Source organism: Crinia signifera, chromosome 11 (genome assembly GCF_055691185.1).
Source record: "Crinia signifera chromosome 11, ASM5569118v1, whole genome shotgun sequence".
Classification (NCBI taxonomy): Eukaryota; Metazoa; Chordata; class Amphibia; order Anura; family Myobatrachidae; genus Crinia; species Crinia signifera.
In genome coordinates, this window is record NC_139227.1 from 7,118,099 (window position 1) to 7,182,070 (window position 63,972).

At 46.2% G+C, this 63,972-nt stretch overlaps 3 protein-coding genes across 3 annotated transcripts in view; 1 reads left to right on the forward strand and 2 right to left on the reverse strand.

Annotated features, from left to right (window-relative positions):
• Window positions 1-18,294: 18,294 nt before the first annotated feature.
• HEATR3 (HEAT repeat containing 3) lies at window positions 18,295-36,886 on the reverse strand. The gene is made up of 15 exons (XM_083165368.1): window positions 36,712-36,886; window positions 35,753-35,925; window positions 35,576-35,663; window positions 33,325-33,437; window positions 31,224-31,333; window positions 29,790-29,930; window positions 29,141-29,421; window positions 27,486-27,576; window positions 26,356-26,516; window positions 25,277-25,359; window positions 24,476-24,612; window positions 23,311-23,399; window positions 22,914-23,057; window positions 22,088-22,264; window positions 18,295-20,546 (listed from the first exon to the last, which is right to left on the reverse strand). Exons 1-15 carry the CDS (start codon window positions 36,844-36,846, stop codon window positions 20,424-20,426), a joined length of 2,046 nt encoding a protein of 681 aa, XP_083021494.1. The 5' UTR covers window positions 36,847-36,886; the 3' UTR covers window positions 18,295-20,423.
• Window positions 36,887-49,529: 12,643 nt separating this feature from the next.
• CNEP1R1 (CTD nuclear envelope phosphatase 1 regulatory subunit 1) lies at window positions 49,530-63,574 on the reverse strand. The gene is made up of 6 exons (XM_083165204.1): window positions 63,354-63,574; window positions 56,518-56,589; window positions 55,429-55,502; window positions 53,470-53,579; window positions 51,454-51,508; window positions 49,530-50,673 (listed from the first exon to the last, which is right to left on the reverse strand). The coding sequence occupies exons 1-6, from the start codon at window positions 63,376-63,378 to the stop codon at window positions 50,632-50,634; spliced, it is 378 nt and encodes a 125-aa protein (XP_083021330.1). The 5' UTR covers window positions 63,379-63,574; the 3' UTR covers window positions 49,530-50,631.
• The window catches only part of TIPRL (TOR signaling pathway regulator), a 5,614-nt gene continuing 5,169 nt past the window's right edge, over window positions 63,528-63,972 (forward strand). Inside the window, exon 1 of the mRNA XM_083165203.1 lies at window positions 63,528-63,683. The gene's annotated coding sequence lies outside the window, so the exon portion shown is untranslated. The remainder of the gene's footprint in view (window positions 63,684-63,972) is intronic.

A 63,972-nucleotide genomic window follows, 5' to 3' on the forward strand; every position in this document is an offset into this window, starting at 1 on the left:
GGAACAGAAATTGCATCCACTGTGTGACTTTTAAAACTATAGTAAAGCTCTGAGTTCTGATTCTGGTGATGTGGGTATTTCTCACAAAATTCTACCCACACTCACTTAAGTTCTTAAAGAGAAAAATGAATTCTCCACCCCACCGCTTGCCACCAAATGTCACGGACCCACCGGTCGCCTGCTCCGATACGTCAATCTGAGCAGCGCCGGCCGTGACTGGGGTTCACTCAGGACACTCGGGTCCTTTCCTTGAGGTACACTGCCACCAGCCAAAACCTGATTTTAGCGCCTGAAACTGCGCAAGGGGCGGCTTGGCTCGCCCCTGACCACACAATACAAGATAACAATGGTAACGCTTTCCAGCCTTTCTCTTCTGAGGCTAATGAGTCTTAAGAACACAGAACCAGGACTGAGAATATGTATTATTTATTCCTAGAAAACTACAGAGCTTTAGAAAACAGTTACAAGATTTTACAGAGATTTTAAAAGTACACACGAGTTTTAAATGCAATTTCAAAAATAAAAAGGGAAAAAAGACAGAACCGTATCTTACAATCCTGAAGTGGGGGGGTCCTCCACAAGAAATCTCTCGTCGCCTACAGCCTGTTTTGCTAGACCCCCAGGTAGTGACACTGACTATCCCAAGGTACAGAGGTTTTATCTGCAGCCTCCCTCATCCCTCCCACCCTTGGGATTTTTAACCATTCCCTTGCTGAGCCTAGTGAAGGTCCCTAGCTCTTTCCCATAAAGAATTTGTCCCTGCTTTGAAGTAGATCTTATACATTCCTCAAGTGATAAGAGGTCATTTAGTGCAGGGCCAGAGCCACTTTGGCCGGTTGGCTGGACACTATTGCTCTCCCCCCCAATCTGGTTTATGAGGGGTCTCAGATCTTATCTTACATCCTAACTCCAGAGGAGTCCACAGATGGCTACACTCCCTGGGTCACCAATAGTCCACACACATAATACATGACATGTTCTGATCTCCCATATAATAATCACAGGCGGCATGATTTTACCAAACATACCAGACATACATTGATTGCACAGATAATCATAACAGGAGGCATACGTTAATTTGATCGATCACCTGATCTGATCGTTACACAGATATTTCTGTTTTCCTGCATTTGGGTGGAAATTTTTGATTGTCATATGCTCCCATACATTTCCAGGTTTTTGTTCCCACCAGACAGATCAGACAGAAAAATCTGTACGTTTGTACGCACATTCTCTCTGCACATGTTACATACCCCCCCCCCCCCCCCCTGCAGTGCACACGGTTTTGTCCATTTGGTTTTGCAAATGAAGCAGAATTAGGCCCTAAATCACAGGTTCCAAAGACGACCTGGAAATGTATTGCAGCTCATGTTTTGCAGGTCACCTGTGGATTTTTCAAATGTGGGTTGGTGGCACAGTACATATTGCACATGCTGGGTGATCTGGAAAACATGATCTGTGTGGGCTTCTGAGGACAAGGTTTGAGAACCACTGCACTAAATCAGGGGTTCTCAAATTCAGTCCTCAGGACCCCACACAGTTCACGTTTTCTAGGTCACCCACTAGGTGCATTCATTACTCATGGACACATTTTAAAAGATCCACAGGTAGAGCTAATTATTTCACTTCTGGGGAGTAGACCTGCAAAACATGCGAGGACCGAGTTGAGAACCTGTGCACCAAATTATACCATGCACCACTGGTGGCTAAACCAGTCCTCAAGGATCCCCAAGAGTGTGTTTCCAGGCCAACTGTGGCTCAGTAGACTGTAGGAAAAAGAAAAAGGCAGGTTAAAACTAAGTTGTACTTACCGTAATCCTTTTCCCCGAGTCCACAGGTGTCACTGGAGCATACAGTGGGGAATAGAAGGGCAACTACAGGGAGCATGGACACTTTAAATATCAATCAGTGTGACCAACTCCTCCCCTTCTACTTCCCCTCCCTGGCAGTCATAATGATTGTGCCCGGAGGGAGCTGGATGAAAGAACACACTTCCAATGAGGAGGTAAACATACATCATAACAATCAAACTCTTTTAGAATGAAAGTAGAAAATATCAGTGGGAAAAACACTGAGAAAACATATAACCACACATGACGTAACAAAGGATCCAACATACATAGGGAACAACTGTATGGCAGTAAGAACCCCCAAAAAATGAAACAAGGTTCAAAGTTTGGTTTTTAAATGGTTTAAAGGCAACAGCGCTGAGGTGGGCGTCCAGTGACACATGTGGACTCAGAGAAAAGGATTTACAGTAAGTACAAAATCCCTGTTTTCTCCTTCATCCACTAGGTTCACAGGAGCTTACAGTGGGGACGTCACAGAGCTCCCAACATGGGCAGGACAGGGCTGAGAAGTGAGAACCCCTAAGAACCGACTGACCAAACTGCAAAGCATAAGTTGTAAAAGTATCAAACCTGTACCCCATATGGTGGTCTATTTTTCTATTATCTTCAATTACCTTCAAATCAACATCTGATTAAAAATATATAGACTGTACTACACTATTGTGTTTTTTATCTCCTTCGGTTTGGGTACAATGGTATGAGAATAAGAGAAAAATTCTAGTCAGCACCCAGGAATTGTCGGTATCCATATTGTATTGCTCCATGTTGTTATATAAAGGTGATTCATACCACCCTCCAATATGCACAGGCAGCGATAGGCGCAAGGGACTATCCAAAATTATCTTGTTAGTTCTACAGAGTTGCTAAATCGAGACCCCTCGAGCAGCCGTTCAAGAGGGTCCTACTGAGCGAGTGAAATGCACCGCAATGGAGGCAGGGGGAGACTGAGCTGCCGCCACATACGCCTGCTTGATAGTGATACGAATCCACCTGCCCAGTGTTTGTTTAGACGCTGGCCATCCTCGTTTCACTGGATCATAGGTGATAAAAAGACAATCAGATTTCCAAACAGAAGCTGTCCTGGCAACGTAAATCCGGAAAGCTCTGACCACATCCAGAGAACTGGCCTCAGGATCCTCCGTGAGCACCGGAACAACAATTGGTTGGTTGATGTGGAAGGTCAACCTTTGACAGAAAGGAGAGACTGGTACGGAGTTAAGCCCTGTCCGCATGCATAGAACACCAAAAACGGAGAGCGACATGATAGTGCTCCCAGTTCTGAGACCCATTTGGCCAAAGCCAAGGCCAACAAAAGGACCATTTTCCAGGTCAGATACTTTAGGTCTACTTCCTTAAAGGGTTAAAAAACCGAAGAACGGAGGAAACTGAGGACCAAATACAGATCCCATGGAGGCGGGACGGACAGAGGGTTGCAGCCGCAGAACTCCCTGAAAAAGCATCTGTACCTCTGGTAGGAGGGCCAGTCTTTTTTAACAGAGACGTTAGGCTGGTGTACAAGGACCGACACGGCCAGTCTGGGGAAATCAGATGAGTAGATACTGTCTCCCTCCATATACGTTGAAGGACCCAGGCTATCAACCGGAACGGAGGAAAGACGTAGACATACTGGAAGGGCCAGGGAGCTACAGGGCATCCACTCCTGCTGCTACTGGGTCTCGAGTCCACGCAAAGTAAAGCAGAAGCTGGTAATTGTGTTGGGATGCCATCAGGTCCACTATCGGTCGACCCCATTGCCGAATCAATCATTGGAAAACCTGAGGAAGGAGACACCATTCCCCTTGATGCACATCTTGCCGAAACAGAAAGTTGGTCTCCCAATTCTCTACACCTGGGATGAATATTGCTGAAATGGCAATCGCGTAAGCTTGCTCCCAAAGCAAGATCCAGCTCACCTCCTCACAACTTTTTTGTGCCACATTGTTTGTTTATGTAGGCTACAGCCGTGGAGTTGTCAGACTGGACTCAAACGGGCCGACCCTGTAGCAGATGGTGTGCCTGCAGGAGTGCATAATATACTGCTCTGAATCCAGGATGTTTATGGACAGGAGAGATTCTTACATGGTCCACAGGCCCTGAAACTGATGGCCAAAGTGACTGCTCCCCATCCTCGGAGACTGGCATCCGTGGTGAGGAGGGTCCAATTCCAGATGACAAATCTCTTCCCTTCCCTGAGATTGGTGGAGATGAGCCACCATGACAGGGAGAGTCTTGCCCGAGGAGACAGGGTCACTTGCTGATGTAGATGCAGGTGAGACCCCGACCACTGTTTGAGGAGGTTGAGCTAGAATGGTTGTGAGCGAAAGCGGCCATACTGGACCGCCGCGAATGAGGCTACCATTTTTCTGAGTAGTCTGGTGCAGAGGTGCACTGAAACCTTCTTGTGACGAAGGACCAGCCGAACCAGATCCTGAAGAGATGTGATCTTGTCTTCTGGTAAAAAGACCCTTAACCGGATTGTGTCTAGAATCATCGCAGGAAATTGTAGATTCACTGTGAGGGCTGTAATTGGGACTTCTCGAGATTGAGAATCCATCCATGATCCAGGAGGATCCTCTGAGTCAGTTTGATGTCGGCCAATAGTGCTTCATGTGAAGGGCCCTTCAACAGGTGATCGTCCAGATACGGTATCACCGTTACCCCTTTTGTTCATAGAATCTCCATAATCACAGCCAAAGCTTTTGTGAAGACCTGGGGTGCTGAGGATAGGCCAAATGGTAGGGCCCAAAATTGCCAGTGCTGGTCCAGGACTGCGAACTGAAGAACGCCTGATGCGGTTTCCAGATGGGAATATGGAGGTAAACGTACCTGATATCCAGGGATACCAGGAACTCCCCCTGATTCAGACCCGCTATCACAGACTGTAGAGATTCCATCTTGAATTTCACAGGCTGTAAGTATGGATTCAGGTGTTTTAGATTTAGTATGGGTTGGGTCGAAACTTCCGGTTTCGGCACCAGAAAAAGGCTGGAGTATAAACCTTTGGTTTTCTCGTCCTCCGGGACTGGAATCACCACCCCAATAGTATGGAGTCTGGTGATGGCCGCCTTCAGAAGATGTCCCTTTTCTGGAGAAACTGGCAAACCTTGAAAAACCTGTGAGGTGGTGGAAACAGAAATTTGATCTTGTAACCTGATACTAGGTCCCGTAGGTCTCGGACCCAAGCATCTTGACAAGATTGAAGCCACACAGGCTTGAAATGCCTTAACCATCTGGGAAGGGAGACCGTCATGCTGAGGGCTTGGGGGCGGACTTGAGCTCCTGCTGGACAGATGAACCACCTCTGCCTCTACCTGGGAGATGCCTCCTCTGGGGGACCAAGAAACCTGTTTTGTGGCCGAAAGGAGGGTCCTTGGAAGGCCCTATGTGGAGTCGGTGGTGCTGCTGTGGGGAGGAAAGTAGACTTACCCCCCCCCCCCCCATAGCTTGTTATATCCATTTGTCCAGCTCTGCCCCCAAACAAAATCTCTCCTGTAAAGGGCAAGGATTCTACTGCACTCTTGGATTCTGCATCCGCCTGCCACTGACGGAGCCACAATGCCCTGCGTACTGAATAAGAGAGAGACAAAATACGGGCTAGATGTCAGCAGAAGATATAGAGCAGTGTTTTTCAACCACTGTGCCGTGGCACACTAGTGTGCCTTGAGCTGTTCTCAAGTGTGCCTCCAGATCTAGAGATGCCCAAACTAGTTTACAGCCACCACCAGTTCAAGTGTTATTTGCTGGTCTCTTCTTTTCATTTAAAGGGCCAATGTATTTTATTTGTGTTACCTGTGGGGACCAGTGTGATTGTTTTTTCTATGGGGGGCAATAGGTTTGGTTTTTTCCTGGGGGACCAATGTGTTTTGCCCTGTGGGGATCTCATGGTGTGCCTTGACGATTTTAAAATCTTATTTAGTGTGCCGCAAGGTAAAAAGGTTGAAAATCACTGATATAGAGGCTTCCCTAATATGTTCAGCCCACTGGACAAGTGCATCGGTATCTGGGCTGTCTTGTAAATTGGTTAAAATTTTAAAGGCCCAGACCCTCATAGCCTTGTTAAACCAGCAACCAACCTGGGCAGGTCATTGAAGAACCCCTGCCGCTGTAAAAATAGATTTTAACCCCTTGGTGTTTTTTTTTTAGGGAGCGCTCCCCACTGGGCGAGTTTTTTTATGGGGAGCACTCCCTAAAAAAAACCCCACCACTCTCTCCCCAGGTCCGGGCAGCGCCGCTGAACTGTCAATCAGCCGCTGCCCGGCCCTGTACCCCGTCCATGCTCCCGGCATCCGACTTGTCATAAGCCGGTGCTAGAGACTTCAAAAGAAAAGCCAGAGGGGAGGAGGGAGGAGGAGGCATGGCGTAGGAGAGGGAGCCGGGCAGCGCTGAAGCTGCCTGAGTTCAGCAATTAACATTAGCGCTGCCCAGCTCTAAACAGTGGCAATCCCGAGAATTTTACGGGCTTGCCAGACTGGGCACTGAGGCACAGCCTGAAAAATTCTCGGGATTGCCACTGAAGGGGTTAAAGTATGTTCTAACTTACGATTAGAGGCATCCTTATGGCAGGATACGGTCATTAGGTCTACAACAACTAGGTCGACATGGTTCAAGGTCGACATGACATTAGGTCGACACAAGCATTAGGTCGGCATGGGCTAGGTCGACAGTCAAAAGGTCGGCATGGGGATTTTCACTGTTTTTTGAGCCGACAGGTGCACTTCAAACTGTGTCCATGTCAACTGTGTCGACATTCGGGGGGGGGGGGACTGTGAAAACCCCATGTTGACCTTTTGACTGTCGACCTAGCCCATGTCGACCTAATGCTTGTGTCAACGTAATGTCATGTAGACCTTAACCCATGTCAACCTTGCTGCATGTCGACCTAGTTGCGATCGACCCAACGATCCCAACCCCTTAAGGGAAGTAGCCCCCGACAAGCGAGTGACCGAAGGATCCACTATGGGTGGAGTTTCCACTTTCTCCCTTCCTCAGGAAAGGGACAAGTAGCAAAAAAAAAATCCTTGGTATTTGACATTTTTTTATCAGGACAACTCCAAGCCTGTAATAAATGATCGTCCAGTTCCTCAGATGATGGAAAAGTGAACGTCTGTTTTGGCTTTTAACTAAACAGGGAGGGCCGCACTGGAGCCGCCGCCCCCTCATTAAAATTTAGGGCTATTTTGACCATCTCAATGAGGTCTTCCAACCCCTGTGTAACAGGCTCAGGGTCTGATGGTAACACTACCTGTGGGTCATCCGTATCTGGAATAAAACACTCTCCCTCCTCCAGGCATTTCATCTGAATCTGATTCAATAATATGAGGGAACGGCCTCTTTCTTTGGAAAAGGGGTTACAGGGTTTTTTGGGCTTGGCACGGAGACTTTGATGCTGCTAGAGCCAAGACCTTGGTTAACCCCTCCACAGCTGTTGCTAAATTGACCTGCTGTGTTCTGGAAGCTTCTCTATCCTTCTGTGGAGCAGAGAGCTGGGAGGACAGTCGGGACATTATGTCTGTGAGCTGAGAAGCCGATGCAGGAGTGTCCCCTTAGGACTGTGACAGAGGAGGATTTGTAGTGCATTTATCACACAGCATTATCCCCTGAGCAGACTGAGTAAACTTAGTATTACACTTTTTGCAAGCTACCTTTTTGGTGCGTCCTCCCACCGTAATGTGTCCCTCACAAGCAGATTTAAATACAGTTACACTCTTTAAATACACACAAGTATAGATAGTGTGAAACACTGACAGGAGAGACAGTAGATATAAGGAGGGCTGCGCTTTGTAAATGAGTGCTCTGGCCTAAATTTGTTGACATCCCAAACCATACCTCCCAACTTTCAGGGAGATGGAGGCGGGACAGAGGGATGCTCGCCGCAGGCGCGTTGAAAAATGTTGGGGCGTGGCCTAATTAAAGGGCGTGGTCTATACTTGTGGCTCTCCTGCGAGGCCACACCCCTGTTTTGACGCTATGGGGGCATGACCCAGAGGCTGTGAGCCTCTAGCCATGCTCCCAGCCCCCTGGTTGCAGGAATAGACGCTGTGCGCGTGTGCACAGCGTTTTTCCCCCGCTGCTCAGCAGCCGACAGGGGGACTCCCAACAGCCCCCCCTCACTGCGGGAATTTGACAGTCGCGGGAGGGACGCGGGAATGTCTCCGAAAACCGGGACATTCCTGCGGTTTTCGGGTCTGTTGGGAGGTATGCCCAAACTGTCTCACCCGGCTCTAAACCCCCGTGTCACTCACAGAGCTTGGGTAGTGCTGTAGCAGGACGGACACTGGAGAGCAGAAGATGACAGACAAACTGATCCCTGGTGCTTACAGCCGCGTGCAGAGGCACCAAAAGAAATAAAATGGCCACCAGCACCGCCCTGTGAGGCCAATGAGAAAGCCAGGACCGCTGGGAGCCTATCTCGTGATAAACTCCTCCCCTCGCCTGCTTCCTCTCCATGGCACCAGTTTTTGTTCAAAAAACCTCTGCTACCACCTCCTGTTAATTTCTGACTAAGCTGCTCCACTTAAGGAGCAGTCAGACAATACTCACACAACTGTCTTAGCTGGCTGGGTGGGTTGCGAAGCCGCCGCATTCAGAGCGCCGATACTTCACGGAGACTGAGGGCTCTTCAACCCGGGACCGGGGTGCAATGCACTTAGCTGTGGTCAGGTCCCCCGGCAGCGCCCACAAAATAGGCAGGTAACAACAGTCTCCTACCTGCCCAGGAGCAAGCCCTTGCGACCAGCTACCGCAGGGCACAATCTAAGACTGCTGGTGAGGGGAAGTAGAAGGGGAGGAGTTGGCCACAGTGATTGACATTTAAAGTGCCCATGCTCCCTGTACTCGACCTTCTATTCCCCACTGTAAGCTCTAGTGACACCTAGTGGATGAAGGAGAAATATAGACAAACCATTGTGAACAACTCTACAATCAACATGAAATATCAATTTATTCAGGACTTCTATATATTAGACCCATTCTGATATGTTTGTGCCCAGCATTATGAATGAATGAATCTGATTTTTTTAAATGAGAGTACATCATAACAACATCTGTCCACTATTTAGGTGGTCTGGACAATGTGAACTGTACAGGATCGAGGATCGGGTGGCTTACCCTGCTGTTTACCATTAACAGAATGGATAAAAGAGTTGACTTTTAGATTAACAAATTAATTACTGACCCCTTACCAGGAAAGCAACACTAAGATTCAATATATGTCTAATATAAACTCCCCCTTTCCTGCGCAGGTTTTCAGTTAGCCTACCCTGATTTATTGATTCTTATGGTATTCATATGTTGTGCTTTTTGTATTCTATATACAAAAAATCCCCCATTACTTAACATTATTGAATATACCTGTTATAAAATAAATACTTGTATTAAAAAGAAAAAAAATGTGGTACAAATAACCGAGATCTGAAACAGTATGCGGCTTGAGTTATTTAGCCTGCCTCACAACAAAGAAGGAAATATAGAAAAACTAACCAACGGACAGGGGAAAGTTTATGCTTATGCAATTCTTGTTCCACCTTCCCATCCCCATCAAAGCAGGGCAGGAGCTGCTGCAGCATCCAGAGCAAGTCTCCAACTATCCACCTTCCCTTCCCAACCACAGCAGGGCAGGAGCTGCTGCAGCATCCAGAGCAAGTCTCCAACGATCCACCTTCCCTTCCCAACCACAGCAGGGCAGGAGCTGCTGCAGCAGCTAGAGCAGGTCTCCAACTATCCACCTTCCCTTCCCGACCACAGCAGGGCAGGAGCTGCTGCAGCAGCCAGAGCAAGTCTCCAACTATCCACCTTCCCTTCCCAACCACAGCAGGGCAGGAGCTGCTGCAGCATCCAGAGCAAGTCTCCAACTATCCACCTTCCCTTCCCAACCACAGCAGGGCAGGAGCTGCTGCAGCACCCAGAGCAAGCCTCCAACTATCCACCTTCCCTTCCCAACCACAGCAGTGCAGAGCCGCTGCAGCAAGTCTCCAACTATCCACCTACCCTTCCCAACCACAGCAGGGCAGGAGCTGCTGCAGCAGCCAGAGCAAATCTCCAACTATCCACCTTCCCTTCCCAACCACAGCCGAGGAGAAGCTGCTGCAGCAGCCAGAGCAAATTATCCAACTATCCACCTACCCTTTCCAACCACAGCCGGGCAGGAGCTGCTGCAGCAACCAGAGCAAGACTCCAACTATCCACCTTCCCTTCCCGACCACAGCAGGGCAAGAGCTGCTGCAGCAGCCAGAGCAGGTCTCCAACTATCCACCTTCCCAACCACAGCAGGGCAGAACCTGCTGCAGCAGCCAGAGCAAGTCTCCAACTATCCACCTTCCCTTCCCGACCACAGCAGGGCAGGAGCTGCTGCAGCAGCCAGAGCACGTCTCCAACTATCCACCTTCCCTTCCCAACCACAGCAGGGCAGGAGCTGCTGCAGCACCAAGAGCAAGTCTCCAACTATCCACCTTCCCTTCCCAACCACAGCATGGCAGGAGCTGCTGCAGCAAGTCTCCAACTATCCACCTTCCCTTCCCAACCACAGCAGGGCAGGAGCTGCTGCAGCACCCAGAGCAAGTCTCCAACTATCAACCTTCCCTCCCCAACCACTGCAGAAAAAAAGCTGCTGCAGCAACCAGAGCAGGTCTCCTATTATTGCCCCAGAGATAGGGCTGATCAAGTGCGTACTTATCAATGAGCACAACAAAACCAAGCATTTGGGTAGGGAATGGTTGGAAACATGCCGTGCCAAGGTCCTTACAGAGGACTTGCGCTAGTCTCTGCATCAGCCCCATAATGGGCATTTCCCACAATGCACAAGTCCACATGGCCAGTGTCCGGTGTTACTAATCCATAACATACCTTTATAGGCAGCAACATTCAGGGAGGGGGTTTATTTTATTATTAATTGTAACTAAAACCTCCCCAAAAAGAACGAAGGGGTTACCTTATTGAGAGAGACTACCATTTTGCAAGCCTATCACACCACTTCTGATTGGTGAATTTCCTCAAACATAACATGAGAATTTGGAATGGGAGAAGAGCTGAAGGTAAAATCCCAGGTGAGTGGGTGGAGTGGGGAGCTGGGGCTGAAATGGGGCCTGATTTTGAGTCACACCCAATGCTGATGTTCAGAGTGGACGGATTTATTTGCTACTGTGCATGTTTGGAAATCCCTAAAAACTTGTACGGCCCATGAATTACACTGTGTGTATGCACCAAGACCCATTTGGGATTGTGACTCAAAGTCAAAAAATTTGCTGGTTTTTCTGGCGATTGGGAGATGGCTACTTATAAGCAAAAAAAAAAGCCACTGAATTGGCTGTATACACAGATCTTTACACCCCAAAAACCAGCCATTGAGCTGCTGTAAGGTGTGCTGGGTGTATCTGAGGGGAGAGGATAAAGACGTACTATGCAGTATTACAGCCTGGGCAGCCCAGTCCTCCCACAGAAAGAAAACCTGCCATTAAGCTGCTGTAAGGTGTGCTGGGTGTATCAGAGGGGAGCGGATAAAGACATACTATGCAGTATTACAACGTGGGCGGCCCAGTCCTCCCACAAACAGAAAACCTGCTATAGAGCTGCTGCAAGGTGTGCTGGGTGTATCTGAGGGGAGCAGATAAAGACGTACTATGCAGTATTACAGCATGAGCAGCCCAGTCCTCCCACAGACAGAAAACCCGCCATTGAGCTGCTGCAAGGTGTGCTGGGTGTATCAGAGGGGAGAGGATAAAGACGTACTATGCAGTATTACAGCATGAGCGGCCCAGTCCTCCCACAGACAGAAAACCCGCCATTGAGCTGCTGCAAGGTGTGCTGGGTGTATCAGAGGGGAGAGGATAATGAGATTTATGTCTTACCTGGTAAATCTCTTTCTTCGAGGACATCAGGGGCCACAGCGTTACAGTGGGTAGTAAGGAGATGGGAGAGCACCAGCACCCTAGAGGTTAAACTTGAACTGCCTCCCAGGCAGCCGGGCTCCTCCCCTCCTCTACCCCGCCTCCAGGCCAGGAAGCTCAGTTTTTTTAACAAGCCAAGGCAGGAGACAAGATAGAAGGAAGAGAAGCACCGCACAAATACACATTCTGAACATGTTAGTACCCTCAACCGAGGGATAATATGACATAATCATAACTTAACCGTAACGGAAGTAAAGCAGGCGCGGCAGGGAGGGATCCCTGTGGCCCCTGATGTCCTCGAAGAAAGATATTTACCAGGTAAGACATAAATCTCATTTTCTCCTTCGGGAGACATCAGGGGCCACAGCGTTACAGTGGGACGTCCTAAAGCAGCCACCTATGGGTGGGGACGCGCCTGTGCCGCAGCCAACACACTCTGGCCGAAGGCCGAGTCCTGGGAGGCAAACATGTCAAAAGCACAAAAACGCAAGACAGTAATGGCGGAAGATCAAGTCGCCGCCCTGCAAATTTGCTCAACTTTAGCACTGCCTCTTACAGCCCAGGACACCTCCACAGACCTAACGGAATGTGCCTGAATCCCCGCCAGAACCGGGAGGGAGGTGACCAAATATGCCTGCCAGAGCGACTCCAGCGGGCAGTAGTTTGCGTAGAGGCGGGCCACCCTCTCATCCGAACACCATATAGTACAAAGAGAGAGAGAGAGAGAGAGAGTCTGACTAGTGCAACAGCCTAGAACGGTGCACATAGATGCGCCCCGGCCGGACAACGTCCAAGGAGGACCAAGCCGTAGTAACAACAGACTGTCCAAATGCCGAAACCATAATGTCCTGTTTGACCTAAAAGCTGGACACCACCTAATGTAGGTGAGAAGTAACGGTAGGAAGAACCGCCAGGTTAGAACGAAAGACCAAGAATAAAGGACTTACGGGACAGAGCTGACGTGTCAGAGACTCCCCTGGCCAAATCTATCGCCACAAGAAAATGATCTTCCAGGCGAGTCAACACAGGTCCACCGACCGCAAGGGCACAACAGGTGGGCCCTAAAGCCGACAGGATTAGAGAGATCCCCTGGGGCAACCGGGGTAACAAAGGGAGGCTGGATATGGAAGACACCCTGCAGGAATGTGCAGACATCCGTCGACAGGGCCACTCTGTACAAGGCTGAAACCTGAACCTTTAAAGATGAGAAATGCAACCCAGCCTCCAGACCCTTCTGCAAGAAGGGCAGAACCCTAGCCAGGCAGTAAGTCCCGGAATCTGAATCGTAGCATTCGCACCAGGAAAAGTAAGCCCTCCATATGCGATGGTACACCCCCGTTTCCTTGCCCTGTGCATAGTGGAGGTCACTCTTGAGTGAAACCCACTGGGCCTTTTACCCGGGAGGTCTCAACAGCCATCTCGTCAAAGCCAGGTGCCTCAAAGTAGAGAGAGAGAGGCGGAACCTGAGAGAGCCGGCCTGTGCCCAGGGGTAAGCGAATAGGAGGGGCTACTGACAAGGACTGCAGATCCGAACACCCGATTCGTCTGGGCCAAGGTGGAGCAACCAGACTCATCGTGCCGCCCTCCGGCTTCAGTTTGCGATACATTCGCAAAAGGAGGAAAAGCGGCGGAAAGGCGCCATCAGTGTGTACGGCCACGGAGCGCCAGGGCATCTACCAGGCAAGCCCCCCTCTAAACCCGCACAGTGGTGGTTTGAGGGTATGGCGAGAGGCCATCAAGGCCACCTCGGTTGGGCCCCACCATTGTTCCATCATCTGAAACACCTCCCGATGGAGGGTCAAATCGTCGGCATCCAGGGTCTGACGGCCAAGGAAGACCGCCACCGAATTCAGGACTACCGAGATAAAGATTGCTGAAAGAGCAGGGATCATCTCTGAAAGATGCAGGATGCTTTCGTCATAGTGGGCTGACGAGTGCCACCCTGGTGGTTAACCTAAGCCACCCTTGTAGCAATGTCCGACTGGACCTGCACCGGGCAACCCCTAAGTTAGGGTTCCGCCAGGCAGAGTGCCCGGAAGATTGTCTTCAGTTTGAGGACGATGATGAAGAGCTGGGCCACCAGAGTGGTCCAGATACCATGGAACGACCTCTGGGAAGTGACCACCCTCCAAACACGGAGGGCTAGCATGCGTGGCTATGAGTGTCTACTAGTGGATCCAGTAGTGAGGTCCCGTCCCGGCGCCACCAGGAAAAGGGGGGGGGGCCTGCTGGAGACCAGGCGAACTTCTGGGCCCAGATATTGTGATAGGGTCCCAACCCCCTGGAGAGTATCTTCCCCTGTACAGGGCGGGAATGGAACTGGGCCTATTCGGCCAATGCGAAGGCCGATACCACCAACCCCAGGGCCCCCCTGCAGGCATGCACAGGCACCCACCAGGGGGAGAAGAGATGTCTGATCCTGGACTGTAGAGCCAGATGGCAATCCCCCAGAAGGTATATCCTCTGCCGAATAGAATCTAAACCGGCCCTCATATCTGGCTCTGGCCCAAATAAGAAGGAACCCTTAAAGGGACTTTGAGTTTGGGCCTTCCAAAAGCGCAGACACCGGTCTGTGTGTGCAGCTATGGCTGAAGGTGACCCTCTGGAGGTGAGTGGTGTAATTTCCAGAGCCGCCACCCCCAGGTAAAGTGTCACGTGATGCTCAATAGAGGCAGCCGGGTTTTCTCTGGCCCCCCTTATGCAGCGTCCGCTGTGAGAGAAGTTGCTCACGCAACTAAGGCCTTAGCCACCCAAACAGATGCCTGGGGCAGGAGTGCGTCCACTTTAGGGACAGTCTCCCAGGGGACTATGTCCTCCTGTGGAACGGGGTAAAAGGAAGGGAAACTGCCGATGGCAAGCTAAACTTCCAGTTAGGAATCTCTAAAACTAATGACCTTAGTCAAGTTCACTGATTTACGGAATAAACCCAGAATACACCTAGGGAGACTCCCAAAGGTGTAGGCGTCTCAGCGGGGTCATTTAAGGTAAGGATCTAGTTGAGAGGCGAGACCAAGGTCGGCACTTCAAGACGAAGTGGGGGATTCACCTTATCACAGGCCCCCCATCTTCCATACCGTTGTCAGCGGTCCCCTCTAGAGAATACTAATCCCAGGTGTCCTCCTTTGTTGCTGACGGAGGAGTGTGGATGACGGGGGTATCTGCGTCTAGCTACGGGTACGGAGCGCTTCCACTATGCGGAGAGCTACACCCGCCAAGGTTGGGGACGGCTTTTCTGGGGACCTTGTCCGGAGGCAGATAAGCACTCACCCAAGGGATGATGCCAATCCAAGGCTGCAGGGGCGGTGCAGATAAGAACTTGTCTACTATCTGCACCGGCAACCCCAAGTAGTCTCCTGAGAGGAGGCTGTACCTGTGGGCATCGCACACGCATTGTACCAGCCTGCGCATAAGCTGTCCTGTACCATACCTCCCAACTTTCGACGTGAAGAAATAGGGACACTCGCGCAGCTTCGCCGCGCGAGCGTCCGAAAAGGGGGCGGGGCGTATGCAAATGAGGGCGCGGCTTATGCTAATTAGCCACGACCTCATTTTCATACGAGAATAGACGCTGTGCGCATGCGCACAGCGTCTATTCTACTAGATTGGGGGGTCTTCCAACTGCCACCCCCCGCAGCGGGACAATGCCTGCCGCGGGTGGGACGTCGGGACAGGACCCGAAAATCGGGACTGTCCCGACGGAATCGTGACAGTTGGGAGGTATGCTGTACTAGTCTAATGCAGGCATAGGCCAGCATTACAGGATGTACAAGACATCAGCGCCGGAGCCCCAGTCACTGGGACTGGTGCCCCTGGAAGACGTTGCAGTATTATAGCACTGTGAACCGGCAGCTAAAGGCACAGGTCAGACAATGTACTACAAGTATAGAAGGCATACAATGCCATAGAATAGGCAGGTAGCCTATATGGTACCGCTACACAGTATTCTCTGACCAACAGAGATAGTGTTCAAGCTATACACAGTAAGCTGGTACTATGTACACCATGTGGTGGCGTAGACATTTAGCCCATATGTACGGCTAACACAGTTTCATACTTCTGTTTCATATTTTGGATTGTGGGAGGAAACCGGAGTACCCGGAGTAAACCCACTCAAACACGGGGGGGACACGCAAACTCCGCACAGCTAGAGTCATATTTGGGAAATGACCATAGCGCTGTGAAGAAGCAATGCCAACCATCACACCATCTGTGCTGCCCCTACAGTACGCAGTAAGCTACTAGGCACATATAGCAATCATTGCGGTTCTCTGCCTGTGTGGGGCGAGCTCGCTGCGCCTCAGGCAGCCTTTCTGACAGGCAGTGATAGTGTTACACAGTGCACAGCCAGCCTGTGATATACATACAATGCAGTGATATAGACAGTGCAGTGATATACATACAATAGACAGCTGCAGTGATATAGACCGGCAGTCTATACGGTACAGACAATGCCGTATGCATCTGAGCCAGCTTGTAATAGACATACAAAGCAGTGATATAGACATACAGTGCAGTTCTATATACAGGTGCAGTGGATATACTGGCAGTCTATATGGTACAGACAACGCAGTCTGCATCTGACAGCCAGCTTGTATCTGACAGGCAGATAAACTCTGCACAGTCTCGGTCATGTTGGGAATCGAACCCATGACCTCTGCACTGTGATGCAGCAATGCTAACCATTACACCATCCGCTCTGTCCTTTATGCTTCCGACAGGCAGTGATGGTGTTAATTCACAGGATACAATGTTGCACTTGGCTCTGCTGTGCCCAGAGTTTGAACTCTGTCTGCTCTGTAACCTGACTCCTGGAGGAGATTATTACAGGGGAGCCCAGGCAGTGAAGGAGTGGTACCCCAGACTGGCTTGATAAGCTCTCTGTGTCCCTCCACACATGTTAAGTCAGCATGACCTAACCAGCAATACATGGCCATATAGTACAGTGTAACACAGATTAAACTGACAGGCAGCTAAACTGTTAACAAACAATGTAGCATACAAGGGCAATGCAATTAATGGCACACGGCTCCTCTCAGAGCACAGTACTGTACCGTGTCCCGAAGGAGGGGTACAGGGGGGACATGCCCAAATGACCTGGCAGTGAAGGAGTGGAACTCCGGGTGGCTATGAGCTCCTCCGTGTCCCTCCTCACATGTCGCAGGCAGGCATCTCAGTGGCGGGAACGCTCTGTGTGTTAAACACAGTTCCCTGCCTACTGTCCCCGGGTGGAGAGGCTGATGTGGGGGGAGCCTTCTCCCCCTGCTGACAAATGGCCCCCAGGGAGGTGTCCACATGCGGCGCCGGTAAAAATGGCAGGGGTCCGGCACTACCGGACGGCCCCGCATACCTGGCGCCTCTGCCCACAAACCGTTTCCCTGGTGGTCCGGCGGGAGCGGTCCCCCCCCGCCGAACTGCTGCAGCCGCAATGCCCAGCAAGCGCTATCGCGCGCGCTCCCAGCGGGGAGCGCGTTACCTTTTGTCAGGTCCCCGGCGTCCGGTGGTGGCTGTGGCTCCCCAGTGCCCGGGGGCCGCTGCAGGTCCCCACCCTCGAGTGGTGATGCAGCTCCGGACCCAGGTGATGGCGCAGCAGCGCAGGTGTCTGCTCAGACGCCCGGTGCTGCTGCTCTGTCACTGACAGAAGTCAGTGTAAAAATAAAAATCAAGTTAGGCTGCTAAATAGCAGCCCCTCTATTAGGTGCATCTGGCTCCTGCCAGCACCCGAAAAAACTGAGCTTCCTGGCCTGGAGGCGGGGTAGAGGAGGGGAGGAGCCCGGCTGCCTGGGAGGCAGTTCAAGTTTAACCTCTAGGGTGCTGGTGCTCTCCCATCTCCTTACTACCCACTGTAACGCTGTGGCCCCTGATGTCTCCCGAAGGAGAAAAAGACGTACTATGCAGTATTACAGCGTGGGCGGCCCAGTCCTCCCACAGACAGAAAACCTGCCATTGAGCTGCTGCAAGGTGTGCTGGGTGTATCAGAGGGGAGCGGATAAAGACATACTATGCAGTATTACAGTGTAGGCAGCCCAGTCCTCCCACAGACAGAAAACCTGCCATTGAGCTGCTGCAAGGTGTGCTGGGTGTATCAGAGGGGAGCGGATAAAGACATACTATGCAGTATTACAGCGTGGGCGGCCCAGTCCTCCCACAAACAGAAAACCTGCTATAGAGCTGCTGTAAGGTGTGCTGGGTGTATCTGAGGGGAGCGGATAAAGGCATACTATGCAGTATTACAGCGTGGGCGGCCCAGTCCTCCCACAGACAGAAAAGCCGCCATTGAGCTGCTGTAAGGTGTGCTGGGTGTATCTGAGGGGAGCGGATAAAGACATACTATGCAGTATTACAGTGTAGGCGGCCCAGTCCTTCCCCCTATAGAAAGAAGAATTGTTATACTAGGGGTACCCGCTTTAAGGAAGAAGGGTGCTATTGATAACGAATGGTGGCGCCAGAATACACACAGAAGTTCTGTATTTTGTATGAAGTGAAGGTTCCCACGTATGTTGTGTTGGCTGCAGCCAAAGGGTTTTGTGCGCATTTGGAATTCTATACATTTTGTAATCGCACGGTTTAAGTTCTCAAATACTTTTATTTTTATAAAAGGTTTGTTTCATATTTTTATAATACAATTCTGTATTGCAACAACCCCATGACACTGATGTTGAAAATCATCATTAAAAATATGACATTAACAGAAAATGTAAATATATAGCTCATCCCATTCACGGGCCGGATTATTACCTAATGGTTGTCATTTCCAAAATCATGTAATTAAAGCAGCAATTATCTGACCTCACAACATTCTACATTTCATATAGAAAAACCCACTGTATATAAAATGTAACTTGCTGGGTGTATAAAGAAAGTATTTCATTTTCACACACTTTGGTACTCCTATTACTAGGAGTAGCATGTAATTGGCAGGGGCATTTGTATTACTACTGTGACTTTCCATAGCGCAGCCATCAAATAACTGGCAGCTGATGGAGTTAGAAGTCCGACGACACAAGCGTTATCGCGGCTGCACCGTGTTTTACTTGCTGTATTTGTGAGTACCAAACGACTGCTGGAGATCGTATACCCCTGTAATAAGGACCTATACCAGTGGTTCCCAAACTGAGTGCCTACGGGTGCCTCTGGATGTTTACAAGGGTGCCTAGGGTTGGGGGTCTATGAGAAAAAACTAATTATGCTCAAAGTGATAGGCAAAACCAGTGCTGGTGGCTGCCAATCATAAAATGTATGGACAATTAGAATCAGAGCTATGTTCCCAACCACATAACTGAACCCGAGGGTGACTTAAGGTGCCCATACACGGTGCGTTTGCACCATGTGATGCAATCTGCGCTCCCGCAGGCATCTCATCGCACAGTACAAAAAGTATGTGCTGCCTTTTGTACTGCCTTCTGTCTAGATTTTTTGACTAGGGGGCTCTTGAACAATTGCCGACATTCTAGAGTGCCCTGGTCAAGAAAGTTTGGGAACCACAATTCTTTAGATTGTGGTTATAAAACGAAAAATTAATATATATTAGGCACTCCAGATACTGTAGCTGGTGTGCTGTACTGTACAGGGGGTTCAATATGATTTCCCAACACTCAAAATGCAGACAAACTACCAACATGTCCAAAATGCCAACATTCATAATGCAAAATGAATCCTTAAAAAGTCTTTTTTTTTGGGTGTCTGTCAACATAGGTCGGCACAGACACCATATTATTTTTTCTTCGTCTCCTTGCATGGCTCCGCTGCACTTGCCATGCTTCGGGCAGGATGCCTCGCTGCACTCGGCACACTATTAGAATCGGACTGTACCCATGTGGATAGTGATGCACAAGTCGGCTTAAAAAAAAAATCAAAATCATTAAAAACTTTGACATTTCGACATCGTGCACATTTTTTACTGTGTCAGCATTTTGACTCTGTGAATGGTTATCGGTATTTTGATGGCATTCCCTGTAGAGTCACACTACAGCCTAACCGCACACATAACACAGCTGTACAGTTGGGCAGGTTTTTTCAGATACATAAAAGTAATGGGCCTACACACGGAGCTTAGAACCGGCATGTCCAAACTATGGCCCTCCAGCTGTTGTGAAACTACATATTCCAGCATGCTTTGCCCTAATAGCAAAACTGTGGCAAGGCATTATGGGACTTGTAGTTTCACAACAGCTGGAGGGCCATAGTTTGGACATGCCTAGCTTAGAAAATGCCCCCACATCACTCCACATGCAGGGGCCATAGTGATGTCTATGCGCGGCGATTAATATTCAGCACGCAGGATAAATCTAGTAAGATCCCTCCGTACAATGCCGACACATCGCTGCACACAGGGTGATCTTGCATTCCGCAGAACGCTCAGCAAATCTCCCTGTGTGTAGGCCCCTTAAGAAACAGATATTGATACTAGTAAGCCCGCTCGAAGCAAAAGCTTCGAAAGCTAGCCTGCTACCTTCTGTGTTTGTGCCTGTGTGTAGTAATCGCTGTAGTTTCACTCTCTGCCAGCAGATGGCAGTGTTTCCGAGACTCATGGACACTAGACATATATATAGATAACGTAGCTTCAACTTTCTGTGCAATTAAATTCAGAAAACAAATGAATAAGGAGCCTCGATATACATAAAAATAAAAAAAAACGTCCAGGCTCCCAGTGTCTGTTCCATTGGGTAAATATATATTATCTTTCATTTATGGTTTATTTTTTCTGTGTTTTCTTTGTGGACTCCAGATAAGATATGAACCGCCTCAGGTTTGTTCTCACGTTGTCAAGGACACACAACTGGTCGGTGCTGTATTTCTCTCTGCCTTCTTTACGGATCTGTTGGGGTGCAAGAATGATAGTCCGTAAGGTAATCAGACATTCCATGGAGGATACTGGAATATCTCCTACACATTCACTCAATCCACACATCCAACAAGAGTTCTTAAGGCAAAGAACGGGCATAGCCCAAAACACAGAATATGTGAGTGGACCTGTACACACAATTCCTGACAAGTATCAACGTTGACGTTAATGCTCTGCGAGACCATGTTAGACGGGAGCATTTATTGTGCGCACAGAACAAAATGCTGCGCTGCACAAATAAAAAGATTTAGAGGTTGTTGTTGTGCCCCAATATCCAAGCTGTCATGTTTGCCTAATTGTGACGTACAGTAAAAGAAAAAATAATAAAAAAACAATAGGGTTCTTTATTCTTCTAGGAATTAAGTCAATACATTAAAAGGGTAGATATAGGATTCAGTGAAGAAGTGTCAGTAGCAGCTGATTGGTTGCCATAAGCAACCGCCTACAGTCATGGGGAATCTTACTCCCTAACCCCCAGGGGTTCCCAATCTTTTTCAAATCAAGGAACCCTAGAGCAGTGGTCAGGGAACTCGGTCCTCATTACCCCACACAGTGCATGTTTTGCTGGTAACCCAGCAGGTGCACAGGTGTACTAATTACTCAGACACATTTTATAAGGTTCGCAGGTGGAGTTAATTATTTCACTTGTGATTCTGTGAGGAGACCTGCAAAACATGCACTGCATGAGGTCCCTGAGGACCGAGTTCCCTGACCACTGCCCTAGAGCATCAGAATTTTTCCACAGCACCCCCTGGCCCCCCCCCCCAAAAATATTTACAATTACATAGATTGTGCTTCTTAGGGTGAATTATGTGGTAACGGGCAGGATTTGCTTCTATTATGATTGGCAGCCACCAGCACTGGTTTTATCCATAAAAAATGTATCATAAATAATTTGAATTGATCCTGGACCACCAACCCATGGCACCCCTGCAAGTGTCCCAAGGCACCCCAGGGAGCCACGGCACAAGTTTGGTAACCACTGCCCTAACCCATTGTTTTTTTGGGAACTTCAACCTCTGGACTGGATCCACCTTCCTGCGCACTGGTGAGGACTTGCGCCATCTTTTTGTCTGCCTCCAGCGGTGACCAACTAACCCTACCAGATAGTGGATTCCAGCGGTGAGATCAACACCTTGAACGTTACATTTGCACCAAATTGTGTTCTTTATACTGCCCGGGACTGAGTGTTCCAAGAATTTCTGAACATACCGATTGAGTCCATATCATTATTTTATCGACACACGATATTTATTAAATAAGCATATTTTAGCAATTTAATAAATAGTATATTTTATTTAGGTACAATAGATCCAACTCTTATTATTAGTGTAGCTCTATCCATTTTTCTTTTGTGTATAAAGCAACAAGAACAGTTCCTGCCAACGCATTAAGCTCACTCGCAGAATCTAAAAAGCTGATAATCAGAAATAAGTCCGCAGTATTGCTGGGTACACAACACAAAGCTTGCATTCACAAATAACATCACACTGATAAAAACCGTACGTCCGTACCTTTAATTTGAAAGCAGGTTGCAATTTCTTAAGGGTTTGGAGGAGATTAATCTCCACTGCAGCCTTTTCCGCTTCCTCACCATCAGCGAATACATCAAAGAGGGCGTCCAGCGCCCCCCCAGATACGACCAGGGAGGAATCATTAGCTGCAATTCCAAGGAGGACATCTCCTATCATCTGGTATAAAGACAAACCATTATGTAACCATTCAATAAAAAACAGAACCTTGTATGCAAAGTCTTGTTTCACTAATAAACCATTTGCAAAAACATATTTTTTACAAACGGAGTTCATAAAAGAATTGGATTACCTAATATACCACAAAATAAGGATTTGTACTTTGAACGTTCCATATACTGGAAAATAAAATTACCCTATCCATAAGCATAAAATGGAACAGATATATGGAATAAAATGGATTTAAAACAACATTGATAACATCAATTCTACAAGGAAGGGCAGAGGAGAATGTATCACATGTTCTAAAGGGTGGAAGTGATTCCGCTTCTATCGTCCATGGTAACATGATCAGGAGTGCACTGGATTTACTAATTGCTGAGCAATAAAGCAATATTAAAAGAAAATTATACTAAATATTAGTGCTGGTATTGGGGTAGGCTATACGTCTCAGCAAATTCCCTTATGGATCTACAGTAGAAATGTGTAATAAAATGTGGGACACGACTGAAAACCATTTACCGCCCACTACATGATCTGGGGTCTTATATCATATAAAACCAGTACTGATTTTAGCGACACTTCTCCAATTCAGCAATAGTGGTTTATCATTCCTAGAACATCTTATGTATATAGCAGTTAGATGTACCTTCAGTTTGTCGGCGGTGTTCGCACTTTTTGCCAGCACGCTGCCCGTGATCCCGATAATACTGACTGCGTTTGCCCTTGTACTGGTGTTGTTGCTAGAGACACAAGCCTCACAAAAGCTCATGATCTGTTCCGGGGTCATACACTATAAAAAGAAGCAGAGATTATTAACATAATGCCATACTGGTCATTTTACTATATAAAAAGTACATAAAGCAAATAAAAAAATAAAAAAAACACGGAAAAGAAACGTTCACAAAACCCAACACTTCAATTTTTGAAGTATTTGAAGTCTATTTTTCACTTTCTGTTGCAGGAATGGGGGGGGGGGGGGGGGGGGGGGGTACGTCTTATTTGTACAGAGATAAACTACAAGTCTCTATTTGGTTGGCACATACCTGTGGTATACTTTTAGATGCCATAGTCTGTAGTAATGCCCGCACAGCACTGCTCACGGCTTCTAGAAATTCATCTCGTTTTGGGATATCTAAAAACAAATACAAAAGATTCACGAGACATATTCCGATGTAGAAACATTGCAAGCAAAAATTCAATAAAGTAATCTGGAAAAACAGATGCCGTGCTAAGTTCTTCCCAAACGCCTCAAATCATATTTATATTACACAGCAGTGTACGGGAATATATACCCCTTCACACTAGTCCCTTCACTTGGAGCTTATGGATTCCACACAAAGGCTTAGTACATAGGGGTATGGTAGATTGATCTCAAAAGTTCAACTTGCACAGCGAAATACCACGGCTTTGCGACCAGTAGTAACCAGAATCGGGCCAAAAGTCTTCTACCAAACCAAGGAGCGCAGGTCGGGCAGAGGACATCTCATCCGCATACAGACCAATTCTTCCCTCACCACCTCCCACAGCAGAAGAAGCCTGTATGTGACATGTCAGCGGTTCAACGGTGAGGGCGAAAGCAGAGGAGACAGGGGTCACCCCTTTCTAGTTCCTCTCCCCAGAGCAAAGAATCAGAGGTGAAGCCATTAATGGAGATCCCAGCAGCCGGTCTGGAGTAGACTGTGTACCGATGCTTGGATTTTACTATATACACATAATTCTCCTGGCATAGTCGCTATTCCCGCATACAAAGACTGGGGATGCACAATTCAGACTCCCAATTTATTATTAATAAACATTGCAATAAAATTTTGCATTTTTAGCGAGGTTCTTGCCATAAGTAACGGCTTGCCCACCGTGTCGAGGTGACCTCATTAGTCGGGCAAATCCCTAACATTTTGGTGGGATACAAATCTAGGGCACCACAAAAACGAAGCAGCTGAGTGACTCCAGGGCAACACAAGAGTGAAGAAAATATATAGTGAAACAAAGTGAGGATAGGTTAGTGAGAGAGGCTGCTAAAAATAGCAGGGGTAAGTGAGTGAGAGGTAACGAGAGATAAAGTAGGGAGAGGTAAAGGTGGGAAATGAGTTACATTGAAACAAAACACACGATAGGGGTGTTTAAATATCAGTGCTCCATGATGATGGTTTTTACAGAGAATATATAACATTAAATAGTTTTATAGATGCATTTATTAAGGAACTCTACCTTTTTCAGTGAAGACCAATTCTGAGAGGTGGAGAGACAGCTCCTGTAATGCGGATACTCCTCCCAAATTCTCCATGTCCAGCATAGACAAGATATTATGTAGACAGGTCAGAGCTCTGTGCTGGACACTGAACATTCTGGAATAACGCAGGAACAGACAATGGCTCAATGTCAATATAATGAAGGCATCTAGAGTTAGTTCTCTTCCAGAATAAACCAATACCCTCTATAAGAGGAGAATAAAGCTAGAAAGCAGATAAATATGTAGCACCTAAGTGCATAGGGGTATGGGTCATAGGGTCGACAGCACTAACGTCCAGATGCATTGGGTCAACCACTGATGGTCGACATGCATCAAGGTCGACAGGTCATTAGATCACATGGGGTATTTCACATTTTTTATCCTGAACACTAAATAAGTGCACCGCTGCGCTCGCCAAGTGTCGGGCACGGTGCTACACGGTTTTATTCTCGCTCCACGCCTTAGTGGATAGGCACGAAATACCGCCTGTCGCTGCACGTCAGCTCAACGAAACGTGAAAAACCCCAGGTTGACCTTTTTCTCTGTCGACCTAGCCCATGTCGATATAACACGTGTCGATTTTCAGGTGTGTTGAGCTTGATGCATGTTGACCTTCCCCTCGTCCACTTAGTGAACGTATACCAGTGCATAGGTGAATCCTTTACCATAAATATACAGTCATATGAATGTAAGCAAAGCTTTCAGGTGCTATAAGCTATCTACTTTACATGTGCAATGTGTGACACCAGATGTACATGAGAGCAAGCAAATCACGTTACTTTGGAATTAATGGCTTCCAGGCAGCAGTCTGTCTACAGATCTGTAATGCATCACCATTTGGAAAATGAGTCTTTTCCAGCACCTAGTGGACAAAAAGAAAAATACAGGTAAACAAATGTAAAAAGCAGCAAATCTACCGGTCCTTAAGCAAGACCTTATGACGAATGTAGATTATGGGTAGGCCAGGGTTGACTACTTTCACAGTCTCCTGTCAGCAGCACTTCGAGGGCCTGATGTAGACGTCATCAAGCCCCGCCCCCAGTACTGCAATTCGCGGGTCTTCGAGGAGGGGGCTAAATGACTTGATTTGCAACTTTAGCCACGCCCCTGCCTGGAAAAGCAGTGAATCGCAGGAAATTGACGCTGCTGTGGGGGGGAGGGTTTCCCAATTTTCGGGAGCCTTACGCTCATTCCGGGAGGGTAGGCAACCCGTGGAATGCCAGATGTTGTGGAACTACATATCCCACCATGGCCAGCCACAATTTTGCAGGATGTCCTTGTGTGGTAGCCTACTCCCAACCTGGATATTTGTTAAAGCTACAAAGTAAAAGAGAAGTTGTGGTGGCGTGGGGGACCGGTGGCGACCAGAGTCAAGCTCCGTTGCCACAGGGTGCGCGAGCGTCTCGTGCGGGGACTAGCGATAATTTCCCCAGCCCCTGCAATGAAGAGGCCGGCTCCATCTGTGTGTACTATTGTAAAGTGCAACGGAATCTGCTGTAAATAAATAAATAATAAATCAATTTATTTTAGGACATGGAGGAGGATGAAGAAAAACAAACGCAGCTTCGGTTTTGTTTAAAGGAAAAGAACGAAATACACAATTTTTGCAGATGTGACCGTGATGAAGCAGATAATAGGGGGGGGGGGGGGGGTATACTATATAGCAAAGTATTGTGATTTAATGGAACAAACTGGTACCAATCCCACACCATTTCCAGTGAAGGCTAAGTACACACTTGAACAATCAGTGTGTAACTGCCTTTATCCCACATGACCGATACAGCCGTGGTTACAAGCATGCCCCTAATATAATGGCCCCGGGTACTGGAGACAGAGCGTATACTATTTTGCACTACACCTTTTTGGGGATGCAGTGGTTCAAGAGAGCAGAATGTATTTCAGCAGACAGACAGAGAGGTGACATCAGATGGCCGCTGCCTCCATCCATCACTGCTCTTTCCAAGCACAATTCACTCTCATCACTGCTGGAAAGTTCTTCCCATTCGTCATCAGAGGGATCTGAGGACATAATACTAGATATGTAATTAGCCCCGACACAATGAGATATATAATCCGATATAAAACCAAAACAAAATATCTCCTGCAACCTCTAGAATACATTCAGTGGTTCTCAACAGGTCATGTTTTCAGGATTTCTGTTTGTGGAATCGGGGGGAATAAGTATTGAACTAGCAACGAAGATGACCTCACCCGTGTATGAGTAAAGAGATCCAGAAAGCATGACCTGTTGTAGAGAGCATAAAAGCTTGCATGAAAAATAGTTTAGCATTTAATAAAAGTTGTAAAATATAATAAACTAGAAGGAAGGACGAAGTTTTTCTAGTTTCTTAATATAATAAAAAAATCGCTTGACCCTCACTATACTCATCTAATGCACAGGTTCTCAAACTCGGTCCTCAGGACCCCACACGGTGCATGTTTTACAGGTCTCCTAACAGAATCAAGTGAAATAATTACCTCCACCTGTGGATCTTTTAAAATCTGTGTCAGTCAGTAATGAGTGCACCTGTCGGGTGACCTGGAAAACTCTGTGGGGTCCTGAGGACAGAGTTTGAGAACCAGTGATTTAATTTGCTATGGCTATGCTTTTCCCACTGTTAAAGAATGCAATAGCCAACCATCTGACGCTTTTTAAGAGCCCGAAATGCTGACATCAAGGCCACCAACTGCCATCTTAGCGTCCACTTCGGTGGGGTCCAGAGTGATTTCCTCAATACCTTCTCCCTTAACAACCAGGCAGTGTAACAGAACAACCTCTGCAATTGACATTGTCTACTTAAACAGCACAGGTCAGAGTAGCGCGCATGCTGCAAACACTGTGCAGTAATGTAACCCACATAAGATCTCTGCCCAAATGTGTATGTTTTAGGAAGAAGTCATGTTGTCCTGTACAATGTACTAGAATCCTCCATAGAAGCAAAGCAGATATTTCATATAACCACTTTTATTTGTGAATATGGTACAAACCATCGCTACAGCACATGTTCACAATCATTTCCAGTGCAGATTTCTGGGCCACCAGCAAGTACGAAGCCTGCCCAAGCTCCTCTTCTGATACCTTAAACAAAGTACATGAGATGAAAGAAGGAATTTCATAACAATAAATTAGAATTATCTGCTTACCGACATAAATCATGTTATCCATACTACTGTCATACTATTCTCTTGTTCCGACTTGCGGGTCAGAACTATTTGTTTTATGATCCAAGTAACCAGAGCAGTCCGTTATTTTTCACAAACATGAGTGACTTTCATCCACCAACACCTGGACCCTTTGTAGAAACTACGTAAGTCAAATACAAATAGGACTACCTTGCGGTGAGGTAGAGGAGCCTACAAACCAATGAGAAACATTACACAAAGGTTCTTGTTTTCAGGCCAGCTAAGGCTTCTCCGCCCCTATACCCCTATCCCCTACGCAGGCCAGGCAATATTTCCTAAGTAAACACAGAGAAGGAGAGGAATGGAGGAGAAATCAGGTAGATTTATGAAGCAGTGGTAAGGGAGAAGTGAGCCAGAGAAGAAGAAGTTGTCCATGGCAACCAATCAGCTGCGCGGTATACATTTTATATTATGCAAATGATAGATGTGACCTCAGACTCTGGAGAAGACCACATGCCAAGGTTGTCCAATAAGGGAGGAAAGGTCCTGAGCTGCAAGGAAGACCCTTTGCCCATAACTAGAATCCCTAGCAATGGTGATGAAAAGGTAAAAACGTATAAAAGTGTATGCCAAGGACCAAGTGGCGTAATTGCAGGTCTGATCAGCCCAAAAGGACCCAACCAACCTCGTAAAATGGGTGGCACGGAATAGAATAAAAAAAGCTTGAACGAGGGAAATCCTTAGACATCGCCACATAAATGCGAAGAGCATGTACGACATCCAAGAACAATTGGGAATCACCACTGGAAACATGGAACATCGCTCGCCTGGTCTATATGGAAGCAGTTGGTAGCTCGCAAAACACAACCTCGTACACAAAGAGCACTAATCCACAGCACTCGCCAGTCCTAGATTTGGGGTGCAACACGGTTTGTGACCACATTGTTCAAACAGAAATCACAGGGGCTCTGTACTCTCTATATTAACGTGCATTGCTAAAATAGCCGCCCATGCCGTCGCCATGAGAACAGATTGTGATGCTAGTCGGCATCGAGAGAGCTTGGGGGAAGCCCAGCACTTCTTTACGTGCCAGGTGCACCCCCCATCAGTGACAGTGGCGACCAAGTATGCCCTCACCGGTGACTGGCGCGGCGCTGTCCCATCCACATTGGTGATGTCGGCTGCGCCATCCTGACCACATCACACTGCCCCGATCCTAGCGGCATTACTTATATATGTACGTATACCCATACATACCTATACATATAAAACATATATACAAAGACAGTAACAGTAAAGTTGTAGGTGACAGATAAGTATAGATGGTGTTGGTTCGAGCACCCTGCATCTTTCACAATCTGTGCAGTTTCTCTTCCCTGCCAAGGGTGCTTCCAGCACAGTGTGGTCTTTATTTCTGAACAGATATACAGACCAGACCTGGGATTGACAATAGGATACTTATCACTGCTTGCCAAAGTTTCATACATTTAAAGTTTAAAGGTCCCATATACTCGACTTACTGGGTTTAAGTCATAGTAACCTGTAGTACTTTGTTCTTTATCTGTGCCATCCATCATCCCGTCCTCTTCATTCAGAGAAGCTTCTTCCAGGATGGCAGCCGCCTCTTCTGCTTCAGCCTCGGAGGCAGCTGCTCTCAATCTTAGAGATTCGGCTTCTTTCATCTGTAAAATGAATTTCCCAGCATCCAGAGCTAGCACTTCAGCAAGTATCCTCAGTATGGCATTCAGGGATTCAGCCTGGCTGCCAGGAGGTATCCTCTCTTTCAAATTCCATACTGTACCTGTTGTATAGAGTGCAATAACAATTAATGATGTGATGATGCCCGATGTATCAATATCAGGGAGCATCGCAGTGGGTTTTGAGATGATGGTAGCTCATTGTAGCCTATGAGCTACGGACCTAACTGCCGGTGGGGCAGTGCTGTTGTCGGGGTTCACATGCAGACACCCCCCACCCCCCACGGAACCCAGTGAAGCAGACTGCAGGGACATACATTCCGGAGAAAGGATCACACATTTCAATAGGATTCTGGCAGGTAAATGCTGCCCAGATTGCATAGCATATGCGATCCTAAATTATATGTTAAATGGGCCCCTAAAATACAACAGACTTTTGTAAAATTACCCACATTTTTTTATTTTTTATTACCTGCAACCAATGTCTGCAGTAGTCTCATCTCCATAGTAGTTGCAGAGGTCAGAAGTATGGTTTCTAAAGTCTGCATGGAGGGGGCATCAAAAGAAGCTAAAAGATCTGGATTATCCTCGGTAACAGTTTGTAGACAGTAAGCTGTGGAAAAGAAAATATTACAGAAGACACAAAAGAAGATCTAATAATTAAGATGTAGTCCTTAAAACGGCCTAGGGTTAAGGATTTCTCTCTCTCCCTTTACACCTCTCTTTTTAGTGTCGCCCCCTCTTTTCTCAGCCAATATGCCACCCCATCTATTCCTTTTCTATTCCACCATCCTTTTTCCCTACTAACGGTCTTACCCAATATCACTCTTGTTCCTTTCGCTTTCCTGCACCTTTTGTGTCTGTGGTTTTTTGCCCTAGTTTTATTTTCAGTACGTCCTCCTGTGTGGACCAGTTTTTTCCAGGTAATATGGCAACAACCAATCAATGACTGATTTACACATAATCGCCTTGGCCCAAGCATGAAAACACAATAGGCCTAACACGCATTGTGCATGACAGCACCCAGGACTATTGGATAGGTTTCTGGAGCCTGCCTTCAGTGGGCAGTCAGAGACAGTAGGGTGGGCTGGCAGTGGTGGCCGGCCATATAGAGGTGCAGCTTCACCCCTTCCTTCCCTCCCTGTGAGGATAGCAGGGACCCGCATTTGTGTGGTTGGAGCACACATACCTGCCTTTTCCACAGGAACCCACCTCCGCTTTGCTTCTGGTGCACCGGGTCGATATGGTTGGACAATAGCTGCATGAGGGAACTGCAGGGGAGCAGACCTGCTCACAGGTGGGCTGATTGAGGGGGTGGGGGGGGGGACTGGGGTCAACTACAGCTTCCTGCCCACAGAAGGTAGAGACAGGAGGGAGGGGAACCGTCCACCACTATATTCGGCTGCTGTTGGGACAAGGGAGGAGGAGGTAAAGACAGATAACTGTCAAAACACCCCCCACCCCATGGAGACCTCTGAAGACACTAGCCCCTTCCCCCAAGTGACAGGTGCTGCTCTCTCTGCAGTAGCTCCTTTCAGTGAGCCCAGAGGCAAAACACACACACACACACACACACACACACACACAGTGAGCTCCCCCAGCAGAAACAACACTAAACTGCAGAGAACAGCACCCATGACACATTCCCGTCCTTCTTCCCTAGTTGTGGCCCTGTCATTGGTTGATTTTTAGGAATTGCTGATTTTTCAGAATTAGGTAGTATGTGATGAACAAGCATAGAAAATAACAGAAGTATTTGCCGACTGTAGATGTGTGTTACGCTGGAACTCTCACTGTAACAACACCAATACAGATGGGACAACGTTCTGACAATATTTATCAATGGCTGATTTTATCATATAGATGAACACTAGCGATAATACAGCAGGACATAACAGACACCTACCTGCAGAAATGGCCAGTTCCATGTTACTGTGAAACTTGCATAGGCACTGCATAACAACATCCACACAGTGTTCCTTGTTAAAGACCGATAAGGCCTTACTGTTGCTTTCACTGAGAGATAAAAACAACACAGAAGAAATATAAATCTGCTTTCTGGATTTTGCAAGAAAGCACGCAGTCACAAAAGACCATTAAAAAAAATGTAATGGTCACAGTTGAAATACACCTGATTATATTTATAGACTAGTCACCTCTGAACTAGAGTACACGCTAGGCTGTTTTAGTGGGGCCTCTAGCAGCGCCCTGCTGGAACAGCCTGCTGCCTGTCCCCACCGGTGCGCACGGCGAATCCCAGCGCTTCACAGGCAGCGACTTCCCTTTGTTGCACTCCGTGGCCGGGCCTGCCCCCTTTATGATGGCAGCGACTTCCCTTTGGTGCAGTCGGTGGCCGGGCCCGCCCCCTTTATGCTGCCCCCATGCAGCACCACCCTGCCCAGATCCTAGAAGGAACACTATCTGGACAATACATTCAGACAGTATAGATAGCCCCTGACTGTGATAATTGGAGGTGTGAGTGGTCACAGATGCAACATATACTGATTTGTGGTATTCTCCGATTCCCAGTTACGTCACTCAGACCTCTCTGTTATTGCATTGGTTCGTCGTGCTCCGGTCCAAACCAGCTCCTTTTTACTATTCTGTAAATATCTCCTGACCTTGGATTATGGGGGTTATAGCAATACTTGTAGGATTAAGAAAATGCAGCATCCCAGCAAGAATACACCACACATAACCAGCTGTTGAGCAGTATACTATGTCATTAATCTGTGCTGGAGGTCTCAGATATATACATTTCACTTTCATGGTCTCCGTATGTCAAACAAATACACAGAAAAATAATGATGATGAAACATGTACCACAGAAAAAAAAGAAAAAAAGCGGTACTCTTTACCTAGAAGGGCGCCCGTCGCGGGCATCGCGGGTACATTTATGTATGGCCGCGACGCGACCGACGCGATGCCCGCGATTTCCCATTGAAACCCATGTTAAACATGGAAATCGTGTCGGTCGCGTCGCGGCCGGCCATAAATGTACCCGCGATGCTCGCGACGCGATGCTCCCGATTTCCCATAGGAATCAATGTTAAAAGGCGCGATGGACCCGATTTTACTGTTAAATGGCTCAATCCACCCGATTTGGCCATAGGAATCAATGTTAAATGGGCCACAGAGCCCATTAACCCTTAAATGTCCCCCCAAATTTTTAACGCCACCCCACGATCCACGCCAACCCGAAGCGTGGCGAGCGCAGCGAGCCCGCGAGGGGCGGCGGTACGCGTCCTCCGACCTTTTCATGCCCTACTATCCACTAGGGCGTGGTGTGAGAATATAATAGTGTGGCGAGCGCAGCGAGCCACCGAGCCCGAAGCGTGGCGAGCGCAGCGAGCCCCGCGAGGGGACGCGGATACCTTCACAGTTATGCGCGTCCCCTCGCGGGCTTCACAGGTGTCCGTGGCGACGTGGACACCCGTGAAGCCCGCGAGGGGACGCGTCTACCTGTGAAGGTATCCGCGTCCCCTCGCCACGCTTCGGGCTCGGTGGCTCGCTGCGCTCGCCACACTATTATATTCTCACACCACGCCCTAGTGGATAGTAGGGCATGAAAAGGTCGGAGGACGCGTACCGCCGCCCCTCGCGGGCTCGCTGCGCTCGCCACGCTTCGGGTTGGCGTGGATCGTGGGGTGGCGTTAAAAATTTGGGGGGACATTTAAGGGTTAATTTAGCCTATTTGGCCCCAAATCGGGTCCATTGAGGCATTTAACAGTAAAATCGCGGTCAATCTGCCGTTTTAACATTGTTCCCTATGGGAAAATCGCGGTGATCGCGGTCATCGCGGCCATCCCGATTTACCCGCGATGACCGCGATTTTTACCCCCGACGCCCGCGATTTCAATCGCTGGCGCCCTTCTAGGTAAAGAGTACCAAAAAAGCTATACTCTGATTTCTCTTCAGATCGAAATCTTTCGCCTTTTACTAAAATAATAAATAACCCATGTACAGATATACACATGCATGAAGAACTGAAGGAAGACTGAACTCACCACACATTCCACAAAACATTAATTGCTTGGTTTGCAATGTCTTCAACATAGTTCTTTGGGGAGTTTTTGCTCTTTATTGAAGGCTCCAGATTTGAATCAAAGCCAGTGGAACACTGGAAGACAAAGGATATAACAGAACTTAGGGGTCTATGTACTAAACCTGTGGTTCCGAACCCTGGTCCTCAAGTACCCCCAACAGTTCTTATTATTCAGACACATTTTAAAAGATCCACAGGTGGAGCTAATTATGTCACTTGTGATTCTGTGTTGAGACCTGGAAAACGTGCACTGTTGGGGGTCCTGAGGACCAGAGTTGGGAACCACTGCACTAAACCATGTAGAGAGATAAAGTGGACAGTGATATAGGCAGGGAATTTTTGGCCTTATCCTAGTTCACTCTTAGAGGCAAATTCCTTCTTAGCTGGACCAAACCATGAGCACTGCAGGGGGGCAGATGTAACAGGTGCAGAGAGAATTAGATTTGGGTGAGTTATGTTGTTTCTGTGCAGGGAAAATACGGACTGCTTTATTTTTACACTGCAATATAGATCTCACTTTGAAGAAAAACCCCACCCAAATCGAATTCTCTTTGCACCGGTTACATCTGCCCCACCTGCAGTGCACATGGTTTTGTCCAGCTAAGAATGAATTTGCCTCTAAGAGTGAACTAGAATAAGTCCCTTTATCTCTCTCTCGATAGACCACAGTCTTTTGAATACTAAAGCACCGTACACATTATTTGATGAAGGCAAATGATATGTAAGATAAGGATATTATTAATGACATTATCCTGCATATAGTTCAGGGTGAACTAATGATAACGATGCACACGACCTTGGGTCGTCATTGACCCACTTTCTCTTCTATATATGCATTAAAATTTAGCCTATGTCATTTATGACTAGGTGCATATCTCTCAGTGTGTTCCAACAAAAGATACAGATTCACAAAACAAGAGATAGTCAGCGGTAATGGTAATAATGTATCTTTTGGAATCGTTCAGTGTGTATGCACTATATCCATGATGGCTAACCTCGACACTCCAGCTGTTGTTGAACTATACATCCCAGCATGCCCTGCTACAATTTTACTATTTGGACATGCTAAAACGGATGCAGGGCATGATGGGATGTGTAGTTCAACAACAGCTGGAGTGTCGAGGTTAGCCATCACTGCACTTTCATTCTGTTACTCCGGGGAGTTTAAGGGAAATCCTTAACAATGTTGGCAGCTGCCTTTATCGCACAGTATATCGTAAACCTGCAATCTCTATGAATATTTACTAGCTAGATCCACCAAATACACATTTAAATAAATGACCTTTTTTTCTATATAGGAGAACAAAACCATTAGACGGTTCTTGTGTAGTTTCATGGCGCCGTGCTACTTCCGGGTTGGGTACGCTCGCCAAACTATCTAAAATAAAGTAACTTAACTCCATGCCAACGTGGATAGTTCATACCCCCACTATCCACGTTGGCATGGAGTGGATTTTAGATAGCGTGGCGAGCCACCGAGCCAGCAGCGTGGGCAAGTGAAGCGAGCCCCGCAAGGGGACAGGGCGCCATGAAACTACACAAGTACCCATTAGACTATTTAATTGGTACCTAAACTAAATGTGACCTCAGCCGGGAAACCTGGGCATAAAATTCATAAGTATGAGTCGGTCGGAATCTGCAACCCAAGTTACCTTCAACCGCAAGAATAGGTTATTTCCAGCAGTCGGTGCTGTTGGATCAGTATGTACTACATGTCTGGTAGGGTCAGATCCCCAACAAATATGTACATGAGGGGAAGTATGGCTAACAAGCAGACATTGGGGTCAATCCCATTAATGGCGATGGGTGCGAGGTGCTGTTCCAACAGCATTTAAATGCCAGCAACAGCACCTGATCTCGCACTCTTCGCAGGCTGAAATTGCTCGCTACCCTATGGAGCAGCGAGCACTTTTCCCCGAATTTGGGAAGTACGGCCGCTGCTGTGATGATTCGACCATAGGACCGACCTTATAGTATAAAGCCAATTATCTTCCTTAAATACCCGATTTTTACAAGACACTATTCATGTATTTTTAACTCCCCTTAAAAGTCCCATTTTTGCGGAAGTGACACTCCAGCTAATAGAGCTACAAATTATTTCTTAAAGGGATATAGAAATCAGTTTCCTGCATTAGTGTAAAAATTAGATCACGTCCTAAATAAATACAAGTTCATACAATAAAAAAAAAAAAAAAAACAACAACACAACAAACCTCTCTCAAAAGAGCCACTAAGGGGGTCATGATGTCCCTAGTAACCATGTCATCACATACTTCAAAGCCTCCACATGTGCTCAGGTTCCTAAAAGGAAGATAATCCACAAAAGTTACAAAGGCACAAAACAATGTTATATCGAGGGAATTGGAAAGCCAGTAGGATATTGTAGATACCGTAAAGCACCAGCGGCCGTCTCTCGTACGGACATAGACTTATCAAGCAGCAGCGGCCCAAGACATCTAATGGCATCTCTCTGCAGGAGGGAAGGGATGACCTGCTTCTGTTCCACAAGCTTGGAGATGCTAGCACAGGCAAATTCCCGAACTTCTGGACAAGGGTTCTGCAGCTGTGGGGGGAAAAAAACACGTAGAACGTACAATATGAGCAATCCTATTACATTGTGTGCTACAGAGTCGTGTTTGTTATTAGTTTTATTTTTAAGAGACCACAGTTTCTGGAGCATCATACATGGAAAGTACAAAACAAAGAAACTGACATAACGGTGGTAAGGTATTAATTGTGATTGAATGGGGACTTCCGAAGTAACAGCAAATGAAGTGAAGTGGGGAGAGGGTAGTTTACCATACAATGAGACGTGTATATAGGAGAGGCAGATTCAATTAAACCCAGAGGATAAATATAAGGTGCCATTCAATTAATGCTCGCAACTCCTTACTTTAAGCGCCTGAGTATGTACTCCAGGTGCAAGAGGTCCACCAACATATGTCAGGTGTGCACCCGGTCAGAGACAGTAGGCAAGGGGCACTGGCACAAGGGAAGGAGGGAGCTGCCTGTTAGGTGCTACATGAATGGGGGCACAGACTACCAGCTGTATCCTTGGAAAGATTCATCCAGTAATTATGCGGAGTAAGTTTAATTAATATGACTGATGTAAATGTAAGTGTTAAATAATATTGCACTACTGCCATGCATCATGTAAGCCGTGCTGGGGCATTAGTGCTGCGTGGAATAGCTGCAGTGACAATCCCTGGAAGTATGTGATGGCACTATGACAGGTCCTATGGGAGGCACAGGGCAGAGGCACGGGGGAGAGGCACAGGGGAGCTCAGCAGCACGTGTTCTACATGACCTGGCACAGCAAGCAGAAGCACAACACACATGGGAGCCAGACCTTCTGCAGCAAGTCTCCGGCCTGCAGGGCCTCGCTGTCCTCCGGCTCCCCGGGCTCCAGTGGCTGTGTTACGGCGGAGGTGGGGGAGAATACGGCCGGCTTAAACCTACGAGCTCTGCTCTTCCCCATAGTCATTCCTGAATTCTCACAGCAGCAGCATGCATAGAATAACTTTATTGAGAACAAAATACACTAACATTACAGTAGGTTTTTTTTTTCAACAAACTTTATCGACAGTCAATTTGCGAACATATTTGTTGTGAGTGGTTTCTTCTTCCTAGTACTCTTATGTGTAGCTCAGCAGCAGCAGCATGTGGCCAACGTAACGTCTAGTGGGTGTGAGAACATAGAATACTAATAACTAGCCACTACAGACTCTAGTCTGTGAAACTATATGTCCCAGAATGCCCGGCCAAAGGTTTGCTGTTGTTGGGCAACGTAATACTGTGGCAGGGCATCCTGGGAATTGTAGTTCTAAATAAGTTGCCACCCATACAGACTATAAACCATAGCTGCCTACCCTCCTGCATTCTGCAGGAGACTCCCTGAAATAGCAGCAATCTCCCTCATTAGTCTAGCAATCTCCCTCATGTCACCTAGCCCACATTACACTGTTACATCATAGTTACCTCCCCCCTGCATTCTGCAGGAGACTCCCTGACATAGCAGCAATCTCCCTCTCTCCCTCATTAGTCTAGCAATCTCCCCCATGTCACCTAGCCCACATTACACTGTTACATCATAGTTACCTCCCCTCCTGCATTCTGCAGGAGACTCCCTGAAATAGCAGCAATCTCCCTCATTAGTCTAGCAATCTCCCTCATGTCACCTAGCCCACATTACACTGTTACATCATAGTTACCTCCCCCCCTGCATTCTGCAGGAGACTCCCTGACATAGCAGCAATCTCCCTCATTAGTCTAGCAATCTCCCTCATGTCACCTAGCCCACATTACACTGTTACACCATAGTTACCTACCCTCCTGCATTCTACAGGAGACTCCCTGACATAGCAGCAATCTCCCTCTCTCTCTCATTAGTCTAGCAATCTCCCTCATGTCACCTAGCCCACATTACACTTACATTTTTGGGGAAAAAAGAACAAGAGATAGATACATTTACATTGAATCATCAGCACCATTTCCCAGCACTTTACCAAGTATAGTAGCTCTTACTAACTGCTTTGGGGCTCATCTACATTTGGATATACTGTAAGTAATTTTAAATGATTCCTCTCAGATATAGCCGTACACATCCACGCTTCTAGGTGCCACGTTCACAATCTCTTTCCACAATCTGTCCATATATGGAACTAGACACGCCCTTTGGGTGGAGCATGACCCGCTGTGCAAAATTCTACTACCAACTATAATCTCCCTGAAACTATTTTTCAAAAGTAGGCAAGTATGCTATAAACTATATTCACTGACTGGAAGAGTAATCATGCCCACACTGTGGGGTCCTCGTTTGTTTACACACGGGTACAATCCAGCATGATATTTTGACTATATATTTCAAGGTTGAAAAAGCTGATTTCTCAGCGAAACACGTCAGTGGGCCACTGCACCCCCCTCTGGCATTCATCTAAGGAAAACAGGACTCTGCAACTAATCTTGGCTATTCTCAAAGAAAATCTTTCTGGCAATTAACAAATTCAAGTTCCATCTGAGAGAGAAAAACAATTAAGGACACCACCAGGGAAGCTCCACAAGGCCCTTGACATTCCTCCAGCGGTTGTGCCAATTGGAAATAAGACCATCACCGCAGAAATAGTGAGGACCATGGACCCAAGCCCAGATAAACTCCCTAACATCAAGTGGTGAGACCCATTGCTCTCAAATTGACCATACATCCCATTGCCCATTTTTTGCCCAATCTGCCAAATTGTTGCCAGAACTGTCCTATCCCATAAGAGGACTGATCACAATAGTGGCCAGGGGAGGGTACCAGTGTATTTTATAATCTTTTACTGTTTTATTTAATGTGTTTAATTTTGTACTTATAAATATCTAGCCTACAGGCAATCCCATATGTATATGTAAAACTGAACTTCTAATCTTCCATCCCCCGAACATCCCCTCTTCTCCCACTATCTCCATCAGCATTGGTGAAACCGAGATCACCTCCACCGACCAAACGCGCTGCCTCTGTGTCATCATTGACTCCTCCCTCTCTTTCACCCCCCACATTCGTGCTCTCTCACAGTCTTGCCGCTTTCACCTACGCAACATCTCACGCATCAGACCATTCCTCTCCACTGACGCGACCAAAATTCTCATTCATTCTCTTGTCATCTCCCGCCTTGACTACTGCAACATCCTTCTCTCTGGGCTACCTCTCACCCGCCTCGCACCTCCAATCCATTCTTAACGCTGCTGCTAGGCTCATCTTCCTCTCCCGCCTCTCTACCTCCGCCTCCCCCCTCTGTCTATCTCTTCACTGGCTCCCCATTCCTTTCCGAGTTCTCTTTAAACTCCTCACCACCACCTACAAGGCTCTCTCCTCCTCCACCGCTCCTTACCTCTCTTCACTGATCTCTATCCACACTCCCTCCCGTCCTCTTTGCTCCATCGCTGACCGCCGACTGACCTCTCACCTAATCATCTCCTCCCACTCCCGTGTCCAAGACTTCTCTCGCGCTGCGCCCCTGCACTGGAACAACCTCCCGCCACCCATCAGGCTTTCTGATTCCCTTACCTCCTTCAATATATAGGGTTTAAGTCGTTCTTAATGAAAAAAAAAAAGAGTTGTACACCAGTGCTATAACAAGACACATTGGGTGAGATTTAATGGGATGAGAGATTCAAAAAGTGAGAGATTTGGTGAGAATTCTCCAGTTATTTTAAAGCAGCAATCATTTACACTGCTAATCCAGTTTGATTTTGCTGTGTAAATGATTGCCGCTTTAAAAAAACTGGAGAGTTCTCACCAAATCTCTCATTTTCTGAATCTCTCATCCCATTAAATCTCACCCTTTGGTTCCTATGCCAGAAAGAGAATTGGTGGCGCCCCGCCCATAATCAAAATAGGGACAGGGCGCACCGAATACATTTATATGGCCCTTCAGAACAGCTGTCATAGATAGAACTACAAATCCCAGAAGAGATGGAGAACCAGAGGATGGTAACACGGTAACACATTCCCAGCAGACTCAGATTCACAAACCCAAACATACTTGAAGCCAGATGCATGCCAATATATAATGGCATAAATACTCTGCGCGCTCTCTCCTATGCCACAGTGCCCTGTTGTGAAAGGTTATATACATCAGCGGACTGGTCCAAAGAATGAAACAGTCTGCACAGCCGTATGCAACGTTTCAGGTTGTTATCGCCCATCGTCAGGCCGTACATATAACGGTTTGTATGTACTGTACTACGTGGTGACGGGCGATTAAAGCCCGAAACATTGCAAATGGATATGCAGCATTTTGGTGTTTAATTCATTGGACCAGTCCACAGAATGGTAGTATTTGCTTGTGTGTATGTATGTGTGTATATATATATATATATATATATATATATATATATATATATATATATAAACAAGAAAATAGACTTTCGCTTGCGCTAGGGATAACAGCAGCGCTCTATTTATCCTCCCTGTTAGTGGAGGACGAAAAAGATAGGTATGAAAAAAGGTATAGCGTGCGCTCTGTGATATCCACCACCCTTTACATGCAATTATATGGTAGACCAAACAATTTAAAATTCATTAAAAATTATTTTTATTTCTCAGACATAGGTTTCATGGTTCAGTTCTTCCAAGATAGAATACCCGACGCATTTCATCATAAATTACTTAATCAGGGGAAAGTCTTTCCAATCCATGTCAGAATCACATCGGTATCGCACGCAAATCGCATGCAGATTTCAAGGGTTTTAAACCTTGCGATCCCGATGCGCGCTCCCATATCACCCGGCAGAAAGTCTTGGCAGCCTTGACTATATAGTGCAGATCTGCACTATATAGTCAAAATAGTACGCCATCGCATGCAAGCCATGCGATGCATTGTGATCTCATCACATCGGGGATTGCATCGCATGGCACATCTCATCGTGTGTACACACCATAAAACACATCAGATTATTTACATTTCAGATGATAAACAAACTCTCTTCTTCTGTACAATATGACCAGCCAGAGAAAACAACCTTTCACAGGGTACTGATGTTGCAGGTGTGGCCAAGTACTTCTGTGCAATAGAGGCCAGCCTGCTGTGTGAACAGGCATGTTTGGACCACCACTCGAACGGACAGGACTCTGTACTGATGGTGGGCTCCGCTCTGTATCCACACACACTGTTCTCAACTGAATCTTCCTCTTGTTTAGAATCAGACTCTGGTGAAGCAGACAAAAGGGTTAACTCTATACCTGCAGGGTTCCAGCAGCGTTTCCACCGATATCATCAACAATACTAATTGTCCTTCAGCTTGTAGCTGTCCACTTCAGTAGGTTATTTGTTAGCTTTTCTCGCTATTGTTTATCTATGCTTCTACCATACACTGTATCTGTACACTGGTATGGCGCTGCACTCACCCCCTGCAGGCAGCTGACACTATGGAGAATCTACCGGGAGGGGACATGGAGTACACATGGGGAAGATGCTGGGGCTAGAGCCATCTGGCCCACATCCCGGAGCCGGAGGATGGCAGTGATTGTAGGTGGATTACTGCACATACCCACTCGGTCTCATGGCGGACACACAGGGAATAGAAGAGAAACCTCCAAGCATGGCAGCAACCTCGGGAGCGCTGCAGCCACGTGTCCTGCTGTGCCTCCTCCTTCTGAGTCTGGCGGCTTCTGGGTCACATGACAGATGCGTTAATGCATTAATAATTTTGTCACCATTAATAGGAGACACAATATTAATGCATTAACTTGCCAGCCAATAATATAAATACATATAGATACATACACCTCTAATTTGTATTTGTGAAATGTATTGAAGGGTGTATTTATACAAATACAGGAGTAATTTAATGCTGCATCTTACACTTAAGGAAGTAGAAAACAATCAATAACAAAGTATCACATTATATTTGAGCTCAGCGTTGTATAGGAAATCCAATGCATCTCTTTCATGTTATCCAACCTTCAATTGCAGGCTGCATGTAATTCCCGAGGCCCGTCACTGTTGTGAATTCTTCCAGCTCCATTGGGCAATCCACCCACACCATTATCTTACCTTCCCATGATAATTCAGGCTCCCTCCACGCTGACCATGTTATATTGTGAGATACATGTGACCAAGTGTTTCAGCGCCATTCGACTGAGGTGTGAACCATGAGAAACACTGGTGAAGGCTTTGACAATTGAGGTACAAGTCCCATATGCAACTGTTAGCTCTAGAGATTTGTAGCAGTCAATTCTCCTGGCACTAAGGAAGGAAAATGCATATGAATGAGTGTTCACATCTCTGCCTCCGCAGTGTTCAGGAGCGCAGAATGGGAGAACAGATTCGCATCTCTCTGTGTGGTGTTGGCCAAGGGGGCACATCGGCTGGAGGGCAGAGTGTCCAAAACGTGTGTTTTATTTAGATTGGCCTCCCTGGGACAATACAGCATCATGAATATTACTACATATTCTTATTTATATATTATGACAACACCCTGTGGACTAATATAACCTTTCCCCACCTAAATGATACCATTATATATCGTACCAGATAATAAATATTTGATAACATGAGCAAGGTCTATAATAAAGTAACATAACTAAGTGCTAACATTTATTAAAATATTTTGTTTCATACATTAATACATCGCTTGTGTTAATATATAAAAGGGAGGGTTTTAGGGTACCACCCCATTACTGTTAAGCCAAATAAGAGAAGACAGTCTGCGATTGGGCAATGTTGGGTCTTATGCTTGTACTAGCCGAGGTCCCCGGTGTTGCTCGGGTTTGGTTGTGCAATTAGCATTACTTGAACGTTATACTTATTTTTTTTTAAGCTTTACCAATTGCCATGCCCATGATGTGACTGGCATACACGTCTCTGTGGTGGGCTCCAGGATCTGACCATTTTTTCCCCCTAAAACCCCATGTCCTCTACCCCCTTTATGTTATGCAACTCTGCCATATCTTGCATCCCTGACCCACTTTGGGTGGTGTATATATATATTGTCTCTGCAACTGAGCACTGGTATGACAGAAGTCTGTTGTCTCCCAGATAACTGGATTTTGTATTTACGTTAAATCCTTTTCTCAGATTCCACAGGTGACACTGGAGTTCTACAGTGGGGAATAGTAGGCGAGTACAAGGAGCATGGGCACTTTAAATTTTTAGTTTTTTTTTTTTTCAAAATGTATTTATTTGAGTTTTAACATTTTAATGTACAGTAGTAATATAAATTCCAATTGCATTGTCAATAGATACAGAACATTTGTTCAAGCAAAACAGTTGTTCACCTTACAATATAGATGTTATTTTGAATCTGGGCAACCAATATTGTTGGACCCCCCCCAACAAAAAAAAATTAAATTGTATTGGAAGATCAGATAAAAGTGTTTTGGTCTCATACCAAAGAGTTGTTTTGAAGCATCTATGGATTTGTCTTCTAAATAAGATGTCTAAAAGATTCCCAAATGCACCCCCAAAAAATTTGTATCCATTGCTGGAGAATGTATTTCCTAACCACTGCCGAGAACACTGTGATTTAGTACTTATGGTATGTGTGCTAAGATGGGTGCTGTTTAACACAGTAAGAACAGTTAAAACCACATAAAACAACAAGGGAGTTCCAACACACACAAATGGAATCAACCAGGCAGAAAGCTTCAACAAACAGAAGGATTTCATTTAAAAGTATGGAAGAACAGCGCTTAGGTAAATACATCTGCGCAATTGTCAGAGGTGACAAAGCTGTAATGGGTGGCAACAGGTGGGAGACATTCTTCACAGGAAGAGGAGCAGCAGAACACAAGGACATGCACTGAAACTAGGGGGGAGGAAGATTCAGGGGAAATCTGAGGAAGAATTACTTCACAGAAAGAGTAGTAGATAAGTGAAATAGCCTCCCATCAGAGGTGGTAGAGGCAAATACAGTAGAACAATTTATACAGCGTACAAAAAATCCTTACAAAGAAATAAGGATCAAATATGGTTTGAAGTAACATGTTTAAAAAGGGGTCAGACTAGATGGGCCAAGTGGTTCTTATCTGCCGTCACATTCTATGTTTCTAACAAAACCGGCCATACTGAACCACTTCAAAAGTGGCTACCATCTTTCCTAGAAGGCCAGTACAAATGGACAGAGACCCATTTTTGCTGTAGCACCAGACAGTACACACGGTCCGATTTCCTTTCCGATGTTGATGATAAAGTCAACATCGGATCGGAATCGGATGCAGATCGCAAGGGTTTTAACCCTTGCGATCCCGATCCAGATGCGCGTTAACGTATAGGAAGCCAGAAAGTCTTGGCTGCCTTGTCTTTATAGTGCAGACCTGCACTATATAGTCAAGATTGGATGCAAATCGGATGTGCCTTAAGATCCTATCCACGATCCTATCTGATCGGATCCTGGACAGGATCTTAAGGCACATCTGATTGTGTGTACACACCATTACAGTTGGAGAAACTGAACCTTGTCCATGTGATGTTAGTGTATTAGAATAATTAATATTTGTAGACACTCCCTTACTAATATGTGTAAGCCTGAATCTTTGGTGATGGTCCCTAGGACCAGGGGAATGCTGGGAAGGGGGTGTTCCTGAGGCAGTGTGTCTGGAGTTGGATGGAATAAAACAGCCCAGCAGTGAACTCACAAGTCTCTGTGTCCTTATGACTGGATTTACAAACATATGAACAAAACAGTCCAGTGGCAAGAAGACCCTCTGGAGAGATGTATCCATGATCATTCCTAGAAACTACAACCTCTGAGAGGGTCACAGCTGTGATTTCTGGAAACTTAGTATCCACCCGTGATGAATGAGGGTACTCCGAGTCAACTTTATGTTGTTCAATTGGTGCCGTTGCTTTAAACAGGAGATCGTCCCACTAAGGAACCACTGTCACTCCTTGGTAGCGAAGCAACTCCATCATCCCTGGTGTAGGGAGAAATAGAGACTCGCCCCCTGTGGCTTGGGATATCCATTTGTCCCATTCTGGACTGTCTCATTGAAGGCCAGGGCTTCCACAGCTCAGCATCGACCTGCCATTTAAACAGCCAACGGGCTCTGCGTTTAGAGACAAAGAGACCTGAAATACAAGCCACCACAATGCAGCTGCCTTGCGAATGTGATCCGCTAGCACCACAAGGCCACCTCCGACCAGATTATTTTTCAAATCCTGAGCAATCGGACGAGCCCAGACCTTCAGAGACAAGGCTCCTGGGACAGTCTGGAAACCGAAGGGTCAACAGACGGAGGGGTCTCGCATAACATTCTGCTATCTGCAGGGAAGGGATAGGAAACCACATTTTTTGTCAGGGTTATTACAAGCTGCCTGCAGGTGACAATTGGATACCTCAGATACCGGAAAGGCAGCCGTCTGTTTGTGTCGTTTACTAAATACAGTAAGTCGGGCCGGGGCCCAATCCTCATCCTTCACCTGCCGAGTTAATTTAACCATGGCCATTAAATCTTCCAGTCCCTGTTCAGGCTCTTCCACAGCCTGCGCTACCTCTAAGTATAGGCATTCACCTTCCTCTAAGGCGGACATATCATCGTCAGACCCATCAGACTTTACAAGTCTCTTATGTTGTAATAGAGGAGAGACACGAGGAGCAGAGACTGCTGGGGCAAGGGCTTGTGTAAGCTGAAGCTAAATCAGCCTGCTCAGACCTACATGTCTCTCTATCCCTCTGAGAGGCAGATAATTCAGAGGATTCCTGGGACATCACACGTGAGGCCCAAGCAGGGACTTGCTGGGAAGGTAACACAGGAGGGGCTGCTGCACCTGAATCACAGAGCAGTGCACCCTCTGTTTGTGGTATGAACTTAGTAGCACATTTTCAACAGGCCACTTTCTTGGAGGTACCTCCTGCCATGGTTGTAAACACAAGAATCAGTTGTAACACAGAAAGAATTACTGGACAGGAGAGAAAAGGGGATTTTTGTAAGAACTTACCGTTCTAACCCCTTTCTCTGAGTCCATCCTGGTGACACACCTAACCTTGGGATGTAGGAGGGTCGGCAGGAGCCAAGGCACCTATGCTGAAGTCTTTGGACGCAGGCTCCTCCCTTCTGCATCTCATCATGCTTCAGTTGAACTTCTAAAGCACACTAGGATACATAACTCAGTACAACGCCTGAACAGCTTACATGCACAATCATATAACCATAGCATGACAGTACATGCACGGTATGACTTACTGAGCGTAGGGGAGGGATCGCTGTGTCACCAGGATGGATTCAGAGAAAGGGGCTCGAACGGAAAGTTCTTACAAAAATCCCCTTTTCTCTTTCATCCATCCTGGTAACACAGCTCCACCTTGGGACGTTCACGAGCCGGTATTATGGGAGGGTACGCTTAGACCGCCAATTCTTATCACTCTGCCTGTCCAAACAAGGCGTCCTCTGACGCGAACTCATGAAATCTGTAAAATTTGGTAAAGGTGTATGAACAGAGGACCAAGTGGCAGCCCTGCACAACTGCTCTGCTGTAGCCCCATGACGCACAGCCCAAGAGGAAGCAACTGACCTGGTGGTATGGATTCAGTATTGAATCCCGGCGGTCGGGATCCCGGCGTTCAGAATCCCGACAGCCGAAATGCCGACAAGGGGGGGGACGTGGATCGCCCCCCCTTGCGGGCTCACTGCGCTCGCCACGCAGCGGGCCCGGTGCCTCGCTACGCTTGGCACACTAATTTATTCTCCCTCCAGGGGTGTTGTGGACACCCCAGGAGGGAGAATGTGTCAGCATTTCGGCGGTCGGGATTCCGGCGTCGGGATTCTGAACACCGGGATCCCGACCGCAGGGATTTTAACTGCATCCCGGTGGTATGAGCATTGATCCGTGAAGGAACAGATCGACCTACCTTGGTGTAAGCATAAGCAATCACAGACCTCAACCATCCAAGCAGGCCACCCTCTCTTATGCACATCATACAGCACCAAAAGCAAATCAGTTTTGCGTATGTCCTTTACTCTTTCCACGTATATTCGCAAGGCACGAACAACGTCCAATTTTCTTAATTTGTCCCTATTTTAGCCCCTTCAGGCGGGGAAAACACCGGGAGCACAATTTCCTGGTTCAAATGAAAAGATACTTCCTTGGGTAGAAACTTAGGTACTGTTCGAAGCACTGCCCTATCTTCATGAAAACTCAAAAATGGAGACCTGCAGGACAAGACTCCCAACTCCGAAACACGCCTAGCCGAAGCAATGGCTAACAAAAAGGCAAGTTTCCACGAAACAAACTTAAGGTCAGCCGACGTTAACGGTTCAAAAGGAGGATTCTGTCAAACTGACAATACCAAAGACAAATCCCCAGGCACCACAGGCTGCCTATACGGGGGTTTACGTCTCATCACGCCCTGTAAAAAGGTCTGAACTTCAGGTAACAGAGCAACTCTTTTCTGAAAGAAAATAGATAACGCCGATAGCTGCACTTTTAAAGATTGCAGGCTCAGCCCAGCCGAAAATCCATCCTGAAGAAACTCCAACAGTCTAGACACCTTGAACCTAGAGGTGTGTACCCTTTGATGTTCACACCACCTGATATAAATCTTCCAGACCCAATGGTAATTTGCAGCTGACACAGGCTTGCAAACCCTTAGCATAGTCTGGATAACTGCATCCGAAAACCTTTTAATTTTATTTTTTAGTAACAGAAATGCAATCTGGTCGACCTTACTAAAAAAATAAACAATGCTAAATAGCCGGGTCACCTCCTGTGTACGGGGCTTTACACGAATTTGAAAGCGATGTATTTGGTAAATATCTTGAGCAATAGAGTAGGAACACGCAGAAAAGTGAGTGTGTGTGTGTGTGTGTGGGGGGGGGGGGGGGGGGGGGGGGGGTGGTCTGCAGGCTTAAAATGCACTGCTCAATATACAGTATGAACTAAATATCCACTATTATTGTTAGTTAATATATAGTGAGAGCAGAGCCCCAGCGATTAATATTTAAACAATGTGGTCACAAACTGTGTTGCACCCCAAATCTAGGACTTGCGAGTGCCGTGGATTAGTGTATATATAAAAATGGTCAGTGGATACATAGGACCGTAGAATTAACCTTTAATCATATAGTAACAAGGATATGTTTTTGCATCGAAATGTAGACAGTTGAAATGAGCAACCTTATGATTCGGGAAGACAGAACACTACACGTATCCAATGCATTATGCTGAGTAAGAGTTATTCTTTTCTATGCATACATCTCAAACGGGATGCAGTTACAATCCCGGCGGTCAGGATCCCGGCGTTCAGAATCCCGACGCCGGAATCCCGACCGCCGAAATGCCGACACATTCTCCCTCCGTGGGTGTCCACGACACCCCTGGAGGGAGAATAAATTAGTGTGCCGAGCGTAGCGAGGCACCGGGCCCGCTGCGTGGCGAGCGCAGCGTGCCCGCAAGGGGGGGCGATCCACGTCCCCCCCTTGTCGGCATTCTGGCGTCGGGATTCTGAACGCCGGGATTCAATACTGAATCCATCTCAAACACACAGAGAAAGATCACACAGATGAATGTGACACACGCACACACGCACACGCACACACACACACACACACACACACACACACACACACACACACACACAGTGAAATGAAAGGTTATAACTGTCAATGGGGGCGGTTCTTCTATGGGCTGACCACTGAGATGGTAGCAGGTTTGTTCAAGCAGAACAATATGTAAATGATAGTGATAATAAGGTTAAGTGATGGGCTGGAATACTACATATTAATACATCCCAGAAACGTTCAGTATTTGCTAAATGAGACACGTGTAAATAGTTAAATGTAAACAAATTGGGCCTAGTTCTTTGAAGCTGCAATGTTCTCAGTTCCGGTATAAGATATAGAGAATGTCTAGGTTGACCATGAATGGTGTTCCCTTCTAGTATGCCCAGTTTAATATATAAGCTGTGGAGTTTACAGAAAAAATGACTTTGTTATTGATCAGAACAATGTTTGGCAGTCAATTAAAACAATTTGGAATTGCTTGGGAAATATATAATTATTTAGATAAATGTATTTGTCAGAAAGTACCTCCTCTATCGAAGGTCTTCAGTAAAATAACAAAACAAAAAAAGCGAGAGGTGGTTACGACACCAGGAGGGGTCCTCAAAATGGAAATTAATTCTATAGCACAACAGTATGCTTGCGCTTGGGGTTCCAACTATATGGTGTGGGGGATCCTTCAGAGTACACCATTTGTCCATCGGAGTATCATCTTTAGTTCACACCACCCATGATTGTCTACACCTGTCCAGCAGCTTTTGAATGACAAACCAGAACGGAGTCAGTGAGCGGACACATTCTGTGACAAGTTAGGCCTGGTATACACTAGGCCGATGGCTCAGTACATCAGATAAAGGCTCCAATCCTCATAGCGAGTCTCTGATCAGTGTGTACCCCTAACACACCAAATTATATCTAGCTCAGTGTACGTATTCTTCAATGGATTGGGAGGTCAGGCATCATACCTACTAAACACACACCTATAAAATTATCGGGCAGATCCTCCGATAATCGCATAGATGTGTACCTAGCTTCAGACTGTGAAACATACACCATAACTAAATGTACAAGCAATACTAAAACACTGGCAAGCTAAACATTACTAAATACATTCGGTTAGAACACATTCTTAATTTACTAGAAATTGATAAAACACAACTGGAGACATACTGTAGTAAAACATGAACTACACATTTAAAATATTTAATGCACTGCTGGCACCGTTTTCGTTGCCCACCCTGCTGGCACAGTGTTCAAAATGGTTTCCAAATAGACAGAACCAGAGGGAACATGGATAGTAACTAAAAAAAAATTTTTTAGGAGAACAGAGAAAACAAAAAGTTTTGTTACACTTCCGATCTTTCATTTTTGTTATGAAAAACAACTGTATAAATTAATGGTTTACAAGCTTGTTGGGTCATCAGTGATGCTAGGTACACACCAGAACGGTGTGGCCTCTATTCCCCCAATTTCGATACAACCTCCTGTAAATTGGGCAGGTCTTCAATCCAAATCCTATCTGATGCGCGTCCCCGCTGGTCGTTTTGTCGTTTTGTACCTGCTGCAGTCAGGATTTGTTAAAAGATCCCTTGTGCTGGGTACAGATTGTGTGCTCCATCGTACGATTGTCTCACAATCATTATCTTTCTGGTGCGTACCATACATAACACAACACTTTGCCTGCCAAATAAATCTATCATTCATTGCAGACATCTGGACAGGCTGGGCGGTATCCTGAGTGGGGGGTACAAAACCAGTCCAAGCTGTACTATTGCCAAGTGTAGTTTCAACTCCCATCTTTCAAAAAAATACACACAGGGGGACCCCACAATTCTGCCCCCCCCCCCCCAAAAAAAAAGAAACACCCCAAAACATCAAAGGACAAAAACAACCAATTGAAATGGTAAAAAGGAAGAATGGTCAGCACCAGGAGCCGCACCCTGCAATAGTTCGCACACGGTGTATCATGAACAATATCTCGTGCCACCACAAGACCCAGGAAAAAGGATGATGTGTTTGCCGTTTAGCAGGGCAACATTCTAAGACAATTTGTTTTATCCATCTGTTATTGCGGTCTTAAAGCAATTCGAAAACAAAAATAAACCCAAAACCTTTATTGTCCGCTAGGAAAAATATTCCAGCGTGAAATTCAGTCAGTTATTCAGTTTCAGGTTACTTCTGTAGAAGAGAATCCAGATGATTAATCAGTTTGCCTTCGGGAAAACACCTTCAAAGCAAACACTGTTCAAGATTAAATTTAAATAGAAACCATTCTGGACAGAAGTGATGTCATTGGACGTACGGCCTTGGCTTCAGAATTAATTTTCCCGTCTGCACAAAACAAAAAGATAAATCAGTTTTCCTGTTTTACAACAACATACTCTAGGGCAGGGCTTCTCAAACTCAGTCCTCAGGATCCCACAGAGTTCACATTTTCTAGGTCACCCAGCAGGGGCACAGGTGCATTCATTACTCATTGGCACATTTTAATGGATACAGAGGTGGAGCTAATTATTTCACATGTGATTCTGTGAGGAGACCCGCAAAACACTGAGGATCGAGTTTGAGAATCTGTGCTCTAGGCTGTATATTTACTAAAGTGCGGTAAAATTCTACCTATCCTATATTATGTAGCACCTTCTAGAAAACAATGTCTAGAATCTTATTGGTTGGGCAACATCTCCGCTTCTAGAAACTTGCACTTTATTAAATAGACCCCTAGGTGCATTAAAGAGCCCACATGAAAACATTAACATAATTACTTTTTTATTATTTAGAGTTGCAAACGTGAACGGGACCCCAGTTGTATCGACCCAGGTTACCAGTTTACACTTCCCCTGAACCCAGAAGCATCCCAGGTCAAACCCAGCAAATTTCCTGGGTAGGATAGCCAGGTCAGTCGACCCGGGAATCTTACCAAGATGTGTTTCCACTAGCAAACAGCTACTTTCACAAGCTGATGGATAGGGGGAGGTGCAGCTGCACTGATTCTGCCAACTCTGAATATAAGCAGATCAGATTTTTACCCCCGAAACATGAAACGCGGCCAAATGGGTGCAGCTCTGAATCTGGGTATAACCCTCTGTATAACCCTCATGGGCTCATACTTACATCGTCACATGACATGTTGTATTCTGCCAGTACTGTTCGACATCGAGCTGCTATTCTGGACAATTAGGTCAAAGAAAGTTATAACATCTAAGTACCAAAGCTCCAAACATAGAATAGCCCAACCTTTATGCGATACAGACAATAACTTATTTTCAGTGTAAAACTTTGGCACAACAAATAGTCTTGAAGCCTCATACACAGATCGCTGTCCATGTGAGGATCCATTCGCAAATCAGAGAACATTGAAGAGATGCAGTGTGTGCGGATGTGACTAGGTCTGAGGCTGCCGCTAATCTGCGACGGTGATGGCAGGGAAGCTGTCACCGCTGACATCACAGATACTGTTCCCTCTAGGAATTTTTGGGGACAGGGCCAGGCTGCACGGGAGCAGCGCAATGGGGGCGGACTGGGCCCGCCGATGTCACAGTTGTGGGTGGTCCCGGGCCGCGACATCATGAAAAGGGGCGGTCCCGTCCACCGCTGTCACTAAAGGGGGCGGGCGTGGCCCCGCCGAAGTTGCTGAGCTGCTGGGGAAGTGCCGATCATCGCCGTCTATGGTGGCGCTGGGCTTCCCCGTGCAAACCGTCGGGCCGGCACCAGGCTGTTTTAGCGGGTGCTGCTAGAGGGGCAGGGCGCATTTTGCCCTTTAAAAAAAAAAAAAAAACGGGCAGGGTGCAGCGCCCCGCTAAAACAGACTAGTGGGAACACTACCAGACACAACTAAGAAACGCCTGGGCACATCTGCATTTTTTACTGACACACCCATACAACGTCATATTTCTGCCCCCAAATGCCAGCTTCCTGCCAAACTGCGACTTCATGGAGACTATAATCCATTTGAAGTTGCGCATGATCATAGAGCAGAGAGGGTTGGTCCGCACACTACTTTTTTTGTACCTATCAATATAGGTTTGACATCCAGCTTTTATTTATAAATAAACCTGTAGGCGGGGGGTGCTATCTAGGACATCCAATAATACGTACAGAAGAAGAGGAAGCGGTTGTACGTTTTAGATGCACACCTTATTTGTACAATTCTTTATTTTTGTTTGATCCACGCAGAATTAGGTCCAATATTAGGGAGGTGGAATTGGGAATCATGTGCCGTTCTCACATAGAAAAACAGCGTACAGTGCATACATGTGCATAAAAGGCCACTGAATTGTGGAATAGACGATCACCATTAACACAATTAGTTCCTGGCCTGGGCTTCACATACACTTTAACCTGCAGTTGCGTCCTTCAGTACTGTGACTAACTAATATAGATTCTTACTGTTAGAAGACCACACTAGGGGCGGGGTGGTCTAACATTAGCAGCCCAGCTCCGCCGCCCATCGCATACATAATTATCGCATGTGCTCTAACATATGCGATAATTATGGCAAAGTACAGCTCTAGTGTTAAGAGCTGTCCTTTGCGGTGAGAGTCAGTGGGTCCCATTGGGTCCCGGCGGCTCCCCCCTCCCTCCCCCTTACCCGGTGCTGCTGCGCCGGGCTCTCCTCCTCCCTGCACCCGGAAGACGATCAGTGCAGGGAGGAGGCCACAGGTCCGGCAAGCACAGCTCTGTGCTGCCCAGACACAGGTGAGGGGGGAGGGGGGGGGGGCGGTGCGGGGCGCCAGTGGGTCACGGTAGAAGCCCACAGGCTTCTATGGGGAATCGCCTGTTTTCTCTGGTACTAATTAAGTCACCTGTGCTCAAGCCTGGATATCTACAAAACCTGCACTGTTGGGTATGCCTGCTCTAGAGGATATTAGGGCACCCCCCCCCCAAAAAAAAATAAATAAAAAAATCATTGATAATTTTTGCATTGCTGCCATACTACAGGGAAATGAGCGCAGAAAGCACCTTGGGATTACGTAGGTTACTCAGATCTGATCGCTGCTCTGCGGATAGCTGCCACCGCGCCAAAGTGAAGACTGCGAATAGCTTGTGAAAATCACGCCAACCAGCGGCTAGCTGCAAATCCATTAGCAATTCAGCGGCAGATGTATGAAGGTCATAGTAAAAGGATACATTGATGGGGCCACCACTCTTTTGTGTATACCAGCAAAAAACAGACCTATTAGCGTTATGCAGCTAATAGTAAAGAACGGGTGATTCCATAATGATGTGAAGAAAGATACCTGCGAAATAACAAGGTAACATAATTAATGTAACACCTAATATGGTGCAAACTGGAAGAAAGAACAGTTTGTGGTTATAGAGACAAGAGATGTGCTGTATTGCAGGCCTGGCAATGTGCATGTTGCTGGGGGTTGCACTAAATTCAACACGGTATAATATAGGCTATAGTTAAAGGGCCTACACATGGGGAGAATTTGCTGAGCGATGCTAGATCGGCTCAGTACACACCGTGCACAGTGGTGTGTGCTGAGCGAGGGACAGTGTTCTCCAATAAGATATTTATTGACGGGCGATCATTCCACACTGCTATGGCCGCTACACATGGAGCGATGTATGGGCATTTTCTGAGCGATCTAGGGGGAGATTTTCTAATTATAATTATCGCATATGCTGTAACATATGCGATAATTATAGAAAAGGATGGCTCTTGCGTTAAGAGCTGTCCTTTGCGGTGAGAGTCGCCGGGTCCCAGCAGGTCCCGGCGGCTCCCCCCTCACTGACACACCCGGCGCTGCTGCGCCGGGCTCTCCTCCTCCCTGCACCCGAAAGAGGATCAGTGCAGGGAGGAGGTCACAGGTCCGGGCAGCACAGCTCTGTGCTGCCCGGACACAGGTGAGGGGGGAGAAGGGCGATGCGGGGTGGCGGGGGGATGCGGTATAAGCCCATAGGCTTCTATGGGGCATCGCCAGATTTTTCTGGCGATGCCCCCCGCCGCGTAACCCAGATAACGGGCATTTTACCGCATTTTTAGCTTAGAGAATCTCCCCCTTAGTCACAATGCCCTGAAAATCGCCCCATGTTTAAGCCCTATAACAACTGATATTGCTGAATCAGGGTTAACCATCTTCCCTGAAAATTGGTATATGATTACACTTATGCTGTATAACACTGTACAATTTGACATTCGATTTTGACTATATAGTCAAAATGGAATCGGGATCGCATCTACATTTTATGGAGATAGAACACGTTTTTAAGCTTTCTATCCCGATGCGCGCTCCCGTTCAGCTGAAATCGAAAACCCAGATAGACAGGGCAGCAATGACTATATAGTGCAACGCTAATGTAGATTGCATGAATTGTATGTAAATAGTACAGAGTTGGCAAAGATTGCATAGCACTCGAATCTAATGGTGTGTACACATGGTGAGATTCCTTTGCTATTCGAGTGCTATACCATCTTTCCTAACTACGATTTACATAGAGTTCATACAATCAGTATTAGATTTGCACTATATAGTCATTGCTGCCCTGTCTATCTGGGTTTCCATTTGTGCTGTCCCGGGAGCGCGCATCGGGATCGCAAGGTAAAAACCTGTGCAATCTGCATGCGGTCCACTATATAGTCAAAATGTAATGTCAAATCTCACTGTGTGCACACAGCATTAGGCGGTGTATTCCAGAAGTTTTCTTTTGCACAATATTTACTATACAGAAAGAGAATCATGCCAAGTCATTCAGGACATTTGGTTGTATATGATATATGGCTGTATAGGTAAGATTATGTAAGAAAGCAGCTTAGCAGGTGATAAACTATGGGAATTTGGTATCTGTTGCTGTGTCTTGTAACCATTGGTGCTTTTAACTGAAGGATGATGGCGATACCCTGCGTGCGGCAGGGTTTTGGTAAATTTGAAAATGTGGTAAAACAGGGGTTTTACTGCATTTTCGGCTTAGTACATCCCCGCCCCATTTCTCTAACACATCATCTACTGGTTTTATAGGTATTTGGGATACAGACATTTATTAGTAGTGAGAACCTAATCCAAGGTCAATTAAAGGCTAGCATTTTAAAGAATGTCAATAGAAATACGGAATGCATGATAAGGAATAAAATAATATATATACCTTCTGTGTGTCTGGGTCTATTAGCCAGTTCCATGCACCAGTTGTCGTACAAACAGATACTACAATGAGGATCACTACAAAAAGAGAAAAATTAGATTTTACAAAGTTAGACACCCCAAAATTACACATTGACAAATGGTTATTGAATATACATATAAGATTTGTCTAATAACTCTTGTATGTACATATAAAAAGGTCAGTTGCGGGTCCTATTAAGCCTCTTGCAGTTATATTTTAGGTTAATTTAAAAGTGCAAAGATGGTAGATTTGTCGATGTAACAGATAGAGGAGTATACAATTATCCCTGATAAAACATTGCTATTTATCCCAATATTTATTATCTTTTTGTTGGACTATTCAAGTAGATCACCCGATAAAAATGAGAAAAAAATCAAAATGAAAGACATTTTGTCCCAAATATGCACTGGTTCAGTGAAACCTGTTAGTTTTCATTAAAACAGGGCTGCTTTTGGGGAGTTCAGGCAGACAAAACAAAACTGCTGATAAGAATTGGTTTTGAGAAGACAGAAGAATGGTAACATGTGATGGGGGATGTTAGGACAATGTATCCAGAAGAACCCATTGATACTGTTGGATGAGGGGTTTTGCTACATAATGTCCATCACTAAAATAAAGCTTTATTGCCTACTTTCCTGGAACAACCTGCAGGTTCCAGAAAATATGGTGAGGCATTCCAGGCCACCCAGAACTGTGGCCAAGACTCCAAGAGCTCTCCACCCACTTGAAAGAGAAGTGGTGGGCATGGGGAGAGAGATGAGAATTTGCTCTGAATCTCATCATCGTAGCCATGGCCTGTTGTACAGTGCCAGGTTTTCTCTGCATTGTAAAGCGGGCACGCGCATCCATCTAATCATGCAGCCAAGTACTCAGCACGGCTACAGAGGGGGCAGCCAGGAAGTTGGCAGCTATGCCCTGTTATGAATTACCAAAAATTAAATTTGCTGCATTATTTTGTAGCTAAACTTTTTTTTTTTTTTTTTTTGCACATCAACACAATTTTCGCACATCATTAATGGTAACCTACTGTATGATATAGTAGTATAATAATCAAATATGGAAGCCACTTACTTCTCCAGCGTCCCGTGGCAGGCTGTAAACATGAAACATATTCGGTAAGTCTTCTTTCAAAAGCTTTTAGATCTAGAGAAAACAATACATGAAACGAAAAATAAAGTCGCAATGAAGATTTAAAAAGCGCCAATAAAAATTAAAGTCTTGTACTACACTAACATACACAGATTTCCATCTATACATTTGTTATACGAACACGGAGATAGGAAAGTACATTTTCCCTTTTCCACTGTAAGCTACAATTCATTTATGAAATGTCTTGTAAATACTATGGCAGGTCCAGCGAGTGTGTAACTCTCCGAAGCTTGTCATTGACGGGGTCTGCGAACGAGCATTTACACGCTTGCGCAGAACCCCAAACATCGGAACAGGGCAGAATTTGTTGAGTCCTGAATGAACAAGAACCAGTCTCAATGCCCCATAATGAATACATTAAAAAAATAAAGAAACAAAGAAATCACATGACCTTAAGTATTCACAGCCTTTGCGCAATACTTTGTTGATGCACCTTTTGGCAACAATTACAGCCCTCGTGTCTTTTTGAATATGATGCCACAAGCTTGGCACACCTATTGTTAGGCAGTTTCTCCCTTTTCTCTTTGCAGTTCCTCTCAAGCTCCATTAGGTTGGATGGGAAGTGTCGGTGCACAGACGTTCTTAAATCTCTCCAGAGATGTTCAATCTGACTCAAGTCTGGGTCACTTGAGGACATTCACAGAGTTGTCCTGAAGCCACTCCTTTGATATCTTGGCTGTGTGCTAAGAGTCATTGTCCTGCTGATAGATGAACCATTGCCCCAGTAGGAGATCAGGAGCGCTCTGGAGCAGGTTTTCATCCAGAATGTCTCTATACATTGCTGCATTCATCTTTCCCACTACCCTTACTAGTCTCCCAGTTCCTGCCGCTGAAAAACATCCAACAGCTTGATGGTGCCACCACCATGCCTCACTGTAAAAACTCATGTCGACCTGTCGGGATCTAAAATGTTGGTATATTGATCATGTTGGTCAATGGGTGCCGGTATAATGACCGGTCAAACATCTGTTGGTAAATTGACTGCATCCCGGGCTGCCATGTACTTTTTACTAAGGAGTGGCTTCCTTTTGGCCACTCTACCATACAGGCTGGATTGGTGGATTCCTGCAGAGATGGTTGTCCTTATTGGTCACCTCTCTGACTCCCCTTCTCCCTCAAACACTCAGTTTAGATGTCTGGCCAACTCTAGGAAGAGTCCTGGTGGTTTCGTATTTTTTTCCATTTATGGATGATGGAGGTCACTGTGCTCATTGGGACCTTCAAAGCAGCAAATATTTTTCTGTACCCTTCCCCAGATTTGTACCTCGAGACAATTCAGTTGACTTCATGTTTGGTTTGTGCTCTTACACGCACTGTCAGGTGTGGGACCTTATATAGACAGGTGGGTGCCTTTCCAAATTATGTGGACTCCAATTAAGCTGTACGAATATTTCAAGGATGATCATTGGAAACAGGATGTACCTGAGCTCAATTTTGAGCTTCATGGCAAAGGCTGTGAATACTTATGTACATGTGATTTCGTATTTTTATTTTTAATAAATTAGCAAACATTTAAAAAAAAAAAAGAAGTTTTTCCATGTTGTCATTATGGGTTATTGTGTGTAGAATTTTGAGGGGGGGAATTAATTTATTCCAGTTTGGAATAAGGCGTTGTAAATCCTTTCCGGATCTAAAAGGTATATTGCGTCTTCTGTTTCGCAGGAAAAGTGGTTGTTTATTTGGAACTTCTTTTTGTTTTGATTTAAAGTTTTTTATTGGTTTGGTGTTGTTTTTTTATTTATTTTTGCAACCCTTGCACTGTGTACAGTGAAAGAAACCTTTTTTTTTTCTCTTCAATTGGAAGATAGCTGTTGGAAAGGGTTTGTTTTTAGATTTTTTGCTTTCCTCCAAACGATTTTTGGTTTTGTTGGTAATATTTGGCATAATTGATCGTCAAGCATTAGAATATGCCAATGTTGATTCAGTATATTTTCGAAATTTTTTTAGATACTGCTGTATTTCGTGATGAAAGTGACCGCCATTTCTTTCTGAGTTTTTTTTTTTTCGTATGAGATGAGTTAATTTCTTCTTAGTGTTTTTGTTTTGTTAATCTGTTCTTTGATAAAGTGTCTTTGTATCCTTTTTGTAAAAATTTAATCTCTTAAGTCTTTGCTTTGTATTTCAAAGGTAGCGACACTCAAAAGTTTATAAGAAAACTGTGCATCAAGAAACTTTTTGCGAATAAAGAAGACCAGCCAGCAGAAAGTCAAAATACTTCAAACCAACTTCAGTTTTCTTCCCAAGTCATATAAAAGGACCACACATCGCAACGTTTCAGAGATTAATGGAAAATTATATCACAAACATCAACAAGAAAGAGAAAATAAACTACAACTTCACAAAAGAAGAACAAAAAGCGCTAAAAAGACCTACAACAAGATACAACAAGAGTAATAAAATCAGCAGACAAGGGAGGAGGAGTTGTGATGCAAGATAAAGAAAATAATGAAAAGGAGCAGATAAACTTTTATACAATGTGAATACCTATAGAAGATTGGACACTGATCCAACATCCATGTATCAACAACAACAACAACAACAACAACAACTTCAACTTCAAGAAGGCCTTGAAATGGACATCAATCAAAAAGAATACAATTACATCTATACAGAATTTCAGAAAATCCCGACCTTCTACCACCTACCAAAAATACACAAAGACCCAAAAACCCTCCTGGACGACCAATTGTGTCAGGGATTCGATCCATAACATCAAACCTTTCAAAATATATTGACTATTTCCTCCAAACTCTAGTAAAAGAACAAAAAAGCTTTCTAAAGGATACTATGAGCATTTTACAAACTTTAGAACTAATTGAGTGGAAAGAGACCTATTCACTATGTACTAACGACATCAAATCGTTATACACAGTCATAAACCATGAAGCAGGTTGTGAAGCAACAAGACCCTACCTCACAGAACAATCCAACAGACAAATCAACTTTCTCATGGTCAGTATTGATTTCATTTTAAGACATAATTACTTTTGGTATAATGGCGGATTCTTCAATCAAGAACAGGGGACCGCTATGGGAACATCCTTCGCACCAAGTTATGCGAACCTACTGTATTTGTATCATGGTGGGAGGATACCAAGATATGGACCAACACCTCAAAAAAAAAAAAATGCTGGAAAATGTACATAGACGACCTCTTCTTCATATGGGATGGAACACAAGAGGAACTGACAGAATTCAAACAATACATGAACAATACCCTGAACCTAGAATTCATGACAACCCACAGAAAATAAATGGTGTTTTTTCTTGACTTAGAGATGTACATTAAAGAAAACAAAAACCACACCAGAACATATATCAAAAATGTGAATGGCAACAACATGCTGGCCTACAATAGTAACCACCATCACCAATCGAGAAATAACATTCCAGGTGGACAGTTTTGGCGCATACGAAGAAACTGCACCGAAGACCATACCTTTGAAATACAAAGCAAAGATTTAGAGATTAAATTTTTACAAAAAGGATACAAAGAAAACTTTGTCAAAGAACAAATCAACAAAACAAAAACACTAAGAGGAAATGAACTCATCACATACAAAAAAAACCAAAACTCTGGACACTTTCATCACGAAATACAGTAGTAACTACAAAAATTTCGAAAATATACTGAATCAACATTGGCATATTCTAATGCTTGACGATCAATTATGCCAAATATTACCAACAAAACCAAAAATAGTTTACCAGAAAACAAAAAAAAAAAAAAAAAAAACTAACACTTACCAGCTACCTTCCAATTGAAGAGAAAAAAACAACAAAAGGTTTCTTTCACTATACAAAATGCAAGGGTTGCAAAAAAGAAATAACCAACCCCAAACAAATAAAAAAAAAAAAAAAAGAAGTTCCAAATAAACAACCACTTTTCCTGCGAAACAGAAGGCGCAATATATCTTTTAGAATCCCCTGTGCGGCCTCCAATATTTGGGCCAAACCAAAAGAACATTGAAAACCAGAATCATAGAAAATCTTTACAATATAAAAAAAACAACTAAAAACACACAGTGTTTCAGCACACTTTTTAGAAAAACATAATAAAGACCCCAAAGGTCTAATCTTCAAGGAAATACAAAATATAACACCCCATTGGAGAGAAGATTTGGCCTCATCCCTAAAAAAAAAAAAAAAAAAAAAAAAAAAAATCAGAAACCAAATGGATATTTCTATTGGACACTCTAGAAAAAAAGGACTAAACATCGATATTGAGTTGAAAGTCTTTTTATAAAAGCAAAACCGTCCTTTGATTCCCACTGCCTCCCCCCTCCTATCCAGCTTTATTAAATCTGTCTCAGCACTGCCTATTTTTATTTTATTCTTTATTTGATTTTATTTTCACTTTATTTTTAATCTTATAATTTTCTTTATTTTTATCTTTATATTTATTTATTTTTTTGTGCAAAAGTTGAAGGATTAATCCCTGCTTTTAAACACAATTCGATAACCATGTGGTTACCACCAAAAAGGAAGTCACCAGGCTTTGAGTACTTCCGGTTTTAACAATAAAGTTTGCTATAAATAAAAAAAAATCAGCTTTTAAGAAAACATCCTTGAAAAAGCATCCTTTGGATGTGAAATGCGTTGGTTTGCCAAGAGAGACACCAAGGCACCAAGAGGAGAGACTGCCACCCGCCCCAGCTAGACACCATACGCCGACAGCAGAAGCCGGAGAATCGGGTGACGTCACTCCAAGCCGCCCGCCACGTGCAGAAGACGCTGATCGGCAACATGCTGCCATCTTCAGCCACCTGAGAATCAGGTTAGAAGTTAGGGCTATTTCACACGCTCCGGCTCCTGCTGGGCGGCGAAACCCTGCATGGCAAAAAGCTGTGCTGCACACCGTAGTTAATAATGGACACAAATAATGGACACAAATGACGTCACACGGGACGGCCACGGCCCAGCCACCCGGTTGCAGCCGGATCCCACCACTGGAAGGTACGGCAGGTGCCGGAGCGTGTGAAATAGCCCTTAGGGTGAGCAAGTCAGCCTCAGAACTGGACTGTTTCCCTCCAAACCCTCCAAAAAAAGAGTGTAAACAATTTTTGCACAATTTATTTTTCATTTTATTTATTTATGTTTATTTTTATTCTTATGTTTTTAATCTTCTTCATTTTTTTTGTATTATTTCTCCTTCATTTCTCTTTTAACCCTTCTGTTCCCTACATTGTCACAATTATACAAGCGCCGAGTATTCTTTTGTTTCTTAGCAAACCCTACAACAGCACCAGCATAGGCACCACTATCCCAGCCATGCAACACACAGCACCAGCATAGGCACAACTATCCCAGCCATGCAACACACAGCACCAGCATCACTATCCCAGCCATGCAACACACAGCACCAGCATGGGCACAACTATCCCAGCCATGCCACACACACTCACACAGCACCAGCATGGGCACCACTATCCCAGTCATGCCACACACAGCACCAGCATGGGCACCACTATCCCAGCCCCAGCATGGGCACCACTATCCCAGCCATGCCACACACAGCACCAGCATGGGCACCACTATCCCAGCCATGCCACACACAGCACCAGCATGTGCACCACTATCCCAGCCATGGCACACACACTCACACAGCACCAGCATGGGCACCACTATCGCAGCCATGCCACACACAGCACCAGCATGGGCACCACTATCGCAGCCATGCCACACACAGCACCAGCATGGACACCATTATCCCAGCACCAGCATGGGCACCACTATCCCAGCCCCAGCACACACAGCACCAGCATGGGCACCACTATCCCAGCCCCAGCACACACAGCACCAGCATGGGCACCACTATCCCAGCCCCAGCACACACAGCACCAGCATGGGCACCACTATCCCAGCCCCAGCACACACAGCACCAGCATGGGCACCACTATCCCAGCCCCAGCACACACAGCACCAGCATGGGCACCACTATCCCAGCCAAAGCACACACAGCACCAGCATGGGCACCACTATCCCAGCCCCAGCAAACACAGCACCAGCATGGGCACCACTATCCCAGCCCCAGCACACACAGCACCAGCATGGGCACCACTATCCCAGCCAAAGCACACACAGCACCAGCATGGGCACCACTATCCCAGCCCCAGCATGGGCACCACTATCCCAGCCCCAGCACACACAGCACCAGCATGGGCACCACTATCCCAGCCCCAGCACACACAGCACCAGCATGGGCACCACTATCCCAGCCCCAGCACACACAGCACCAGCATGGGCACCACTATCCCAGCCCCAGCACACACAGCACCAGCATGGGCACCACTATCCCAGCCCCAGCACACACAGCCCCAGCATGGGCACCACTATCCCAGCACCAGCACACACAGCACCAGCATGGGCACCACTATCCCAGCCCCAGCACACACAGCACCAGCATGGGCACCACTATCCCAGCCCCAGCATGGGCACCACTATCCCAGCCCCAGCACACACAGCACCAGCATGGGCACCACTATCCCAGCCCCAGCACACACAGCCCCAGCATGGGCACCACTATCCCAGCACCAGCACACACAGCACCAGCATGGGCACCACTATCCCAGCCCCAGCACACACAGCACCAGCATGGGCACCACTATCCCAGCCCCAGCACACACAGCACCAGCATGGGCACCACTATCCCAGCCCCAGCATGGGCACCACTATCCCAGCACCAGCATGGGCACCACTATCCCAGCCCCAGCACACACAGCACCAGCATGTGCACCACTATCCCAGCCCCAGCACACCTTCTGCCTGCTCCAGGGAATTCATCTCTGTTGCTTCCTGCGATGACTTCCTGATCTCTCAGCCACCTAGCTCCACTTTACCCAAATGTAACCGCTGTTCTGATTGGCCGACACTCGGCAACAGTCTCTCCCGACTGGCTGCCAGAATCCAGCCCTGCTCGCGCCCGTCGCGGGTGATTCCTGATGGCGTCACATATTCGGCGCTGGAGGCCTGGTCTCTTACCTCGTGATTGGACAGAACAGCTGTTAGTCAATGAGATGACCACAGTGATTGACTGGAAAGCGAGTGGGCGGGGTTATGTGCCGGGAAGGGAGGACGGCGCTTGTCTGGTCAGTATGGCGGTGCTCATCATGTGTAGGCCGCGCCGTGGCTGCGTGGGGATGCGGGGCAGCGGGGTGTGCTGGGTGTGTGTGTGCGGCATGGCTGTTACATATGGTGCTCTCTCCTCACAGCGGCACTCTGCGGACACAGGTGTCCTGCTACTAGGAGGAACCCCCATCTGATGGATCCCATTGTTCTAGGCCAGGGATGGGGAACCTTCAGCCCGCCAGATGTAGAACTACACATCCCAGCATGCCCTGCTACAGCTTAGCTATTTGGCCATGCTAAATCTGTTGC

Coding starts and splice junctions, on each gene's coding strand:
- CNEP1R1 (XM_083165204.1), bottom strand. CDS start 63,378: ATGAATTCCCTGGAGCAGGCAGAAG. Junction 51,509..53,469: donor AGAGTGGTGGCCCCATCAAT/GTATCCTTTTAC, acceptor CTAATTGTCCAG/AATAGCAGCTCGATGTCGAA. Junction 50,674..51,453: donor ACAACATGTCATGTGACGAT/GTAAGTATGAGC, acceptor TGTTTTGTGCAG/ACGGGAAAATTAATTCTGAA.
- HEATR3 (XM_083165368.1), bottom strand. CDS start 36,846: ATGACTATGGGGAAGAGCAGAGCTCGTAGGTTTAAGCCGGCCGTATTC. Junction 29,422..29,789: donor ACTGCAGACATTGGTTGCAG/GTAATAAAAAAT, acceptor TCTATACAACAG/GTACAGTATGGAATTTGAAA. Junction 23,400..24,475: donor ATTGGTCTTCACTGAAAAAG/GTAGAGTTCCTT, acceptor ATTTGTTTTTAG/ATATCCCAAAACGAGATGAA.